The sequence below is a fragment of the Glandiceps talaboti genome, chromosome 13 (genome assembly GCF_964340395.1).
Source record: "Glandiceps talaboti chromosome 13, keGlaTala1.1, whole genome shotgun sequence".
Taxonomy (NCBI): domain Eukaryota; kingdom Metazoa; phylum Hemichordata; class Enteropneusta; family Spengelidae; genus Glandiceps; species Glandiceps talaboti.
In genome coordinates this window covers 13,029,756-13,101,844 of record NC_135561.1, presented here as the reverse complement: position 1 = coordinate 13,101,844, position 72,089 = coordinate 13,029,756, and the positions used below count along the sequence as shown (strand labels likewise).

General features: G+C 34.7%; 6 protein-coding genes across 7 annotated transcripts in view; 5 read left to right on the top strand and 1 right to left on the bottom strand.

The window, feature by feature from the left end:
- LOC144444618 (ras-related protein O-RAL-like) overlaps positions 1 to 1,863 on the top strand; it is a 14,450-nt gene extending 12,587 nt beyond the window's left edge. Inside the window, exon 5 of the mRNA XM_078134107.1 lies at positions 1,471 to 1,863. Within this exon, the coding sequence (XP_077990233.1) occupies positions 1,471 to 1,590 (120 nt within the window). The 3' untranslated portion in view covers positions 1,591 to 1,863. The remainder of the gene's footprint in view (positions 1 to 1,470) is intronic.
- A 6,863-nt stretch (positions 1,864 to 8,726) lies between these two features.
- Positions 8,727 to 13,480, top strand: LOC144444793 (mitochondrial fission factor-like). Of its 2 annotated transcripts, none has more exons than XM_078134331.1 (5): positions 8,727 to 8,857; positions 9,575 to 9,859; positions 11,194 to 11,268; positions 11,948 to 12,119; positions 12,489 to 13,480. In XM_078134331.1, exons 2-5 carry the CDS (start codon positions 9,619 to 9,621, stop codon positions 12,736 to 12,738), a joined length of 738 nt encoding a protein of 245 aa, XP_077990457.1. In that variant the 5' UTR covers positions 8,727 to 8,857; positions 9,575 to 9,618; the 3' UTR covers positions 12,739 to 13,480. The 2 variants fall into 2 exon arrangements, with proteins under 2 accessions (XP_077990457.1, XP_077990458.1); XM_078134332.1 differs by having other exon boundaries at positions 8,733 to 8,857; positions 9,651 to 9,859.
- Positions 13,481 to 18,690: 5,210 nt separating this feature from the next.
- Positions 18,691 to 22,149, top strand: LOC144444271 (epidermal retinol dehydrogenase 2-like). The gene is made up of 4 exons (XM_078133683.1): positions 18,691 to 19,140; positions 20,197 to 20,441; positions 20,944 to 21,060; positions 22,053 to 22,149. The coding sequence occupies exons 1-4, from the start codon at positions 18,691 to 18,693 to the stop codon at positions 22,147 to 22,149; spliced, it is 909 nt and encodes a 302-aa protein (XP_077989809.1).
- A 6,793-nt stretch (positions 22,150 to 28,942) lies between these two features.
- LOC144444606 (proteasomal ubiquitin receptor ADRM1-like) lies at positions 28,943 to 36,092 on the bottom strand. The gene is made up of 10 exons (XM_078134090.1): positions 35,886 to 36,092; positions 34,299 to 34,415; positions 33,466 to 33,598; positions 32,806 to 32,889; positions 32,335 to 32,416; positions 31,752 to 31,990; positions 31,292 to 31,336; positions 30,718 to 30,878; positions 30,101 to 30,203; positions 28,943 to 29,762 (listed from the first exon to the last, which is right to left on the bottom strand). The coding sequence occupies exons 1-10, from the start codon at positions 36,090 to 36,092 to the stop codon at positions 29,644 to 29,646; spliced, it is 1,290 nt and encodes a 429-aa protein (XP_077990216.1). The 3' UTR covers positions 28,943 to 29,643.
- A 500-nt stretch (positions 36,093 to 36,592) lies between these two features.
- On the top strand, positions 36,593 to 45,318 carry LOC144444270 (phospholipase ABHD3-like). Its single transcript, XM_078133682.1, has 9 exons — positions 36,593 to 36,694; positions 37,651 to 37,814; positions 39,754 to 39,875; positions 40,668 to 40,774; positions 41,316 to 41,428; positions 43,007 to 43,180; positions 43,767 to 43,815; positions 44,357 to 44,522; positions 45,137 to 45,318. The coding sequence occupies exons 1-9, from the start codon at positions 36,593 to 36,595 to the stop codon at positions 45,316 to 45,318; spliced, it is 1,179 nt and encodes a 392-aa protein (XP_077989808.1).
- Positions 45,319 to 50,986: 5,668 nt separating this feature from the next.
- Positions 50,987 to 68,959, top strand: LOC144444730 (O-acyltransferase like protein-like). Its single transcript, XM_078134257.1, has 14 exons — positions 50,987 to 51,249; positions 52,572 to 52,717; positions 53,752 to 53,836; positions 54,841 to 54,943; positions 56,067 to 56,374; positions 57,423 to 57,596; positions 58,143 to 58,239; positions 60,127 to 60,400; positions 62,224 to 62,303; positions 63,208 to 63,294; positions 64,214 to 64,334; positions 65,175 to 65,355; positions 66,541 to 66,683; positions 67,911 to 68,959. Exons 1-14 carry the CDS (start codon positions 51,018 to 51,020, stop codon positions 68,034 to 68,036), a joined length of 2,157 nt encoding a protein of 718 aa, XP_077990383.1. The 5' UTR covers positions 50,987 to 51,017; the 3' UTR covers positions 68,037 to 68,959.
- Positions 68,960 to 72,089: the final 3,130 nt, after the last annotated feature.

Below are 72,089 nucleotides of genomic sequence, written 5' to 3'. Positions count from 1 at the left end.
GCATAGCAAAGCTTTTCAGTCTTCTTGTGATGTGACAACCATCCATATAGATAAGAGAGATTAAGCAAAATGAAAAGATGTTTATCATTTTCAAGACATGACTGTCATATAAATCATATCAAATAAGAAATTTTTTGATTTACAAATGTATATATGTACAAGTTCAGTTAAATCATAGCCTGTGTTTTAAACTTTCTATTCATTTTTATATTAATAATAAATAAATAAATAAATAAATAATAATAATCAGTTTATTTACCTCAAATAAATATAACAGTAGGTAAATGAGAATCAGGAAATAGCTTACAGCTAGCCTGTGCCTGTCCCTTCACAAATTAATACACAGGAATTCACAGCAAGGTACTTAATATATAAGGTATAAGGTACTCAGTATGACTCAAAGTATATAATGTATTATGTGCACATGATTAAAATTACAAATATACAGTTTATCAGTTATACGGTCTGGTATTCAATAATTGCAGACAATAAAATGCAATTACTGTTTATATCATATTCAGTCTGTATATGTGTAACATTGTGGAACATTATTTTGTATGACTCATCAATTTACAAGCAGATTTATTTTCACATTTTTCAAATAGTAGTCTATGACTGAGTTTTATGTTGCATTAATATAGTTTCATGGCCATTGCGTTCATCTTATATGCCATGACTACAGACATTGAAATATGACTTCAATTTATACTGCATTGTATTGGTTCCGAACTCAGAGTGTAAATAATTTACCTAGTATATTTTGGCTAAATCACTTGGTTTCTTCAGCTGTTATTGTATACGACGTAGACTTGTTATTTGACTGCAAGAAGGTGTTGTACACTACCAGTATTTTCATCCCCTCATCTCGGGTGTTGCTGTTTGATCTCTTACTTCCACTCATCGTTTGGAATAATACAAAATATGATTCCAGAGCAAGGAAACACCATTTTGATTGTACATGTATACCTTATTGGATATCTTTTTAAGTTAGTTTGTTATATAAATTAGACTGGACTGTGACAAAAGTCCTGGTCAATAATTTGTCAATTCATTGACACACACACTGATATTATTCCCAAATATTTTTCTTTGTTCAGCCAAGGAAAATATGAGCAGCTTAAAAGGTCTTGTCACTACTCATCTGTGAGTCATAGTGACAAATCCCATATATGTACCTGTCTGCCATGAGTACATATTCCAGCAGGAAAAAAGAACAATATTTGAGAATATGTAATTATACGAGTGCACCTGCATGAGCCTAATTTAAGAAATATTGAGAAAACTTATGGAAATTCTGAATGTTTTGTCTAGTATTTTAAACAACACAGAAACAATGATATAGACATGTGCACGCTGTTCACAGGGAATTACCAAGATATTAATCTCACATTTTCTGTTCAAACGTGTACACCTTGGCTTGCATGTGGTATAACAAATGATTACTTACACAATTTTCTTCTGTCTTTTCAGGTTTTCTTTGATCTCATGAGGGAAATCAGGGACAGGAAAGCTCAAGATGGTCAGAAACAAAATAAAAATAAAGGCAAAAAGAAGAACAAAAGTAGTAAGAAAAAGTGTGTTATCTTATAAGATATTACTTAGACTCGAGACTGGGTTTTACTAAATTTTATTTAGAGACTCGTTTGTATGCAGCGTACATGTATGATGTACTTTCTTCCTGTAGTTAAACTGGAATATAAAAAGTTTTATTTGTCGCTGGATTAGCATCTAATAATTGTCATAAATAAAGGACTAGCAGAACTAGAAATGTTATTTCATATTTTTTGTATCTTCCATTTCTTTAATTGGTTGAACTTGCTGAAAGTGGAAAGTGTACTGCTAAGGTTTACGAGAACCAGTACCAGATGGGGGTGGGGCAGTGGTGGTGGTGGTGGTGGTGGTGGTGGTGGGGGGTGTATGGTACAGGTTTCCTTAGATTTCAAAACGTTGTAACACAGTTTGGTGGGGAATCTTGAAAATGTAATACTAACTGGCTGGGGAACTAGCACTGTTCAGTGTGTATTGCCTAGCGATGACATCCCTTCACGTCTCACAAATCTATCTATTGTTGACAAACTGGGCTGTACTTCTTTCACTGCTGTTTACAAACTGACATCAAGCCAGTATACTCGGTGCACAGGTAATTCAGATTCGGTTGCCTGGCAAACGTTCCTACAAATTGTTACTGTACGCAAAAAAAAAAGACTTTTTATATTCCAATTTATTGATTCTTAACTATTATTTTCACCAGATATAGAACTAATTCTCCGCCACCTCTCATAGTCAGTCACCCCTTATTTTCATGAATATAGATGAAGTGGTTATAGAAATAACAATGGGATTAAACTATCCTTGTGTAAAGATAGGGGTGTGAGGGACTTTCTCAAAGTTTATTGATCAGATCATTTTTTTTAGCTGTCATGGGTCGAGTAAAATAAAATAAATAGGGGTAGGCGTCAATTTTTGAAATTGTAGCAACATTGAAAACCTAATCTTGGATTTATTGCTTATTTTGAAATGCAAATTTTAACGTGTTCATTGTCAAAGTGAGCAAAGTATAAATTAAACTTGTAATTTCATTAAAAAATTATTGCAAATTTTCATTTTGACAAAGATTTTGCAACAGGATATTTAAACCATATCTCAGTGTTTGGCTTTCTAGATAAATATTTATAAAGTTTGCACATAACAGAATTATAATTTCTTGCAATGAAGTCGAAGTATGAGATTTGACCAATAGAAAATTTATCATTTTGTTTCCAAAGAGCTTGAATGTATGCATTTACTAAAGTACTTGATATTGAACGTTTGGTTGGTCATTTGCATAGCATTTGATCAAGCTGTAAATTAGTACAACTGTTGCCAAGACTTTGGAATAATTAAGCATTGACTAAAATTTCATAATTTTTTAGTTTATGCTTGATATATAGAATGGTTAATTCACCTGGACTTCATTGCAAGAAAATTTACAAAAGTCTGCTGTATTAAGCATGGTGTATTTTCCAGTTTCAAGATGCATTGCTCAAGACGTCATTACTTAATATACATTTGTATGTTGTTATGTGTAGGCTTGTTTTGCCTTGGTACATTTGAAATAACATCTTCATTGTGAAATAATGGAAAGACATGTTAACCTCTTTAATTGTGAGTGATTTTATAGAACAATGACTAAACTGCATCAATGTCAGACTGAGATGGATTTTACTGGTAAACGTAGGGTACAGTCAGGTGACAACCAACCCCCTAAGTAGTGAATGCGAATCTTCCTGCATGTACAGAATGCATGGCATTGTTTGTGGAGATGCACACAATGCATCTTTGAACTGGCAACTTGTCTAGTGACTTGTCATTTTTACAACTTTTGTCCAGATGCAGATGTCACAGTAGAGTTTTGTGAAAGTGCAATTCAAATATGTGAAATGTTATTTTCATGATGTCATATCCTGTCATGCATTGCAACCACTATGATGTCATATCCTGTTATGCAATGCAAATGCTATTATATATATATATCATATCAACTAACTAGCACTAGCATCATCTTTGTAAAGTAAAAGTGGAACAAAGTGCACATTCTGTGTCCTTTTGATTAAAAACTAAAATATATAGCAAGCACCAGTCTGATCCTAGGGAGTAGTGTTCACATTTTGGCTGTAAATACAAATTAAAAGCAAAGCTGTAGTGACAGAGTTTTAGAAGTAGTGTGTACTATTAGAGAGTTATTATACTGCTTACACTAAGTATACATAGAGTAGAATAAATTGAGACATAAATAAAACGTTATTTTCAATATAAATGGTAATGTGGCTAAGAGTATACACTTTGTTGATATAGCAATGCACATGTTATGAAGACATGACCAGAAAAGGTGACATTAGACACTGTCATTAGACAAAGCTAATATAGTCCATTTATAAGTTCATATAGTTTATAGTAGGAACCAAGGTTTATTGATACAGTGATTCAGATGACAAGATGAAGAGTGATTTCAATGGCCAGTCAATAATTTTCAGACATTTGCACTCTTGTCATATTACAAATGACACCGATTATATCATATAATACCAAGTGTGTGTGTGTGTCTGTCTGTCTGTCTGTCTGTCTATCTGTCTGTCTCCCTGTCTGTCTATCTCTCTGTCTCTATATTTGTCCATGTCTGTCTGTCTGTCTGTCTGTCTGTCTGTCTGTCTGTCTGTCTGTCTGCAGGCCTGCCTGCCTGTCTGTCTGCATGGCCCATGGCAGTATGTCAGCATGCCTGTGTAAGTATGTGTGTGGTGATGGGTGAGGTCTGTTTTCATGATGTGTGGCAGTATGTGTCTGTTAATGTGTGTGTGCATGTGTATGTGGATCTGTGTGTGACTTGTAGCAGTGTGTGTGTGTGCGCATACGTGTATACATACATGTATGTGTTTGTATCACTTTGTATTCAACTTGCATGTATGCATCACTGCACATCTGAAACTCCAAGGTTGCTGTTTAACAGAAACATTGTTCACTCTATTCATCAACAAGCTCATCAAATTTCCAGTTGAATCTGTAGAGGGCATTGTTATATAGAAACGTCACTGCCAAATGATGTCCGCAGCTGATAGTGTCAAAGTGTGGCAAATGACTAGCAGACTGATGGCTCAAATCTAAGTGTTTGGACTCTAAGCTCCGTCAAATACCAAATGTGAATTAACAAACATCATAATATCTATCTGACAGCGCATGCTTAGCTTATAATATTTTCAATGCAGTCTGTGTTCTTTGCTTATAATATTTTCATACGCTTTTGAATTTGTACTTAGAAACAATTTTAGTCAATAATACATGTACTAATAAAGAGAAATATAATTTGGGGGAGAAACATCTTGTAATCAGCAAATAGAACTGTCATTGTAACAGTTTTTTAAAAAAAAGGTCATTTCTGGTGAACAGGTTTGGTCTTTTAGGTAACATGTACCAAAAAATAGTCTTTTTTGTATGCAGATCTTTTTCTTTATTGTTCAATTGATTTACATTCATAATAGTTTTTGTAGTTTTTCTTTTTGAAAGATGTTGAATGTTTTGTAGACTTTACAGTACAGTTGTGAATGGACCTGTGGTTTATAGGAGTGCCAGTACCAATTGTATTGTAAAGTCTCAAGTCTTCTGTACTGGTGTTATTTTGTTTTCAGAGTGAGAGGTTACTTATCAGTTGTCAATACTTGAATTCTAAAACTGCCTTTGTTTGCTGGCTTCATTTATTTTACTAGATTGTGCTTTATTTCTTAGCATAAATAGACATATTACAAGTTTTCATTCAATTCTACTGTTATTTTGAATAAACAGTTCATATTTATAATTTGTGTAATGTTAAGACTGAAAATTTATTGCTCTATCCCTGTTTGTGTTTTATGTCTGTTTGTTTATCTGACTGTCCATCTATCCATTCATCTGTCTGTATCTCTGGTAGCGTGTGTGTCTGCCTCTGTGTTTGTTTGTCTATCTGTGTGTATGTCTGTGTGTGCACAATAATTATGCATGCATGTATATGTATGTGTAGGTGCATGCATGTATGTATGTATGTATGTATGTATGTATGTATGTATGTATGTATGTATGTATGTATGTGTGTATGTATGTATGTATGTGTGTATGTATGTATGTGTGTGTGCATGTATGCATATGTTTATGTATGTACATTTGTATGTATGTATGTGTGCATGTGTGCATGTGTACATGTATGTGTATGTTTCTGTATGCTTGTCTGTCTGTATGTATGTATGTATGTATGTATGCATGCATGTATGTATGTGTGTGTGTATGTGTGTGCATGTATGCATATGTTTATGTATGTATGTATGTATGTATGCATGTATGTATGTATGTATCAATGAATGAGGTTGATCGATGTACACAAAAAATCGGTCTGCATCGTTGCAATCCTAGATAATTTTACACAAGGGCTGACCATTGCAACAAAACATATAGAAATCATTTTCAATTAGTTAGACAATATCTCACCATGAGTTTAAATCATTTGTTTTATTTCCCAAAACATTACAATCACCATTATGCCATCAACAATATATCAAAAAGTTAATATGATGATTTTTTTAGACTCAGAATTTACTATTTTGAAGTTGATAATGTATGTTGTTATAGCTACAGACTTTTTAAGTACATTCTGTTTTATCTCCGAACCACTTGTAAATATTTCCCCCTCCCCCACCTCTTCCACATATAAGCTAGACACTTTTGATGTTCTTGGTTGGTCAGCAGTTTTACAGTAATTCTTTCCAAGTTATGTAATTTATAGATTTCAAGATTATCATAAAAATTACAAGATTTAAAAACTAACATGGTAACATTATAATTTGACGTTACAATTGAAAGGTATACTGTAAACCTGGAAATTTTCGCAAAGACTTATTTTATATATTTTGCTGGACAGAAAAAATGCAAAAATAAGTAGTGAGTAAAATGCCTTCTTGTACATGAACACAGTGCATCAGTCTGGTAATTAGTAAAAATAAGTCTTTGAGAACTAGCTGAAGACTGTAAAATCGCAAAATTTTCTAGTGGTGAAAATACCTAGGTTTACAGTATCTTGTTCACCCATAAAGAGAGGATATATATTGAAACCAGTAAGTTATTTAATGTGCTTGCTGTTACATGTTGTATTGTACTCAGTCTGTATCCTTGTTGGCTGAATTGATAACAAATTAAATAAAACATTGCTAAAGAATAGTTTCACTGTCTTGATGTCATTTTTTTACTTGAGAGGGACCCTTTTTATGAAAACAACTGAACTAGTAAAGTTCAGTAGTGCTGTATGTAGGCATGGTGCAGTGTCTGGCCATCTGTCTGTCTGTCTGTCTGCCTGTTTGTGTGTGTGTGTGTGTGTGTGTGTGTGTGTGCGTGCGTGCGTGTGTGACTGACTGACGTGTATATAGCTAGTTGGGAAATTGTTCAAATGAAAATGATCGCATCAGTCACGTGTGCTTTGGATAAAAGAATTGTCAGAAATCTGTAATTCCAAAACTAAGTAGATTGGGCTTTTTAAATGGGGTGCATCCTGGGACATGTATATGTATTCACAATATCATCAGTGATGAATCCCATCAATGATATGTGAATTAGGTCTTTAGTCAAAAACTTATATCTCCTAAACTACAATGTGAATGGGGCTGAAATTTGGTGGGGATGTTTCTGGATGTGTTATTTTACAGATATTGTTCAAAACAATTTTACACAACTGGTCCTAGCAACGACAACCACGCCCTTAACAACAGTCAAATGATGTATATATTGGAAAGTTAACATGAATTATAGGTAAGGTAAGTGGATAAACATCCAAAAAAATATATGCAAATATGCCTAGCAACAAGCACATACAAAGCTAAGCAACAGCCAAATGATAGTGGTCTATATTGTAAAGGATAAATAGGCAAGTCAATAAACATCCAAAAAGTGAATGTACACATGCCTAGCAACAAGACTGCACCCATATAGCAACAGTGAAGTGGCTCTGTATATTGCGAAAATAACAACACGGACGGTTAGGCTAATGAATAAACTTTCAAAAGCTTGACAGTGAAGATACTGCCCATACCAACATTAACAGTAATCATTTGTAGATAAACATTTTTTTCTTCAAATAACACAAACACTATACACTACAACGCCGGCCATTGGCACTATTTTTTGTTTCCCATCAGAACACCACAAAACAGCCCATTTCAGACTATATGATTGAAAATTAGGCTTGCAAACTTTGAAAACAGTTGTTTGGCAGAGCTATAGAAAAAGTAGTCTCAAAGATCCAGTCATTGTTTCCGTTTATGTAATACGCTTCAACCCTGAGTTGTTACATAAGTAAACCAACAACTGGATCTTTCAGACTGTGGAAAAGGTTCGTCCAGAACAAAACCTACGTAAGCCTGAGCTTATTGCTCCATTGTTATAACAACACTAATGCGACTCGATTGAAACCATGACCTTTACGTATAGAATGCGCCCTGGGGACAAATTCCCCTTGTTCTAAATCTCAAACTTGCCACCATACATTGTCCTTCTGAAATAATGAAAGAACTTTGGGTTTACCGCCTTGTTTTCAACAAAATTGTCAATGTTTTATTTCTCATAGTGTTAAAAAATGTCAGTGGCCATGCATATAGGATTCTTCAAACACAGTGAATTTTATGTCATTTTGAGCTCTATTTAACAGATTTACACGGTGTAAAATGTATCAACAAATTAAACACATCACGCAATATCACTTCATATGTCATCGTGTCGCAAAAACCAAAGCGACCAAAACATCGTATTCCGTTCCCTGTTTCTATCCACCGACACCCTAGCTTTTACAGTCTGTTTTAATAGGGACCCTACATTTTCTGAATTTTCAATCATTTGATAACTTTTACCATCATTGATGCTATATTTCTTGAGGATTAAGACTTGAAACGATTTTAATGTGTATTCATCGTTCATTTCAAGTGATCGAATATATGGATAAAAGAGAATTTAATTTTTTTTTACTGGGATCGAAAAGTCAGAAATTCAAATTCATTTTCGTACTTATTCATTGCAGTGGCATTATTCTGATTTAGAGAACATATTTGTTATATTCATTATTTTATCAAGACTTGCATTATTTTCCGGATCAGTGGCAATGTTGACCGCTCAAGAACAGCGCCATCATCGTTATTTTAGGAGAAATTGCACAAGAAGGCGTGACATCATCACTATTTGTAGACGTATGATGGCGTACATGGAGTACATGGAAGTTGAATGGTACTGAAGTTTAGTCGGAGACCGAGTGTATAAACAAGATTGTGGACCTATAGCGCAAATCTATTTATATTAAAGCATTTACAATTTCACTAAGGTAAGGCTTGATCATCTACATGATCCCCAATTCAACGGTTTTTTTTGGTGGTTAATAATTTGTCCGAAACTGAAACACGAATGGAAAAGGTCGGTTCAGGCCTCCGGGGTCGGTAACCGACAAACCCATGCCATAGCACGTTCGTCATGTTTTCTTTTGCTGTTATTAACCCAATCTTAATATTTCCTGTACTGTGTGACACCTCGAGTGTCATCTCACCACCGGCAAATATTGTGCTGATTTAGTCGTGCTTTGCAGACGGAGTCAGACAGTCACTCGAGATCTATTCTGACATTGTCTCTTGTGTTTGGAGACAGGGGGGAAGAGACAATGTCAGAAGTCTTGATTTACTGTATTTGCCACCAGAACGAGGTTTATATGTGAAACCTGTGGTTTTCTCCGGAGTTTTCCTCACTGTTGTATCCCTGTGACAGTATTGTACCTACAGAAAAGCAATTCTATTATTTACATGCATGCTTATAACTTGCATGTATCACACTGTCATTCATGACATACAATATGTACAATGTACGTGTAGGTCCGTACGTGTACATTGTTTTATGAAAAAAAATCCAAGGGAGAACACTTTTTAATCGGCTACATGTATTTCCACTCTTATCATTCATATTGTATCATTACATTTAGTAGAGAAACACTAGGGTAGTGCTAACACAGTACAATATACTACACTCATTAAGTCATATCCATTTTTTACAGGGGGCCCATCCAGTCAGTGTTTCATATTTGTCCCATGACTAATCATGGGAGATGGTTCTATGCATTCATCTTTTAGTATCGCAGAAATGGAAAACGAGATGGCGGAACTACAACGCTTGTCCTATAACACAGAGTATACCACAGATATCAACATGAAGATGAGGATACCAGATAAAATTAGCATGTCTGGTGATGAAGGAGGTGACGGACTTGAAACAGACATGTACCAACAAACTGGTATGACTGCTGCAAGCATGCAGGTACCAGGCAAGATATTAGTTGGAGGTAGGTCAATGGCGTGACGGATCAACTCGTCCCAATTTCAACTCGTCCTATTTGAACTTGTCCCACTCAACTCGTCCAATATTCAACTCGCCCCAATTTCAACTCGCCCCATTTTCAACTCGCCCCAACTCTTTACAATATAATTTACCTGTGCATATATGAAATCGAAGCTACTAGTACTCAGTTTGGAGGGTCTGTGGTATCTCGTATTCCACTAATGAAGTACCACTTGTGCTTAAAACACATACTACAATACTTAGTTCTAGATCTAGCAAACACTTAAAGCCAAAACCCACACCACTTTCTGCTATGAAATGTTACATTTTCTACGCTTCAACTGGCCATGTAGGTAAAATCATGTAAATTTTTCGGTCCCCGCGCTGTACTTCAAGTCCATGTATCGTTTAGATTTATAAACGTTTACTAGTGTTGTTGGGGCGAGTTGAAAATGGGACGAGTTAAAAGTGGGGCGAGTTGAAAATGGGGCGAGTTGAAATTGGGGCGAGTTGAAATGGGACGAAGTGAATCGCAATCGGTCAATGGTCACATGCAAGGGTCAGCGGTTATTGAAAGGTCAAATAAGCAACAATAATACACTCAGCATACTCAGAGGATGTCTTACATGTATGTCCCAGAAAGTCTATCTGTTATAGTGAATCATTTATGATTTGATGTAAACCATGAAATGTCTATATACACGTACATGTACATGAAATGCGAGATCTGATCATTATTTTGATATGTAAATTTAAAACTAACATTTTAGAACAGATGTGATAGGAGTGGGGGGGGGGGGGGGGGTATCCCCTCACTAAATTTGCGTGATTGATTTTTGCCAGTGTGGCCATGAACACTGCATGTACATGACTGTACAATTACAAACACATTACAGTACACTTACATATAGCTGTTTAGGCGTAAATTTGTTAGCTATCTTTTTTGCAAAATATAGTAAGCTTTTACTGGTAACAGTTTAGTCCTATTTTCTAATAGGGTGAATTACATGTACATGTCTCCTAAGCATTGTGGGTAATTTGCACGCTGGCTTGTATGTGTGTAAACAGTCAAGAAGCTTCAGGGATGTGGTCCTGACGTTACTTGTTTGCCTACAATTTGTTAAAATTTATTGGCTGTTGATTGATACATTATAATATGTTCATAGGTAGTATGAAAACATAGGCAAAAATGAGAGTAAAAAATTATCAAACATTTGCAACTTTGTTAATGATCTATGAGATGAAAGTAGTAACTGTTGAGGATTCTAATATAATTTGCTTTACAATAACTAATAATTCCATTTATTTACATTTACGTAATATTTCTCCTTACACCAGGTTCAGGAACTCATGTTGGAATGAGTGATTCTCCCAGAGCATTAAACCTTGATTTAATGGAACCCCTTCTACCAGGTAAATGAACTTTGTATATTAATACAGTCATACCTAGCGCTTACCAGTCAATGTGTTTACTAAGGCTTGGAAGTCCAGGTAACGAACAGAGTTTGAATTTGCATATGTTTCTATTCGCTGAACCATTATTATGGTGGGAAGCTTGGTAAATACCTGGGGAACTCTCAGAGATTTTAAACTGCTTATACTATTCTTAACAAAAACATTGGTAGGGGAACACAGGTAGATTCGACCCCTTTATACTCTGGTACATGTACGTAGGGAACCTTGGAAAAAAATGATTTGGAAACTGGGGTAGATTTTACGTCCATACATTTACCCATCTTGATAAAAAACACTGATATCTATAGGGAACCTTGGTAAAATGACTTGGGAACTCAAGTACACTCACATATAACTACATATACTTACCTCCCTGTGCACAATTACAGGTAGAGAACTTAGGTATGGCTGAAGAACTTTGATAACATTTACCTCGTATAGTTTCCATCCATAATAAATACAGTGGTAGAGAACCCTGGTAAAATGACTTTGAAACTTATGTAGATTTGACATACAACAATGTACTTTATACACTTACCAAAAGACTGCTGTATACTATTCAACTGCAAGAAGCTGAATGTGAGTTTTATAATGGTACCTGCTCTGATTTTTCCTGTCCACTATTTGCCATTTTTAGGTGAAACACCTGTTGGTTTGACCACACCACCCAGAGTATTAAAACTAGAAGACCATGAATTTCCCTCTGTACAAGATGAACCTGTAGGTAACCCGTCACAGTCCTACACATCATCATCATCATCAACACTCATAGGTGGTAGGAATGGACCTAGGATGGATACTTCTATCTCGTAAGTAGGCACTCAAGTTTTAGTAAAGAAATACATCAAGGTGTGTTGATATCGAGTTGTATTTCCTGCTAATACCATGTCTCTCTTTGTGGTGATGACTTGATGTTCATTGTACAACTGCATCCACATCTCTTTATTTTCATGTATAGCAACCTGGTATTAGTCATCATAGAACCCTTGCACTGTTGACCAAAAATATTCATCAGCATGACAGCAAATGATTGCAAAGATAATAATGGGGTTACCGGTGGGGGTGGGGAGTTGGATACAGACAGACAGACAAACAGAGACAGACATAGACAGACAGACAGACAGACAGTACATGTATTTCAGGGAACTTCATATATCTACTGTTACTTGTTTCATCAGAATGGAGCCTGTACCAGGAACAGATGACTTGCAGATCTTATCCATAGGAGCTGATGAAGATGAAATCATCGAGGAACCTGTAGCTGTTGATATACCAATGCTTCGACACCAAGTTGCTAGGCTATCCAGGAGAATACTGGTACTAGAGAAAGAAAACCATACCAGGGCATCCAGAGAGTTTATGTTATTTGCTGTAGCTATTTCATATTTCACTTTTAAAGGTGTCAGGTTTCTGTACAGACATTTTTGAGTATAAATACCATGGGCTATCATATTTGGTTTAAGGGGGTTAACAGTGTAGTGGGAAAGAAGGGAGTCTGAACAAATCTTTTTATATGTTTCATTTTCCAGGGTTAGTTGACTGGATGGGATGTGTAATAATGTAAAGGAGTTCTTGTGTTATCGAAAAATAAACTTTTCTTTCAAAAATGAAAGAGACATTGATACATGGCGTGTCATGACAGAACACTTCAGAGTTCAATCTCACTGATTAGACAGATTGATTCATTATTTGAGAGCAGATGTACACTCTTACTGACACTTGAAGTTTATAAGGCCTAATAGAAAAAAAAAATTTAGTTCCTGTTACCCGACCCCACCTCGTTTTTCACTGCCTAAACCTTTTTTTTTATGCATTCAAGAAAAAAATAATAAAATCACGAAAATTGTGAAGTCTCGCCAGAAATAGTGGATGCGAAAACTGACAACAACTTAAAAGGACAATACAAAACTGTTCTTCCAATCTGTAATGGCTGTACATCTGATGGGAAGAAACCAATAACACAGACACCATATGGAAAACAACGGAAAACAAAACTAACTGAACTAGATATTCACACATGAGAAAAAATATATCATAAATTAAAATAAAATATAAAATCTACCTAACTCACCTATTCTAAAATTGAACGTACTCGAAACCACACAATTCTTTTTATTATGCCTAAGGGGTCAAAGATATATGAAAGTTTGTATCACTCTCTGTCTCTCTTTGAAGATGGTTTGTACACCTGGATATGGGTTGTATCTTTCGCTCTCTTTTCATATTTGGAACAAAAGTTTATTTTTTAACAACACTCAGATGAACTTTCATTTTATTCTTGCCTAGTTCAACCACTCTTCTCCCTGTGGCAAAAGTCATTTGAAATTTGTAAAACTATAAGAGACAGTGTGTAAATATAATCAATTATTTTTAAGAAACTGTAGGATTCAACTCCAGATAGTATTCTGTATTGGCTTGGGAAGAGCCCTCACTAGCAACAGGATGATTTTGTTTTTGTGCAAAATGTGGCATGTTTGTTAAAAAAATAATTTAAAAGCCAAGTAGTTATATTATGATGAAAGTTCATCTGTGTAAACGTTAAGTCTAAGTTGATAGAAATACTTGTAACTCACCAAAGCTCGTGCCAGGTATCCACCATGGCTTTGTCAGTGTTTTTTTCTGAAGTTTGCTTTACTGCATGTACATGTGTGATTCAGGAATGGGAGAAAAGGGGTGTTTGTGGCAAAATTTGCATAGTATGAGAGAACCCCATGACACGTTATCACAAGTGTGGTGTACTCATGGTCTTCGCACGAGTGCTTGCAGTGTTCTTTGTGCCCATACTTACATGAGCATAGCGAGTGAAAATGTAGCAGAAAAGACAGCAAGCACAGGTGCAAATACTCCTGAGTACCCACACTGTCACAGGGTTCTGTTATAATTACATATGTTTATCTAAAACAGAAAATTTCCATAGAAATCATACAGAATGATCACGCGATTTCATGTTTAGCAAACGATCACGTCCCCATGTGCATATATATCATTTGCATGCAGGTATTGCAATAATGCTTTCGGTATTGCACTGCAGTGAAAATGCCACTAGTATGTGCACAAATACCAAAGCAAGTAATCTCTGGTACATATGTAATAATGTAGCTTACATTTGGCCATAATATTTTACCAAAACTGGACAACGATAAGAATACCTCTAAATTGTGTTTCCATGTTGTCATGCAAACATTCACACACTGGTTTCATGCAAACATACACACACTGGTTTCGTGCAAACATACACACACTGGTTTCGTGTTTCATCTGTGTTCTAGGTTCTATGAAAGCACTGACATGTGATCCCTTTTGGACAAGTCATTTTGTGTCATGGTAGCTAAAAACAAAAATGCCCATTTAGAGATTGTCACAGGTCCGACATTATGTAAATGAGTATGTGTAATTTGGTGTGAAGTAGTATTGACTTTATACATTATGACTTATGTAATCATAATTAATCTCTTCTATTTAATACTGCACTAGCTGTAACTGGAATGTGTTTTGAAACTGTTTACTTAGATGTAACGTTTTACTCATAATATCGTACACCCTGAACAGTATCGAAAGCTGTGAGTAAACATATGTGTATTCGTGTAGCAGTACAGTATGATGCAATGTATTCAATCAATCAAATTGATTGTTGGATCCACACTCGAGTGACTACCTAGTGATTCACAATTTCAACTTAATACTATACTACTTATAGACAATATAAACCTCTAATTGACATATACAATATATATACGTATTTTAACAGTTTCTTGTTTGTATGATCGAGAAAATAAATCTCAGCTAGTGCAAGTTTGGTTGATTTAGATTTTCAGTCGGGAATCCATACTGCCAGCCAACCAATACTATTTCCAACACATACTTTTCATACAACTCAATATTTAGGTCTGTACAACATAACAGAGTTGATTGCTATGGCAATTGGAGGTAATGTGGTTTTCGAGGTATGCAAGTGTATCTAAAACCAGTCGCACTTGTGTTGTACGACTGGTCGCAGATACATTGTCGACCAGTCACAGACATCATTTTTGAGTTGTGCAAGTCACACTTCCAAGTCGCAGATACCCTATCATATAAATGGGTTTTCATATTGTCATGGTAACCTGGCACTGTAATCGTACCTGATAGTTTGGCTTACTGTGAAATATAAATAAATAGTTATACACTAACACAAAATAAGTACAATAGAAAAACAAAAACAATATTATTCTCTCTCAATTTTGTAAAACCAGATCTGTACAGAGATTTCTACCATATGCATGTATAATGGAGCTTTTTAAATCATGTTAAAACTGAAAGTTCTTTTTGAGCAGATATACAATGTAGTTCTCTGTAGACAATGGAACATGTATTTTGTGATAGTATACTGTGTGCATGGATATAATGATATTATATGTATGTATAACTTGATGAATAAGTTAACTGTTTTCAAGTCAGACTGTAAAGATGATGTCGATGATACATCCCATAGTTGTAAGTTGTGTTCTTTATGAATATTACTGTATGTGTGTGAAACTAATAGGAATAACTTAAGACAGAAGTTCGTTTCCACACTTTTCTGTACATGCAGTCAATGTTATCTCCATGGGCTTCATGCACATAATGTGAGGTTCTCAGTATTTGTATTTCAATAGGTCTACTGAGCAGTGAGCATAAAGTTCAAATGAAAAGACAGTTCAATAATCTGCAAGTAATTTGACATTGTCTTTTTAGCAAGCTGTTTTTGTTATGAAGTGCAATATTGTGGAGATTATTCCACAATGCTGTTTGTTTTGTTGTGTAGAGACAGTCTGTGAGACAGTATAGCTTCATCTTATTAAATGTATAGTTTTAGCAGATAGCAGTAGTTAGTAGTTTTATACTTCAACATTTAAAACTGACATTTGCGAACACAAAAGTTGTGACATATGTATTATTGGTGATAGTTCATCAGATACAACGCTCACATCAAAAGGAGACAGATGAGGGCAGAATGACATGACGTATATTACAGTTTTCATATTTGATGATGTGACAATGCTCACATCTGAAAAAACCAAGCATTGCCAGCGATATTTTGTGTAAAGTAAAAAGTGAAAACAGCTGAATTGTGTACCTATAGATAATCATCAGTGTCTTATTTTATTTCAGTACAATATGGAACTTTTTTAAAGGTTAGAAAATAATGAAAAAAACTGACGTATACCTGTATCATATTTATGATAAAGTATAGTTATCAAATCAGGTGAACCCTTTCCAAGGACATCATCTCTAACATTTTTGATCATTCACCATGAAAATGGGAGGGCAATAAACACGACAAAATGATATATCTGACTAGTTATAGAGGCTATAACTAGTCAGATATATCATTTTGTCTTACAATAGAGTCAGACCATAGACCCTCCACTAGGGTCTATGAGCCCACATGTCGTTGTGTTTGATGTAGTTATGCATGATATGCTACGTATATAAAGAGTAGAAGTTTTGTATTTCTTCATATTTTTCCCTACTTGCATCACTCTTGTGCACCAGTTATTGTGAATATTTGATCATCTTTTCCCTTATGATATTTATACTTACCTTGTTAATGCATAATTACCTTTCAGTATCCTCTGCAATACATTTACAAAATTTATTGACAAACAATTGAGTGTGTGATCCAATCCTTCTTCACAACTGTTTACATACGGACATCAGGATAGTGTACAGAGTACCATCATTGGTAGCCTAGAGTCAAGTCATTTGGGGATTTCAACTATTGTCTCCACTCATGCCTGGCATTTCCCTAATAATGGTTGTGTTTTCATTCCTAAAATTAGATAATGACGGTCATGATATGGTAATCAAGTTTACATAGAACAGCTCCACTCTCCTTGTTGGTTATAATCACATGGTGATATGTTATTGCCAGCGTCTCACAGCAGGCAAATTAAAATTGAGAAGAGACTTGTGCCAGCTTTCTACCCATAGCCATAAGGGAAATGCGAGGTGTGAACAGAGATGATAGTCAAAGTCTCAGTAGTCCCAACTAAATTTAACTTTAGGCTTCATCAATGAATATTAGTAGAGAGGTATTTCAACTAGAGAAAAGGAATGTAATGTTTTCACAACAGTTTGATGTATAGTGGGCAAAAGTCCTAACACTGCAAGATGGATCCATTCACAGTCTGTAGGTCATTAGCATAATGACAACAAGTTACACCGTAGAATGAAATGTATATAATTACTTGTTGTAGGTGTAGTCTTTCAGCTTTTGTATAACACAGCAAACATTGAATAAAAAAATTGTTTGTTTTCTGTTGAAAACTTAGCTTCTCAAATGTGTGTGTTTTCCTATGCATACCATGTGTATATATCCTTCTGAACACTTCTTGTATATATCTCATATATGTAATAACACAGTATCAAGCAAGATACACAGGAGCTGTTGCAATCATATATGCGATGATTGCAACAGCATGAAGCACTGTGTAACGGCTCCTGTGTATCTTGCTTGATGTTTTATTTACACAACTCCAAGGCTACATACAAATGTAGTGCATTGAGCACTGTTTACATTTTACATATACTTAGTTTATATATATATATATATATATATATATATATATATATATATATATATATATATATATATATATATATTGTATACTGTATGTATGTATAATGTATGTATGTATGTATGTATGTATGTATGTATGTATGTATGTTTTTTTGAAAATGAGAATAGCTTTAGTGTTTACTGATACCCAGCCATGTAGAACTTTACAAAATTCCACTCCTTTGCATTCCTATTTATAGTAACAGAAATTCTAAAATTTATGCAAAATAATTGGAGTGCCCCTGCCTTTTCTATTTTTTCCACTGCTTACCCTTTCCCAGGACCCATTCCTCCCTGTATGGGTAATTTCAAATTGCCCCTCATGCCAGGTCGTAAATAATGAAATCTTCCTTATGAAGGCAAGTGCAATATTTGTCTAAAATGTAAATAGTTGTTGAATGAAAATATGATTTTAATACGAATGTATTAAAGAATAATTCATGAATGAAAACATGAAAAATATGTTCATGAGTAATCCTAAAATATATAAACCATCAATAAGTCAATGAATGAAAGCATTGCTGCACTTGTTCTCGAATCGCATATTTCTATAGTTATGCATAGTTGGTGGAGGGTCTATGAGCTAAGCTATAAGTTATAACACAGACTAGACAACTTACTGTGGGTATATCAAGGACCAGGGTCAGGGGCCATCCACTACATTTCATCATAGATATGTTAATTTGTTGCGATTGCCATGTTACTGGTCACCTGACACAGTTCAAAGGTTATCTAGATAATCACTTGCTTCTGGGGTGGATTGCATGTATGCAGCGCATCGCGGTTGAACTAAATACAAAATGAATCGTCTTGTTGAGTTTGTTAAGTCGCTTTATGTGGCTCATGTAGCGATCATTCTTTCTGTGATACACTTTTTCTTTCCAAGGACAAGGAAATCCATTGCTGGAGAAATCGTGTTATTGACTGGTGCTGGAGGTGGTATCGGTCGCCTAATGTCAATGAACTTTGCTAGACAGGGTGCTACATTGGTACTTTGGGATATCAACAAAGAAGGTGTCGATGAGACCGCCAAACAGATTCGTCAAATTGGTGGTAAAGCCCACAGCTATGTATGTGACGTCACTAAGAGAGAAGAAGTTTATCGCGTTGCTGAACAAGTCACTAAAGATGTTGGTAATGTGACAATATTGGTCAATAATGCTGGTGTGGCGTATGGAAAGAGATTGCTAGACAACTCAGATGAGCAGATTGAGAGAACTATGAATGTCAACACAATGGCTCATTTTTGGGTGAGTTGATTTAACTTTCTTGTCATCATGTCGTTTTAACTTGATGAGAATGGTTTATGGAGTCTTGGGGTGTTTTACACTACATCCGTGATGGAGTTCACTCACTGATTGATTGTTTTATTTGAAGAAACAAAAGGCAAAACAAAACGAAAGAAAAGGAAAGAAAAGAAAAGTAAAGTAAAAAAAAAATAGAAAAGCAAAAAAAAAAAAAGCAAATAAAAAACCTACGAAAACAATCAAACATGAAATATCTTAGACAAGGATAACATAAACATTGACTTCCATTGCAGTCCTCTTTGTGATACATAAAATTGTACTAAATGTAGTCCTGCTGGCAGATGGTGCATGCATTTCACTCAAGAATAATGATGGAACGACTTACTCCATCTACAAGCAGGATTATGCTAAAGGGTAATTGGAAATATGTAAGACAGTACATAAAGACAAAAACAGACAAGACTACAAATGAATGAAAAAGAAACTAAGATTATTGGCAATAAATAAACTCACATTCTTCTTATTTAGATAAATTAAACATCGAATCTTTACCAACTTAGACTTATATTTTGTATTTGTCTTTTTTATTCTACTGTTTGTATTGTGTACAATGTAGTCAGTTATGTCAATTTGTCATTGCAGAAGTAAGAAAAGTCGATTGTCTTGCCAGACTAGTAATCCTTTGATTAGATTGAAATGGGTCAGTGTATTGTATGGACATGTGGGGACTTGAGTGGACGTGTCTGCAAAACAGTCGATGTCTGTCATTCAAGCCTTAAAAGGAGTCAGTAATAGAGAGAGAGAGAGAGAGAGAGAGAGAGAGAGAGAGAGAGAGAGAGAGAGAGAGAGAGAGAGAGAGAGAGAGAGAGAGAGAGAGAGAGAGAGAGAGAGAGAGAGAGAGAGAGAGAGTGAGAGAGTGTGTGCGTGCGTGAGTGAGTGAGTGAGTGATAGAGTGAGTGAGTGAGTGAGTGAGTGAGTGAATGAAAGATTAGCAACTAAAACAAATCTTTGTGTTTGATCAGCTGCTTACTTTAATCTATTTCATTCTTGATGACACAGACACTGAAAGCATTCCTCCCATCTATGATATCCAAGAATCATGGTCACATAGTAACCATAGCCAGTATTATGGGATCAGCTCCTGGTGCCAGACTTACTGATTACTGTGCAAGTAAATTTGCCGCTGTTGGTCTGCATGAATCTCTACATCTGGAATTAGCAGCTGAAAATGCCACTGGAGTTCATACAACATTGGTACAGCCATATCAAATTGATACTGGAATGTTCTCTGGTGTTTACATTGAGTAAGTTTTACATGTATATACTTAATCTAAAAACACCAATGAATAAATATCAATTTTCTCTACATATATAATTAATATTTCATATATCAATATGGAATTTTATAAAGGGCATTGTTAAAAATACTAAAATCAGTGCCTCTATGGCATAATAAGTATCAGCATGATCAGGTTAACACCTGATCCATATTTTGACTAAAAAAATACAGCAAAGGCTGGTTCAAATAAGAGTGTATTTAATTATATAGTCTTGCTGCCAGACTTGTGACTATTGTCCCTAAGCTTTGTATGCTGAGCAGCGCAACCACGAAAAGAGAAGGACTTGTCCAAAGATTAGGGATGATAGTCACAAGGCTGGCAGCGAGACTGGGTATTATACTAAGCTGTGTTAGTGCCCTCATTCCAGTAAGGGCCCAGTTCCCTTGGTTAATACTTTGTATAAATGTTGCAATTATAGTTTGTTGGTTTTCTGTAATATTAGTTGTAATTTTTCTTTGATTTTCAGTATTTTGCCACCTCTAGAACCACAATATGTGGCTGATAAAGTATTAGATGCTGTCCTTAGGAATGATAGAGTTATTATGATGCCAAGATTAATGTATGTTATACCACTCCTGAAATCGTAAGTAATTGCCCAAGTAATTAAGATGTGATGGGATGGAATTATGATATGAGGTGAGGTGAACTGATGTGAGGTAAGGTGGTGATATGATGTGAGGTGAGGTGAGGTGAACTGAGGTGAGGTAAGGTGGTGATATGATGTGAGGTGAGGTGAGGTGAGGTAAGGTGGTGATATGATGTGAGATGAGGCAAAGCAAAGTGATGGCAAGGCAAAGTGATGTGATGTGATATGATATGATATGAGGTGGAGTGAGGTGAGGTGAGGTGAGGTGAGATAAGGTGAGGTGAGGCAAGGTGAGGTGAGATGTGATGAGGCAAAGTGAGGTGAGATGCAGTGAGGTATGTGAGGTGAAGCAAAGTGAGGTGAAGTGAGGTGAGGTGAGCTGAGCTGAGCTATGCTGAAGTGAAGTGAAGTGAGGTAAGGTGAAGTGAGGTTAGCTGAGCTGAGCTGAGGTGAAGTGAAGTGAAGTGACGAAGTGAGGTGAGGTGAGGTGAAGTGAGGTTAGCTGAGCTGAGGTGAAGTGAAATGAAGTGAAGTGAGGTTAGGTGAAGTGAGGTTAGCTGAGCTGAGCTATGCTGAGGTGAAGTGAAGTGAGGTGATGTGGGGTGGGGTAGGTTGAAGTTGGATGGGGTGGGATGAGGTGAGCTGAGCTGAGCTGAGCTATGCTGAGGTGAGGTGAAGTGAAGTGAGGTGAGGTGATGTAGGATGAGGTGAGTTGAGGTTGGATGAGGTGAGGTGAGGAGATGTGGGGTGGGGTGAGTTGAAGTTGGATGGGGTGGGATGAGGTGCTTTGAAGTGATGTGGCATGATGATGATAATAATAAGATTTATAGAACATTAACTGACAATAATTTTCACTCCTGCTGCAGATAAAAAACATCATAGACAAATTATTATCTAATTGTATTACACAGTTTTTATTTCATATTATAAACAGTTCTGCCAAAAAGTCAATCTTCTAAGTTCCAACTATTATTTTGTTATGTTGACAGCTTCCTGCCTGTAGACTGTACTGCAGCCCTATATGAGGGACTTGGATTCTCAACAGCTATGAACACATTTATAGGACGACAGAAGAAGGAAGCATAGAACAAAAAAGTTGGAATTTTTAACAAGGAGATTTTTACTATAAAACTATCAATGCAACAGTAAATATTTGATTTTTATAAATTATAGTAGATTTTTTATAACAAAGCAATCAATGCAGAATATAATTTTAGGGTGTTTATATCTCAAAGTGAAATTCTTTTTGTGCAAAAAAGAAGGAAAAAAAAGATATCATTCCAGTTGTTTTTCTCATAACTTCATTTGTGAACATCAAACAGTGTGATGATATATAATTATTCAACACTGACTAATATAATCAGCTAGAGGGGTATTCTGCAATCAGCTTTTGGAAAAGTGGCTAAGTGAATTGAATTTCAAACCCTAACTACTCATTTCTTGCTATGGACAGCAGTACAACCTCAGTGGAATACAAGAGATCACAGACTACCACTAGAAAACTGTAAACAGTCTAAAACTGACGTCTAATAATGGAAACAAGGTTATTGCCATATCAACATTTTATACACTATAATTATTGGATTGATTCGGACACAAAATGCATTTTTGGACATAAAAATCTATTATAATGCTGTCGACATTTTTCATAATTTTTTTTAGCATGTTCATGTCATTTGGCAACAAACACAAACTATTGGTATTAGTAATGTTCACAGTTTAATTCCACAGTGGGAACACTAGGGCTTGATTTGAATGAGAATGTGGGTTTATGTGTGAGAGAACAAGAACACTATTGTATAATGAATATCATGGAGTCATCACCACAAAGGGAGCTGTGGTATTAGTACATCATCGTAAACCACAGCCTCTTTTATGGCACCGTCCAAGACCCACGTGTTCTTGCTTGCAAGAATATACTACTGCTGTCATAAGACTGTGGATGAATGAAATCTGTTACAAGCAGAGAAAGAAAACAACTGAATTGGATTAATAACACTTGACACAGCATTCTAGAAGTACAGAGACTGATATTACATTTCATCTTTTAATAACAACAGTTTTATGACCTCTTTTATAAAGAGTTCACGTTCACAAACAAATTTCCATGGAGTTACCCTGGTATTTTATGTACACATAAAGAGGTCATAAATCTGTTCTTATCAAACCATGAAATGTAATACAAGTCTCTCCTGATCCAACATGTTGTGCCAAATGTTATTGATCCAATTCATTTGTTTAGTACTTTCGTTGTTTGTAACAAGCTCCATTCGTCCACAGTCTGATGTTGGCAGTTGTATTTAGGAAATGTAATCAGCACAAGTGCACCTCGTTTTATTTCCTCGACATATTTCATAAAATCTGGACAATATTTTGTGAATCTGAAACTGTAACATCATATGAATATGTCATCAAAGTACTGTATATATATTTTCATAACTTGAAATGGACACCGAGATAAACCAAATTATCATATTCCTCAGTGTACTTATTATTCTGTCAACAGGATATTGTCTAAATAAAATTAATCTATATATCTTGTGTGCTGTGTTTTGATCCTATTGCCAAATATGTCATGATTACCAAATCACTTCAAACTAGATTCGTAAAAATCAACAAAGTACTTTCCACTAAATGTTAGTGGTACTGTTTTATGTATACATCATTGGCACCTTACTTCAACTTTGTATCTTTAGTCACAATGTCAGTGATTTTTTCAATAGCTTTTATGTCCTTGTAGACAAGTCTAACCCATTCAGGGCACTCTGTTTCTATGTGCTTCACACTCGCTTCTAGTGGCCAAATTATAAAATCTTTTGTTTTTTTCAAACCGGACTTTTGGCAAGTTTGATACCCTTACTTGTGTGTCCAAATGGCACTCGTAGTGGCCAAACCTTGAAACCTTTTGTTTTTCATAACAAAACTATGGAAGTTTGCGGTCCTCCTGTTCGAATGGCACTCGCAGTAGTCAACTATAAAATCTTTTGTCTTATCTATTAACCAGCTTATGGAAAGTCTGTGACCTTCACTTACTTGTCGGATATTCAGCCCTAGTGGCCAAACTATAAATTCTTTTGTCTTTTCCATATCAGAATACAAGTTTGTGCCCTCACTTCTTTGTGCCTGAATGACCCCTGGTGGCTAAACTATAAAATCTTTTGCTTGTTCCATAACCAGACTATGGCAAGTTTGGCCCCTCACTTCATATGTCCGAATGGCACCCCTAGTGTCCAAACAATAAAATCTTTTGTCTTTTTCATAACCATAATATGCCACATATATAAAATAACGGGTACAGAGGTCATAATGATTCAGTCCAACAACACATATATAGGTTTCTGTAACAAGAAATTAGCTTTATTTGATCACAATGAAGACACAGTCAGTTAGCTGTAATGTAACACAGCATTTGATAACCTTGAAGACAAGTCAGCTGTTATGTAAACACAGCATTTGGCACTAACGTCTTACAAAGCTACATAACTACAGACAATTATTACTAGTATTATTAACCAGCAGCACCTTGTACAGGACTTGTTACAACATGACTGACAAATAAGTGAATCTTTACTGTACTGACCTTGTGTTTTTTTTTACATAAATGACAGGAACTGACGCATTGAATTATTTATGAAGCATGCCCGAATACTAAGTTTGAGTTCTGCCGATCCCAAGTGATGGTTAGAGTATGCTTCAGTAAGCATACTACCAGAGGTACCTATCTATACTGTGTAATACCCCCCCCCCCCATATAAACTAAGTAATGCCCCTTTAACGTGAGATGAATCATTCAAATACTTAAACAAAACTCACTTTTTCCTTGTAAAGCATGCAAGCTGTCTGTAAAATGTGCATGTCTACATGATCAAATCATGTTTTGATTGGTTTGGGCAAGAAGGTTGCTTTGTGAATGAAAATTCAGACAATATTACAGTTTGACAATAGTATTTAGTTTCTTTGATCCCTTCCTACTCTTTACTGTGTATTTGTTTTCAGTTTCATTTTACCATCAGATACACATGTCTTTACTCTCGTCTATGAATTGTAATGTTACTTTGTACAGCTATGTCACTTCACACTTTTAGTAGATTGTAAGTTATAGTTGTTGGCTCTTCTACTGTTATAAGTTATAGTGGCTTGTCACATTATCTGATCTTGCTCTTTCCGAAAGTTTTTTTTTCGGTGTTTGATCTGCACATACTTTTGAAGTTTATATTTCTATGGAAAGGGTAGAAATTTAAGGCTCAGTCTGAAAATATTGATCCGATAAAAATAATCGGCATCTGTCAGCATTGATCACATTGTTTGCCTTTGTACAGTGATCTAGGGAGTCTTTCTATTGCTGTGTAATGGCATCAACATGTGTTTACGTGTTTTGGAAATATCACTTTCGTTGTGTTTCAGTGAAAGTATCGAAATGGTGAACACAATGTTCAGACTCCATATAGATAGAAAAGCCTTTAAAAATCTTGTAATTTTTGTTAAAAGAATGGCAAGGCTGTATAACTAGAAAAGTCCACACCTACACTGGGTTTACAGCATAGATTATAGGAGTGCCCCAACAACTCTATCTTAACAGTCTAGCTTTCGAGACTTATCTAACATGCTCTTGGTGCCCTTTGACCTGCCTAACACATGTTCATAATGACTGATGACCAGCTTTTAACCAACGCACTCTATGCCATTATACATATAGAAGTAACCTAACATGTACACTTCCCAAATTTAATAGTACTCAGCTGTTTCACCTTTACAGAAAATAAGAACTGGTATCAATTTAAATTCAGTTAATTTTCATGATATCCTGGTAACAATTGTTGCACCGGAAAAACACGAACTGTAATCTGAAAATCTTCATTCTTTTTCTGACAAAAAAAAAAAACTGAAGAAAACATTGATATGCAGTACTAACCATGCAAGTAAACAATTGTCGCACAGAAAAAATACAAACTGTTATGTGAAAATCTTTTTCTAAAACTGAACAGCACCGATATGCAATTATACAAACCATACAAGTACATATAGAGAGAGAATCGATGATTTAGTCAGAACTAGTCATATTGCTTTAAAGGCTTACTTCAGAACAGGACTAAAATGTTAAAAGAGTGAAAAACATGTCTGGCAGAGCTGTAGAAAAGGTTGGTCCAGAAGAAAGAATGATCCTAAAGATTATTACATATGTACCAGAGATAACTTGCACTGGTGCGGGGGCACATACAAGTGGTGTTTTCACTGCAGCGCAATAATACTGAAAACATTATTGCATACCTGCATGCAAATGATATGCAAATGAGGATGCGATTGTTCGCTACACAAGAAATTGCATGATTGTGCTGTATGATTTTTATGAAAATTTGCTGTTGCAGATAAACATATGTAATAATAACAACCCCATGCCACACGAGTTCCAGTGTGTGGGTACTCAGGGGTATTTTCATTCGTACTTGCAGTGTTTTCAGCTGCACTTTCACGAGGGTACGGTTGGGTGCAGAGAACACTGTAAGCACTCATGCAAATACCCCAAGTACGCCACACTTGCACTTACGTATCATGGGGTTGTGTCATAATCCTTTTGGCTCCACTGATAAGACAGTACTAAGATGAGAACCTGGGATTGAAACCCTGGCTTTTAAAACTGTGATGTTATGTTCTCACTTTCATTGACATTATAGTAATTGAAAGCCTGAAACAAGTCTACAATTACCACTTTTTGAAAATCAACTTCAAAATTTGCTATATAAGTAAAACTACACGACTGACTTCTGTTAGAAAAAAACAACAATACAGATTTGATAATAGAAATGTAAACATTTGCAGCCATCACTGTCACTCACTCATAACGTAAGCTCACTGTATAATAACAACTCTTTGGCACAAATACCGATATCATAATGTAAAACACCAGGATAGGAAGACTAGGCAATCCATAGGAGTATGAGGTATGTTGTTACAATACTTCAAATCAAAGTACAAACGATGAACTACTGCAACATATTAATATATTACCAAAGTAGGGCTGTGTCTTTGTACAAAAGTTACTATGTTCCGCAACTGTACGCGTCAATACTGATAACTTCAATCATAACGAATTTCAAATTTAGCACCTCTTACAGGAACCAGGGGTTGTTGTTGTTAGACATCACTGCATCTATCTATCTAGCCATGCCATGGTGTCATCCAATATATGGGGTTTATTTGCTACGAGGAATAATCGCGCACCTGTTCAATGACGCTGTCAAAATAAGTACTTATTCACTTTTACGGCTGTGCAGGCAATGTTGTGACTACTATAGATAAATCCACATCAATGCATCAGGACAAGTTCAGAAATGTATCAATATGTTGCAGCATTTCATCATTCATACTTCGATTTTGAGCAAATGTAACGGTTTCATGTTGAGATGTATCATACTGGTCAAATATTCACAATACTATGTACTACTAAAAGAAACTGACACAACATTTGTCAATTTCTTGTCATGATTTGGCATTAAATGTCCTGAGAAACATTTGCATTAAAATATACAAGATTGCAGAACAGTGGACTGATTCTACAATAGGTATAAATTTGTATTCAAGTTAGGGAGTTAAAGTACTAGTTAGGATTCCTTAGTATTGGTATGAAGTACAAGAAACTCATCGTCATAAACCACAGCCTCTTCTTTTACGGCACCGTCCAAGACGGACAGCCAGTTATTTCGCACTGTCGCAGAAGAAATAACAGCCCTGGTTTGTGAGAATGAAGAAACTGAACAGAACAGTGCACTTTCTCTACAATAGGTACAAATTTGTAGTCAAGTTAGGGAGTTAGGGTAATAGTTAAGACTCCCCAGTATTAGTATGTAGTACAAGACACTGAACACAACAGTGTACTGACTCTACAATAGGTACAAATTTGTAGTCAACTTAGGGAGTTAGGGTAATGGTTAAGACTCCCTAGTATTAGTATGTAGTACAAGACACTGAACACAACAGTGTACTGACTCTACAGACTCTACAATAGGTACAAATTTGTCATCAAGTTAGGGAGTTAGGGTAATGGTTAAGACTCCCTAGTATTAGTATGTAGTACAAGATACTGAACACAACAGTGTACTGACTCTACAATACTCTACAATAGGTACAAATTTGTAGTCAAGTTAGGGAGTTAGGGTAATGGTTATGAATACGGTTAGACTCCCTAGCATAAGACTTTAGTGTACTTTTAAATTGTCAACAATGATTTAACTACATAACAAAATAACAAAGAGTATAAGTGACCTGTACCACTAATTATAAGATCTGTTGTTCATCTAAAACTGACAAACATGTACTTTGGATACCCATTTCCAGTAACACAGAAACTATTTTGTGTTGAAATTTACAGTTATTGAGAAATCACGTCAGTCGTACAGCACTCAAGATGTATGATGATTGAGCAAGGCATAATTGCATAGCCATGAGAAATTTGAATTCTGATGCAATACCTAGAGATGTATAAATGATTTTTTTATTTTGTGGAATCAGCTGGACTTTCGTACAACATTTGAACAGTTTCAGATTTTAGAACCATAGTGACGTACAGGGAAACATGGTGAAAACATAATTCCTACACATACATGTAGTTTTGTATGGAAGCTCAGCACAAAGTAAATGATGTGGCAACTTAGCTGGATTCTACCAACTTATTATCACTTAACAAAAACGTTGATAATCATGTTACACAGGTTTGAGTCTGATCACTAAAGACTCAGACGATGCAATTCATAACTTATATTTGGACACTAAATTAACTTCACAGATAGCTCTGTCCTTATGGTGTAGTTTGGCACTTGCATAAACAAACTAATAGAAAAAACAGTTGTATGATAACATGACTGTGACCCAGTCACAATGGCAGTTGATACCCTTCCTTGGATTGCCCAGTCTCCTCAAATCCTGGTAAAACACAGATAAATATGTAATTTTCCATTTTTAACAAGTTACAGATACCACAAAATATAAGAAGCAACAAAATGAATTATGTCATGATGCAAAGATGATCTTAATTCCAGAAGCTAACAGTAAGTGTACAAGCATTGGCTGAGACTTGGCATACATCAAGTCTGTGATCACATTATTTAATCTTTGGTATTCATTAAATATTCATGGGAAATTATAACAGAGAAGCTGATTGGTCAAACTATATACAGTTTGTTGTGATAATGAAATCTTACGATAAACTAGTATCTTCACTACTGTGGGAACAGATGTAGACATTAACATGGCATTCTAAGGGTTGACATACATTTTATTTTCAAATGTTTACATGTATGTGCCGAACCAGGACCCAAAATTAGCGGTAGTCTGGGGCAAATAAACCACTAAACATGTAACGACACTACCAATTTTAGAAAGTAGAATAATGTCCATGTAGTCTGTTAGAACAATGGAAATCAATTGGTAACTAGAGCTGAAACTTCGTTTGGCTAAATCTGTCTACTATGTGTATGTGTTAGATTTGAACTCTATGAATACCAGGATTACATAATATGATATAGAAACATGCCTGCCAAATCTAAGGCAATGCTTACAAACTGATACAGTGTCATCTGGGGTCAGCTAATCTACACTCATTCCCTCATCATCATCTTTCTCATTTTTATCTCCATCCTTTGGTTTCTTATCTTTGTCGTCTTTTTTATCGCCACCTTGCATTCCACGTACAAAGGCTTCCAGGTCTGTAGAGAGAGAGAAACAAACACACCATGGTTGAGTAAATATGACTGTTTTATCAGTGCCTTATGCACTATAGTGGTCAATAATGATATTATGGGATACTATATTTATTATTGACATTTAATGTAAAATATCTATGATGATGATGTATGTACAAAATGATGTGCAAGTCTTGGTGCACTTATTCTGTTTCAATTAAATTCTTTACAGCATTCATGCATAACCCTTCTTCCAATTGCTAACATAAGCTGGCGAGGTGATCAAAATAATGCTTGCACTGAGCTAGCCTACTGCTAGCCCATTGTCAGTGAACATCTAAGAGGGATCACAGAATACATACCTCCTTTACTAGCAGCATCTACTGCCTCCTGACTTAACCCAAACTGATTCATCAATGGTCCAAGTTGTCCAGACTGCAAAGCTGCACCAAACATACTCATTGCCTAGGAGATAAAAAAAACCATAACATCAGAGACGAAAACTCGATTGCTTTTGAATCAATCAAACAGCCATTACTATCAAAATGCTTGCCCTATGCATGCATAGTTTACTAATCTAAGTACTAATACTGTAAAGTACTTCATTTTAAGGGATTCAACAAAACAAGCTGGTTAAGGAGTCAAATTTGAATTATTATATATTTGAGGAGAGATGCACGAATTTGACGAGGGAAAATGTGTTTTGATTTTGAAAACATGTATATTTAAATGACAGAAAGTGAAGTAAAAGGAAGGATATAGTATATACAACATGCATCAAACAAATTTCTGGAATATTATAAATATTTAAATAAATATGGCTCATGATTTAACATAGAATGCATATATTATGGTATCCTTGATGAAAATGAATTAACATTGGACTGATACTAGAGCAGTTTGTGTGACTGATTGACTAATAGTTTCACAGTATCCATAGGTTAAATCTATGCACCAAGGCTATACACAGCAGCCTTACCTGTTGAAACTGAGGTGATTGTATAGTGGCACTGAGTTGTTGAGGATCACGAGGCAAAGACTCCCCCTCTGGTAGGTGTTCCATCAACCGTTGTTGAACCTCACTGTTAGACAAGATAGGGGCCATCACTTCAGGAGACAGGGCTTGGGACAAGTCAATAGCTGTCAATCAAATAGAAAAATAACAAGTCAATAGCTGCCAATCAAATAATATGAGAAGTCAGTAGCTGTAAATCAAATAAGATAATGGGAAATCATTAGCTGTCAATCAAATAAGATAATGGGAAATCAGTAGCTGTCAATCAAATATGATGAGAAATCAGTAGCTGTCAATCAAACAGGATAATTAGAAATCAATAACTGTCAATCAAATATGATAATGAGACAGATGTAAAGTTATGTACAGTGTTCATAAAAGTGGTCAGCAGGTAGAATGCATTTCAGCTCTCAGCACATTTAACAAAGTTCTCCCTCTAAACTGCATGTATACTTATATGTACCGGACTTTATCTCTGTAACTACATTCTAAAAAGTACTGGTATGTAGTGAATATATACTATTGAGTTTTGACTTACGTGCACTTTGGGTACCGTCCCCTTGTCCTTCTGGTGGTGGTGGAACTGAAAGAAAAACAAATAAACAGATTTTGTCAAATTTGTCATAAAGTATACCACTTTTTATGAAACTCTCTGACAGTGTGTATAATTACCACACGCAAGGTTATGATACATCAATAAATGTCCATGTAAATGTATATGCCTAGAAAGTAATATATTTTTAAACTGCTGAGAAGTACTAAGGCTTAATATTGGTCAATCCTTTGCTTACAGACATAAATGTAATGTCATACACATCTTTCTTTGACGCTATGAGCAGAATACCACACAGCTGTAATGCATGTACATTGTACTTGGTAGATATTACACTACTATTTATGGGGTTTCTTTCAGGTGTGGTTGTCAAGGATATATTGTTTTGTGTTATGTAGAGTTAGTCAAAGTGTTCAGTGGTTTGTGTCTACGACTGTCTACTTACTGTTCATACTGCCTAGGATGTTTTGTAGATCACTGAGTTGTATCTGCTGACGTGACGCTTGGGACGACGACTGAGATGGCAGAGCAGCTGAAGCAGTTGCTGGACGTTGCTGAGATGGTGTGGTACTCTCTGTACCAGTGCTAGTAGTTGTACCACCAGTAGTACCACCAGTACCACCACCAGCACTACTGCTATCACTGGTTGGTCTTTGGGCTGGTGATGATTGTACACGGGATGGTCTATATACACAATTATATACAGAACGGTGAACCCAAGGTGCATCAATGTCAGTTAGAAATACTTAGGGTATTTGCACGAGTACTACAGTGTCACAAACAAAGAAATTCACACAAACACACACACACACACACACACACGTGATATACATAAGGAGACAGACAAACAGACACACACACACACATACAGACAGACACACACACACACACAGACACACAGACACACAATCTCTTCATTGGTTATGTTGATATGCTAGTAATACAATTAATACCATATTGGCAATAATTGTAAGACAACAGGGTTCTTAGAAAACTATGGAGTAAAGTATATTGAATGATTAACTTACACAGATGATGTAGTAGACTGTGCACTACTTGGTCTGTCTCCACCAACCAATGATCCAAGTCCACCTAAGCCTCCCATACCACCTACAAGGGAAATATCAAACAGTGATAAATGAATAGCACTCCTAGTGGCCAAACTAGATTTTTTTTTTCATTTTCAAAAAATCAAAAAGATTAATGTTCTTGTGTACTCTTACCATAACCTGAGAGGGTATAGGCATCAAAATTAATGGAAGTCATTTACTTTCTATAATTCATAATGTCATTTCTACACTTTGCACATTTGCATTTTCTCCAAGATTAAAATATTGGACAATGAGACCATCTAAGTGTCTGATAATACATACTTTGAGCACTAAGACCACCTACATGTATGGGTCAGATAATACATACTTTGAGAAAAAAGACCCCCTAAGTGTCAGATAATACATACTTTGAGAACTAAGACCACCTATGTGTCAGTAAATACACACCTAGAGCACTAAGACCGCCTCCTCCAAGTAACTGCATTAGTTGTTGTTGATCCATGTTCCCTAGGGCACCTAGACCACTCTCACCTTGTGAACAAATATAGCAAAGATTTCATGAATGTTAAGACTATCAGATATCATTAACATAGCATCTAGTGGGTTTTGTCAGTGGCTGAACAGTTAGCTTGTGTGCCTCTTACACTGAAGTCTGGGTCTGAGCCACCAGGCACTGGCTGAGTTTCATTAAAATTCAACCACATCTGTACATGTATGTAATAAGGAAGACTGTAAAATATGTTGTCAGGGTGTCATTATCATTCATTCCCCTAACCTTTGTGGAATGGGTGCAAAAAGTGCCAACAATGACTCATCTTTGAGTCTAGTATTAAAGAAGGGTGATTCTCAGTTTGACCCTACTGAACAAATCAATACAGATTTTCCCTAGGTAGTCTGGTTTGTAACATAGTGGTAAGTATTCTTGGTAGGTAAAACCTACTGGGGATTCTCCAGTCATCAGAGTTCCCACACAATATCATGGTAGATTGTATGGCAAACTATTCCACTTTTACCCCCTTTCCCATTACCCCTACAGAGGTTCCCCAACCATAACAAAAACACTGAGTACTTGATAGTACTTTGAATTTATTGACAAGATACTCTTACCTCCACCTAAAGCAGCTAACTCTGGTGGAAGACCACCAGTACGACTACCACCAGAAGATCCTGGTGGTGGTGGATTATTCAGGTAATCATTGACTTTCTTGCAATACTCATCATCCTTGTCAGTCTTGGGTTCCTGAAAATAGTAAATGAAAACAAATCATTGTGGCATAGTCATTGAAATATGTACATGGTACTCAGGTTACATTAAAATACCAGTATGCAACGTAGTCCTTATGCCAGATTGTATAGATTGAGAAGATTGGGATTGAGGCAGGAAGAAGACAAGGTATTGATAGAGCTGAACATATTTGTGTACTTTGTTATTCAAATGATGAAATCAAGGACGAACACCATTAATGATTTCCTATTGAAATATGATTTTTTTGCAAACCTTAGGTCAAAATACATCCCGCAATTCTTCTATCAGCCGCCATCTTTTGAAAAGTTTACTCAACTGTTATCATCCGATCAATCAAGTGAATTACAGAGACTAGCAACCTTTATTTATCACTCCTTAAAAATAAGGTCAGAAGCAAATACTTTATGGAACTGTAACATATATTTTTTGGTTATATAAAATGTAAGTTTGTAATTCACTGTATTTTGGGCCTATGACCTTTGACTACAATAAAGTGACTATATAAAAAATATTTGGAAAGGAACAATGAGATACCTAAAAAGACACATTCTTGATATTGTAGTCAATAATGAAGTGGAATATGATGCTAGCCTTTATCTTGACTTCCAAAAAATTCTTTCTTGAATTTGAAAACATGTTCAGCTCTAGCTATGGCTGGATACGTTTGCTTATAGATGTACATAGAAGTACTTACCTGCATCCAGAAGAAAAATTTGCGACTTGAAGATTTGAATTTGAGGATGTACACACGACCAGTAGTACATTGTGGTACACGCTTGAATTCACAATCATCAGGGAATAAAATCAAATCCTACAGAAAGTGGAATAAAATATATAAAATTACAAAAAATGTATTTCCATGTTATTTTTAGTGAGTGTGCTCAGTGAGATTTATTTCTATAATTCTTATTTACTAACAAATACTTGTAAGCTACATACAGTGTAAAGTTAGTCTTTCTTATGCAGATTTTACATTTGTATGATCATTCATTTATTCCCAATATTTTTCTTCATTTCACCAGAAAGAAACTTTGACCTAAGGCTTTCTTATAACTCCTGGAGTCCACTAGTGACTTGTAGTGACAGGGCCCCTTAGGTCACTCCTATTTTCCTTGGCTGTATGAAGACAAATATTGGGGGAATTATTTTTTTTTTGTTGGGAGGGGGGGGAGGACACTGAAATCAACATTGATATAAAGATGATTGTAATGCACAGATAAACAAATCAAAATGTATCAGAAAAGTGTCTCTGCAATAATTCTCTTTCAAACTGGGCTTTAGCCTTTAGACAGTAATCACTTATGATCACACTATTACTACAAACCATCATTTTTGCTATTTTCATTCAGCATATTGCTCATTGGTATATTCCTTGGAATGGTTATACATGTATTCACAGACAAGGAAGTGTGTCTGCTCAGTGATGTGATGAGTCATTGATTATGTATGTATGTATGTATGTATGTATGTATGTATGTATGTATGTATGTATGTATGTATGTATGTATGTATGTATGTATGTACGTACGTACGTACGTATGTACGTACGTACATACATATATCCATCCATCCATCCATATGTACATCCATACGGATGTACGTACATGTACATACGTATGGATGGATGGATGGATAGATATGGATAGATGGATAGATATGGATGGATGGATGCTTTAATACAAGCTGTATTGAATTATTGTTAATACTTCAACTTACAATGTACAATATAACGTGTGTACTGCATGTAGGAGTATGTATATTAGACATGACACGGAGAATACAGACACAGACAAAGACAGGCAGACACAGAGACAGACAGATGGACTGAGACAGACAGACAGACAGACAGACAGACAGACAGACAGACACAGACACAGACACAGACACACACACACATCCTATTACAAAAATCACATGTAAAAGCCGTGAATGGAAATCCAATGCAATAAATGACAGACCCGTTATCACTTAAAAGTATGTTACGAGACGATTTTGGATTATCACTAGTAACGTAATACTAACCCCCGGGCACCATGGATGTCTCACTAATACATCCATGCACTAACAAATACAATATTATAAATATAATCACCAGTTACAAATTGCTTCCAGTCTACATGGTTCGTGAGTTAGGACTACCTGAGTGTGAACAGTACACAGTAGAAGAAACAAGTTTGAAATACTATAGTACTACAATACATTCACTAGGTGTGTTATGGAAAACCGTGACATTGCATATATTGAAATACGTTCTGAGTCACATGCATGTCCGTTCACTCACCTCTTCGACTGAGCCCGTAGTTCTGTCTTTCCAACAGAAATGAACCAGGGAATCTTCAGTTTGACGAACATACACAAGTCCCTTCCGCTTATCCGGAGTAACAGTTGTGCCTTTCAGATGCATCTTGCCGGCACGAAATTCGACCAAATTTTTGCTTCCAGATCGGCTGCCACTGGCAGCAGAACCGAACAGAGCTCCAGACGCCATGATTAGATGACTGCTACATGCATTTCAAGTACAAAATTACTATACTTTTACTAATTTTGTACAACAGTTATCAAGATTTATCATCCAAATATATTACAGTAATTTAAATAGAAAAGCTATCTTTAATATGTAAAAACATTTTAGCCAAATTAAACAAGTTTTATAAGAATACGCTGACTACATATGCATTGCTATGAAAATTGCCAGCCCTGTGTCAAAGGTCAACTACAAATTACCTGTCTGTGTGAGGGCGCACTTTCTTGACCCCAGACCGATTGATTACCGCGTACCGAGCTCGAGACGAGATCATATATGAAACTCTGATGGAACCGCGAACCGGCGACCAATGGCCTGCATCGGATGGTGCCAGGTCATCACTAATTACGTAAGGGAAGAGTACTCGCATGACATGAAACACAACTGTTAATAGATGACTGAGTTAACAGAAGTCGCAGAATCATTTGTTCAACAAGGATACTTTTTAAACTTGAGGAGACAAGATGGGGTACTTCGTCGAGTTAGCAAGGGAATGGCAGTCTCTCCCGCTGGTGGTTGGATTTGGGGCGTTATGTGTCACCTACTATCTCAACTTCGTTGCTAAGGTAAGGGTCGATTTTAGATAACTATGTGGTTCAGATGCTTATTGCAGGGAAACAAGTAAAATATTCATGCATGTATATAACCGTTGCCATGGCACTGATTAACATTGTAGTTTGTACATGTCATGTTCTATAACTTTAAAGTTTATATAAGGCATTTTATATCCTAGTTTTAGCTTAATTATAAAATATTACATTATGGGTACATCAGAAAAAAAAATGTTTGCAATGATAGGAGTGCTGTGTAGATTTACAAGATAATTCTTCCAATTTATTTATTTATTTTTGTTTTTACCATGAATTGAGCCCCACTCATTTTCTTGAGACTTTTAGTAACAGACTGTACAAGATATATATAAATGTCCATTCTGTATTGCTGTTTCCAGAAATTATATTTTTCTGTGTCTTAATTGTGAGTGAGGTCATGAACATTACGAGGTATGTAAGGCTACCAAAAACGTTAAACTGAGACCATGAACTGAGAGTCTCAGATGGCTAATTTTTTTTTGCAAACTGAGAATCCCAGTTCATGGTCTCAATTTAATGTTTTAGGTACCCTTACATACCATAGGTTATGGAAAGATTTTAATGCCTTGAAATTGATATGGCTACTGACTGTATTTTACATCAATCAATCAATCAATCTTACACTACGCACACTACCTGAGGGTGTGATGGTACACATTTTGAAAAAAAAAAACGAAATATGAAAGTTTCACAATTGATAAAAAGGATACAATCAACTTGCTGCATGGAGCTACTGGAGAATCAGCACATAGCACATATTTTACATGTTCTGTAATACATCATATACTTCGATTTCCATTGTTTTTGCTGCCCTTTCACTCACCAAGTACCCTATCAAATTCCACTATGATGTTGACACTCACACATGATTCGGTCTATAGTTTTATCTAAATGTTATAGATATATTCCTTTTTTTTTAAATTTCCATTTAGAAACCCATGTTGGTTGGAAAAGACAGAAGATTTCAGCAGTTTTTACGTAAACATTGCCCGGCATTGACTGAGAAATATTGGCCAACATTTTGGTGTTTTGAATCCCGTGCTAATACTATAATAAGAGCTGTATTAAAGTCACCAATAACAGTACCATACAGGACGTATGTATAAACATTTGATATCATTCTACTTCTAAAAAAGTAAAAAAATATTCTCCCTAGATTCAATAAGAGTTTTGGATTTTACCATATTATTTCAGGAGATGAAGTTAATTACACTTTTGTAACATTTAATCTGTTGTGTTCAAATTTCCAATGAAAATTTCAATAATGATTGAGAACAGAGTAAGTTGAAAGTTAGATCACCTGCAATGGTGTGTTTTTTATACATGAATAAATATTAGTGCTTGATCATTAAACAGTACAGCAGCCCTAAACTACCTGAAATAGTTCAACTTCATTCCCACAGCAAGATCTCATCCTAGGAAATCCCTGTAACAATGTTGTAGCATTGCAGTGAAAACGCCTGATTCCAGTAGAATTATTTTTAGCCAACATGTACTACGTGTAGGATTAAACCCAGATTCCACAATGTACAAATGTATGGATAACCAATAACCAGAGGGATAGATTCTGAGATAGTTATGAAACAAATAATGGCCAAAATATTACTTTTTCTGTTGTTAAAGCTAGAGATGAGTGGCAGGGAATCTATGCTCACACCTTCACAGACAAGCCAGGCTGGGCAAAAGTATTATTATGCCCTTTATAATTATAATGACAATAATTATCACGTAATTTCGTAGCTATACTGTTGTGTCACATGTTACAAGTACAATTGTTATGGTATTACATACAAAAATGAATGCCTTTCCTGTTAGACATATATTTTGCGTGAAGGTCCATCTTTTGTTATTAGTACTGAAAGGTTAAAGTTCAAGTTTATGAACACAATAAGTATGAGTGCTGATTAATAAACAGTTCATAGTCCAAGATTCCAAGGTTGCAAACCAAGCTGTATAACTATAGATAGATTGTGTACGTGGCCAGTCACAATTGATCACATGTACATCACATGTACATCACATATACAGAATCACAGATTTACTTATAGTTATACTAAGGCAAAAATAAAACCCCAAAAAATGTTTGTTTCTGATAACATGACTTCAGAAAATAAGTGAGGTAGGTTTCAGTTTTATTTTGTATTTTTAAAAAAAAGTTTTGTTGTTGAGAAATTGCTTAGATCCAAAAACGAGAAACTCGTTGGTCACAACAATTTTCTAATGATGAGGTGTAAAAGAAGTAAATGTAATTGAAGACAATTATATTTTAAGTAGACAAACACAATTTGCAGACTCTATTGTATAGATTCAACTTACATTTTTGAAAGACTCAATTTCTCTGGAATAGGATTTTAAAAAGGGATTGACCATAGATACTTTACACCGAACTAATTACATAGACATAGACATGTGTTGTCATGTCGTGATGTAGAATGACCAGAGTATATATTCCATATTTTTTGTTGAACCAGGCTGGTGTATTGTTAATAATACTAAGACATGCAAATAAAAAATAACACAAAAACACAAATCTGTCATTAAAATTTTAAAAGCAATTAAAAGATAACACATTTTTTTAAACAATTATTAAAAGATTTTTTTTTAAAAGCAAAAGCATGTAAGCAGTATACTGATTAAATGCTTTTGCTTTTTAAAAAAAAAATCTTTTATTAAATGCTTTTGCTTTATTAATGCTTTTGCTTTTAAAAAAAAATATTTTATTAATTGTTTAAAGTGGCCATATGGATGAGGAATGGGTATTTATTTTGGATTTTGAATTTATAAAAATTTTTTATCATGGCTTCCTACTTGAAAATTAATGTGAAACAACATTGTCTAAGTCTGTGTTTATAACTTAATACATTGCAAAAAGACAAAATAAATACCCAAACCTCATCCATATGACCACTTTAAAAAAATGTGTTATCTTTTAATTGCTTTTAAAATTTTAATGAGAGATTTGTGTTTTTGTGTTATTTTTTATTTGCATGTCTTAGTATTTATATTAATAACAATGTATTAATTAACATTCACAGTGAAAAACTGGATACATGGGATGGAGGTGAAATTTGTCTAGATTGGTTAGACAACGAAAATAGTCAACTCCATAGGGATTCCAAGACAAGACCAACAGTACTTATTTTACCTGGCTTAACTGGTAAGATTTGATTCACCATTTTTTTAATTAAAGATAGAACAATTCCAATCTGATTAAAATCCGATGTATATGTCGGCTAATTGTTCATTGCTATTTTACCTTCGTTATTTTGCCTGAATTGACTTTCGTGGTACATGTTTACGTTTTTATCCTGATCGCCTCCTCTATGATCAGGATAAAAACGTTGTACTACTAGTTCTAGTGACTATCTTTGTATATGGTTGTATTGTAGGTAATTCTAGTGACTATCTTTGTATATGGTTGTATTGTAGGTAATTCTAGTGACTATCTTTGTATATGGTTGTATTGTAGGTAGTTCTAGTGACTATCTTTGTATATGGTTGTATTGTTGGTAGTTCTAGTGACTATCTTTGTATATGGTTGTATTGTAGGTAATTCTAGTGACTATCTTTGTATATGGTTGTATTGTAGGTAGTTCTAGTGACTATCTTTGTATATGGTTGTATTGTTGGTAGTTCTAGTGACTATCTTTGTATATGGTTGTATTGTTGGTAGTTCTAGTGACTATCTTTGTATATGGTTGTATTGTAGGTAGTTCTAGTGACTATCTTTGTATATGGTTGTATTGTTGGTAGTTCTAGTGACTATCTTTGTATATGGTTACATTGTTGGTAGTTCTAGTGACTATCTTTGTATATGGTTGTATTGTTGGTAGTTCTAGTGACTATCTTTGTATATGGTTGTATTGTAGGTAGTTCTAGTGACTATCTTTGTATATGGTTGTATTGTAGGTAGTTCTAGTGACTATCTTTGTATATGGTTGTATTGTAGGTAGTTCTAGTGACTATTACATAGCACACATAGCAGATGATGTTAGTAAACTTGGCTATAGATCAGTGGTGTTCAACAATAGAGGTAACGGTGGATCTCAACTCAAGGTGGGTGTGTGAAAAAACCAAATTAGCTTCTTTCCAGTATCTTTATACAACACTGCATGTTCTTGCTCTGAGGTTTGTAGTTTTTAGAACTCGTAACGTAAAAAATTATATTTCATTACTTTTACGATAAACCAATAAAAATAGGGATTTTTACTCAATATAACATGCAAACAGGCAAATGTCAGTTCTGTGTTCATTGTATTATAGTATTTGCCAACTTTTTATTAATTGCAATTATAACTGTCTTTCGCAAAGCTTCAGAAAACATTCCCAGTTTCCGTCAGAATAGATTTTTAAAAATAAATTTTATCTCCAATATTTGCATAATTTTACTCTGACTACATTGACACATTGAATGATAAATATGGAATTTTGTGCAAGTAATCATTTTCAGCACTCTGTGGAAGTCAAATTGCCTGATCAATTCTGGCAGTATGGTAAAAATGGATGTCCATTTAGTTTATTATAGAGTTATATGAAATATTTTTGAGGATTTAATTTGTGATAGGATGTTATGTGGATATTTCTATTTTACTTTCAGACTCCTAGGACATATTGTGCTGCAAATACAGAGGATCTACATTTTGTTGTCAACCACATAAAAAGACAGTACCCCAAATCACCTGTAGTTGGTGTTGGTATTTCACTTGGTGGGTAAGTATGCGATGGTTGATTATGATGCATTATGAATATTAAGTTAGAATGCACCTCAAGGACAATTTTTCCTGAAAATCACAGTTCAGTCTTCTTAAATCTCTTAAAACTAGGCCATAGGAAATCTTGGTCATGGTCCTTTTGAAATAATAAAAAACTTAAGGGGTTCATCATATTGTTTTCAAGGAAATCAACTATCTTTTTATTTTCAATATACCCAAGGTGAGTGCTAGTACATACTGAATAGAATAGAGTGTACATTTGGAACTGCTCAGCAATTTGAGAATATGTAGTGCAGTTATTGACCTGATGATTCTCTGTTAACAGGACGAGAGCTAGTTAGATCTTATGGAAACCCTTGGAGTTGAGTTTTGTTGAGACCATCCATCGTCGCAAACCACGACCGTTTTATGGTACCATTCTTAACGAGCCGGTCCCTACATTAGGCCATTGTTATCTGAAATGCATTCTTTGAGAGACGGACTTTGAATGGTCAGATTATCATGATGTCATTGCTTATGAATATGTATTACCATGAATGTTTTAGGAGTTACTAATTAAATACATCCATGGTATTAAATATATATGTGAGATACGGCTTTGAGTTTTATTTCGAAGTGTAGTGGTAGAAATAATAACTCTGGTTTGCGAGAATGAGACCATCCAGTTCCCATTTGTCTTCATGTATGTAGTGTACAAGATGTTTTAACAAACAAGACACACAGAGGCAACATATATAGACCAAGGTTTATACTTTATAATGTGCTTTTAGACTGCCTGGGAAAAATTTTCAATTAGAAAACCAAAGACTGACCATTAGGAGTGTTGTTCACAAGTAGCTTTTGAACAAAAAAGGGAGGGCCATAATAGTACTTATTAAGCCTTACTTGAAATATCATCATTTTCCAGATGTAAAGGTGATTTCATTCGTAGCAATTCCTAATAAATCTATTGATTTTCTTTTCGGATGATTTAATTTTCACGAATACATATGGTCGTTTTACAGTGTATTTACTGTGTGTTGTGTTTCTACTAATCAAAATGCTTGCATAAATCTTAGCTATCAACCTTGAGTTCTCCGGTCCTCTTCCAGGATGCCAAAGGATAAAAAGATGTTATGCATCTGCAATTCCAAATGTTTTTTTGTGCCATATCTGGAAACCAAGATTAATACCTGTATTTGATAGTAGTTCCAAACTCAAAGCATGGATAGTTTACCTTGTTTATGGAGTATATTTTCTTCTTGGTTCCAAGAATCAATATGACAGTAAAATGTAGTTACTTTGGAATGGTAAGATAGAAAAGAATGGGACAATCTTGGCGATTCTGCCAGTTGTGGAGAAAGACATTAACACTGAATAGTTAAATCATTGCATGATCAAGATATAGTCAGTAGATGATGGATCGAAACGTTCTGATTCATTTTGAACTTGCCATGCCAAAGTAACTATATTTTACTGTCCTTTCCTCATTTCATTTGGCTAAATCATTTAGCTGTCTTCAGATGTTACTGTAAATTGTTAAGTAACGTTGTTTTGTCATATGACTGCACCAATTCCTTTTTTCTTGTCTTTTCAGAATGATTTTATTCAACTATCTAGCCAAGTCTGGACAAGATTGTGGTCTTAAGGCAGCCATGGTGGTTTCTACAGCATATAATGTTTTCAAGTCTACAAAGTCACTGGAAACGCCATTGAATTGGTTTATATTCAATCAATTCCTGACAGTACAGCTGAGAGAGAGTGTCAGAAAGTAATAACAAAGTTGAAGCCCTAGCAGCCATAACTCTTTACTAATTTGGTTAAATTATGTCCAACGACAGTGGTTCAATTATTAACTAAATTTATTGACTTCATTTGAATCTCATATAGGCTGACATACATACATTAGCACTACCCATTGCAGCCTATCAGTTTGCTTGCATTTTGTCAAACTAATCAATTTGAACATCTAATTTTCGAACCACATTAAATTTTATAAGCCATTTTTTGTGTCGCGACATCTCACGAGATTCCACATCAGCCATTGCATCCATAGCAACCACATGCTTACACTATTGTTCTCAATGTCATCGCACATGGCCCTGATGAAAGCTTGAACACGATCACACGTTTGACAACCGTTGTTGCAAGGCATATTTGCAAATCTTGTGAGATCTGCAACAAGATGTAAAACCCCTTATTGGTTCCCCTTGTTAACATTACAATCAGTTAGTAAGACAGCATGGCAAAATCACAGATCATGTTGTAAACAGGCTATATACCTTATGCATTGTACATCAATCAGAAAAATCAAATGCAAATTTCACATCTATTTTGTGTACTGCTTATTTTTTCAGAAATGTGGAAATGTTTAAGAGTCATCTTGATATTGACCATGTAATGAAGGTAGGTTGTCTTCAGAGTTTAGAATCTAATTTCTCGTTCTACTAAGTCACAGCAAGTACAGAAGGCTTCTGTACCTCATACCCTTTATTTATGATTTATATGTGTTCACACGTCATAAATTTTATTTACTCCTTAACTTTTCATTGTCTGCCATAAATGTATTTCCTCAATCCATGACCACACATAGTTCTTCTGATTGTTAGCAGTAATATTTAATCATCTAGCTCTGCTACCTTAGTTCTACTTCTTCACTTTTCACTTATATGTATATTCAAGCATAATCATACAATATCTGGGAATTTAGCTAATTTTAAAAGTAAAGTCAAATGTGAAATGTAGGCAGTAATATCTAAAAATGAAACCCATAAAATCTACATCAATATACTGTTGAAACAAAGATTTTTTAAAATAAATTCCCCAACAATAGCCGGCAAAACATTTTGGAGTACCTTCAGATTGTATTTTCTGGCTACCCACCCTTATCTTCATCCCTGAATATATTATGTGTGCTGGTATTAATATTTCAAACCTTTATTTTCAGTCTCGCTCGATTCGAGACTTTGATGAGAGATTTACGAGTAAAATGTTTGGATATGAAGGTGTTGAACATTACTATAAAGATGCATCACTTCATGAGAAACTGGATGCTTTGAAAATACCAGTCTTGTGTTTCCAGGCTGCTGATGATCCTTTCTCTCCTGAAACTGGTAAGTCTTTTTGTCAGTTCATTTAAGTGGATTTGTCTCTCTGTTTGTCTGTCAATTTTTCTTCTCTTTCAGAGTTATCTGTCTGACTGTGGGTCCATCTTGTTGTCTGTCGATGTTGCTATCTTCCTTTTCCATTCTGCTTATCTGTCTATCTGTGCCTTTTTATATACTAGTATTTTTGCCCATCCCTTGCTCTCTCTCCCCCGCAGTCCCTCCCTCCCTCCCCCATCTCTCTCTCTCTCTCTCTCTCTCTCTCTCTCTCTCTCTCTCTCTCTCTCTCTCTCTCTCTCGCTCGCTAGATCTCTCTTTCACTCTCTCTCTCTCTCTCATCAAACCCAATAAATACTGACAAAAGGCACTCTCAAAAGACTTTTATCTTGTCATTATCTTTTCAAAACAATGAGGAACATTTCTTGATGTGTTAGAAACTTAGGTGTTTCTCGCTTTCTATTTTGAAGAATGTACATACTACAAAACTTGCCATTTTTGTGGCCACAGTCATTTTTATACATAAATACATTTCATATTAAGTCTCATCTGTGATTTTATTATTTTCTGCTAAATCAGCATTTTGCAAGAGTTCTCTCATTCAAACTTGTACATTCTTATCCTAGCATTACCACTAGAAGAAGCAAGGCAGCATCCAAACATAGTCTTTGCAGTGACATCACATGGTGGCCATATTGGATTCTGTGAAGGTTTGTTGCCTAGAAACCAGTCCTACATGGAAAGAGTATTGTTTCAATATGTTGATGCTGTATTTAAATATGGAGATGCAGAATTGGTAGAACATTAGATTCCAGTCAAAATGAGTTGTTTTCATTTGAAACAGTGTGTGTATGTGTGTGTGTGTGTTAACAAATGAAATGGAAAGATTTGAAAATGGAGTACACATTGAAAAATGCAACTAAAAAATGCAGCAATTCAAAATGCACTTATTTTCCCTCAGGAATAACCCTATCAATGATACATTACTTATTTTTACATCTGTTTAAACCCTTTTGTTAAGATAATACGTGTACATCATCACAACGGCATCATTTTTTAATCCTTTTATCTTTGGTGTTACCATGTCAATGTTCAAAAAAGATTTGTCATCCAGTACATGTTGTGTCATGAAAACACATTAAAACAGAAATCGTGGTATTGGGATTTAGCATTTTTATTTGAAAATGTCATCGTGCAAATGCAGCCGTACACTACTTCTATACCTGGATGTAACATAGTCATTATAATCACTAAGTTCTCATTCATTATACATGTATGTGGACCAAAGTTTATGACAAGTTTTAACATTTCAAAAAAACCCCAATGCACTATTTGTATGTAGTGGTTTTAAAAATGTTATTTGTATATCGTAGAGAAGGACAGCACAAAAAGTTTCAGAAGGTAATAACAAAGTTGAAGCCCTAGCAGCCATAACTCTTTACTAATTTGGTTAAATGATGTCCAATGACAGTAGTTCAATTATTAACTAAATTTATTGACTTCATTTGAATGTCATATAGGCTGACATACATTAGCACTACCCATTGCACAGTTACAATATACAGTATTGTTGATTTACAAGAAAAGATATTACCCATAGAACATGTTGGAAATAAATTATCCTAAAATGCTCTTGAGATAAAGCAGATGCGAGAAAAATAGTTAAACTTGAGAGTGGCTCAAGTTGTGTTTATAAATGTTTTAGTCACATGAGAATATTTACTCAAAACCCCTTAGATTGTTTGAATATAATATAAATGTCTATGCATACCTTCTATGGCAGAATAATTGTCTTTAGGCATTGTTAGAACAGTTGATTGTGTATACATGTAGAAGGGACTTCCTTGACATTCTAATGTTTATGTTTCATCATTGGATGGATAAATTTAAATTATATTTTATTACCAGCTTTGAGTTCAGGCAATTGCAAGTAATGGTTTGTATAGATAGGACTTCCTTGACATTCTAATGTTCGTAAATTACTTGGTCATTGGATGGATACATTTATATCTTATTACATGTACCAGATTTGAGTTCAGGCAATTGCAAGTGATGGATTGTATAGATGGGACTTCCTTGACATTTTGATGTTTATAAAACATTTCACCATTGGATGGATAAATTATATCTTATTACCAGGTTTGAGTTCAGGCAATTGCAAGTGATGCTTCTTATGTACTGCAACTAACATGTGAACATTCAGCAAAATTGAATACAATGTATAAACTCAGCTTGTGCCCCTTGAAAATGTGTGATGTTCAATCATTTTGCTGCTGCCGCCGCCATGCCCCCCCCCCCCCCCCATTGATAGGGGCAATACGTAGTGTACATGAATTGTATAACATACATGTTTATATGTACATGTATAACTTAATTCAAAAAGTGTATATTTTTATCAGTGACAACAATAATGCTATTATACGGGTAACTGGATGTAATTTATTGTACAATAAGAAATACTAAAAGCAGTAACTATACACAGTCACTTAGCTGGATACTGGCAAAAGATATGCATATTCTTGTTAATCTTGTAAAACTCATTAGATAGTTCAAAAATGTGATATTTGCTTAATAATAAAAGTACTGAAATTCCATAAATTTTTAACAGTGATATATAGGATCACATTTGATGTGTGAAAGTTCAGTCCACGGTATGGGAAACTCACTTATTAGGGGTGTATCTGAACAATAATTACATGCATAGCATTGCTGCAGCTATGTTTTACATTAATCTTAAACTGTCACTGTTTTAAGAAATGATGTTTATCAAAAGTTAATTTCTGAAATGGCTTTAATCGAAAAATATTTCTGTACGTGACATATATTAGCCTATATACTAGCTGGAACTGTGACTTTATCAGAAGTGAACATTTGAAGTGCAGTGGTGCCACTGCGGTGAGGAGTTGCCTGTGCAGTGTAATCACAGATTCAGTTGGTAGAGAGGGTAGCTTCCACTTACTCAGTACCATGACTATATAAGACTACCTGATGCAAGAGTTGTGTTGGTTATCAATATGTATCATACACAGCCATAAACATGATTGAAAGACTTTTGGTTACAGACTATATTATGCTTTTGATTATATTTACAATATCATTGGATAATGTATACCAGTAGGGAATCAACATACCTTTGGGTAGTACATATTCACAAATATTACAAAGAAAAAAATTGTGTCATTTTAACTTTATAGCTTTGATATGAATTGAATGTAATTTATACAATTTGAAGTTCCATCTCTTTTACCTTTAAAAAAAAGAAATTTTACTACAGAGTTGTTGAAATACTGGATTCATGTGTTCCAAATGATAGTGTTGATTTTACTTGTACACACTCTACATACATTACATTTTTGTACTTTTACATTGGTATATTACTGACTATGTATACAAGATAACAGTGTAAGAATAGAAATAATTGCAGTTGTTTGTTCCATAATTGTTGTAGCAATCAGATATATAAACTAAAATATATTTAATTTATTGTAAATAAGATTTACGAGAAATAGTGTCTTCATGATTGAGACTATGTGGTGTTTTGAATAGTTCAGAATTTGTTAGTTACAAGCACTGCTTGACAGTGACAATCTGTCCCTCTATTATTAGTCTGGAAATGCTTATCTTGAAAAAGGTGTGACAACCTGCCTGCACAGAGCTTCTAAAAATTCAGCAGTGTTTATCTGCTTAGAGAACGTTGACCACCACAATTGTGGTCTGCTCACAAGCTTACTGTGTCAGTCTACATTTCTGTTATCCATACCTGTATTACTGAGAAGGATTGTGCATGCTGAAAGGTTCATTTCAAAAAAGTTTGGAATTTGGGTGTAGAAACACAGTTGTCAGGTAAAGAGGTATAGAAGAAGATGGGCCAATCCTATCTAATCCTTATAGCACCATGATAAAATAACACTAACAACCCTGGCCTGTAAAGGTAAATGCTACTCCAGGAAGTAGAGATTTTCCTAAACTATGGGCTTTGGAGAGTTATTTCATGATTTTACATCACTTATAATTACTTGAGATTTCAGAGAAACATCCAGTTGATCTTTAGCCTTAAATAGGGTATATATCTTTGTTATGGGCTATTGCATCTTGTGAGTTTGCAGAAATAATATATTCAATGGTTGAACACTGAATATTCATGACAGCTGTTCATACTAAAGTGTATAACATTTTTGTACTCATGAATATTCAGTGTTCAACCAAGCTAAATGATAATATATAGATTATATGATGACAATATGGTGGTCTCCCTCTATAGACAGAGATAAGAGAGTTTTTAAAAGATAGGCGATATGATTTGTGAAAGCTTCAACACCCAACACCTTGTCTTAGGTGAAGAAAAACAAGCGTTTCCAGATCAGTGAGAGAAGGACACTGATATTTGTCAGGGATGAATGATTCCACTTAGAATAACATTATTGTTAAGATTTACAAGACGAAATTGTATGAAAATAAAATTTACAACTCAATTTGAGAAGTGAAAAACCATAACGTGAAATAAAGCTGTCAATATATGACAAACACTGAATAGTTGTATATTGTGTTATTTACAAAATGAAGTGAAATGAGTGGAGTTTTTGGTATAATTTGATCTATCTTGCATGTAGTGTGGCACAGCTTATGTTTATTTGTTCAAAGAGAAAGTGCACATATAGTAAATACATAATTGCATAGACTGTTTAACACCACCAATAAAATTAATATTCAACCAAAATTTGTGAAATACAGCCCCAATCTATGTACATCTATGCTACATGTTCGTATTATCGAAAAATTGCTCACGATTGAGGGACATCCCCTTCCATTATGGTCAATGGTGACTCTGTTTTCTCCTATGTATCAAGATCATGAAGATTGAAAGGAAAAGCACTGCTAGGTAGATATTTCCAAGTTAGGTCCCAATATGAGATTTCTCCTCCCGAAGCTCACATATCTCTAAAGTTGTTTATCACAATACTAATGTGTACTTCACATATCTTGTACATCTCCAGAATGCAGGATAGGGTTAAGACCGTATAATTCAATTGCATATATAGAAATTTCCTTATATAATATGCATAGCTGTGAAATATCTCAACAAAATCATTTCTCCCCTCCCCCACCATAAAATTTGACTGCAGCCTTATATTCTAATTTTTTAAACATAAAAATATGATCGATTTGGAACCGCTTTAATCTTATTATTACGAAACTAAGAATAATTTTTTTATGTTATGAATGCAGAGAGAGAGAGAGAGAGAGAGAGAGAGAGATTGGTGCATGTCATGGAATGTCGAACTTTCTACACTAACCCATTCACACGTAAACTAGGTCACACTGGTCGGTTATCAGGGGCAATACGGTATGCAGGTATTTGTAAAGTACTTTGAACCCGAAAAGGACGTCGACTTCTAACAAAACAAAATGTTCTCGCACTCACACTGACCACTGACAGAACACATGCATGTTGGAGCCACCTTTTTTTTTCTGTGTCAGTTTTTGACAAATCTGTTCGAATGTGCTATATAATAAATGTAGTGTGTCATTCACTCCACGAAAATTGTATTTGCACCACGCATCATGTGTAAGATTATACCACAGACCACGATATAGAGAAGATTGATATAGCATTTATAAGTTTACACGATAGCCTAGTAGTATGCGTATATGTTTACCTGTGATTTTCTGCTAAATCCTTTGAAAATGCTCATAGTTACCAGTATACCTTCCCAAGGCATTGGAAATTAGGTCGAGGAAAAGCGGCCATTTTACCATTTCAGTGAAAATGAAATCCTTGGTGTACACACACACACACACACACACACACACACACACACACATATATATATAAACAGGTTTTGAAAATTTGAACCAAATTATATGCTATAGACCCTACATAACTGTTTCGTGAGGTGCGTAGTCCTCACTCATCAGGGGTTGAATGGAATATAGTATCTAAGTATACTATATTGTCATGTAAAATATGACATGTAAAATATGATATATGGGTTAGTGTAGAAAGTTCGACATTCCATGACATGCTAAATATAGTATATATATCTAAGTATACTATAATGGAATATAGTATCCAAGTGCGTCACTTCAGTGTTACTCGTTGTATGTCATCCTTATCTGGTTTTACAGAAATGTCCCTTTGATACATAGCTTAAGATAAAAGTACCACATCACTTTTGATTTTTCCGCACGACGAGAAACAACATAGTTTTTTTTATTGCCTTATTTAATTTATGACAGTATTGTTTGCCTTGTCTTGCCAAACATTTATCTTCAATCAAAGCTCTTTGGACTACAGCCTGGGGTTACATGTACCCTCCAGCACAACAGAAGCTAAAGTATTAATAATATGTTTGTTTTGTATTGTTTGCACGGTAGAACTTGTAAATATTGATATGCAAATTATGACGCACGTCACGCGCTTACCTACACAAAGAAAGTGAATTGAAGTGCCCAGCATAGCCACACATATATAGCAACGCAACGCGCAAGCAAGCAGCAATCGTCAACATGGCGCAACAAATCAGCGCTTTTGCAACTCTAAGCTGGGTCTTCATCGTGGTATTCTCAGTAACGGAGGCCCAAAACATCATGGACGGTGTATTTGGTGTGTTGTCTCAGTGGCCTCAGCAAATTGCCAGTGGAAATCCGTTTGAAAATGTGACATCTGAGTGTTACATCGATACACAGAAGTATATGACTGATTGGAAGAGTTCTGTGATGATTAGATATGCACATGAAAGTAAGTTAAATTCACACCGGCGAAGTCTCACCAAAAAGAAAACGGTTTTATTTTCATAAGTCTTAATTGTAACTAGTAGCTGGTGGTGTGTTCTGCTTTTCATATGGTACCCGCCTCAGCATTCGACGAAATTGGGTCAACGTGTACGCAGTGGAGAGGAAATCAAATACTACTATTATGTGCTAAAAAGACCGCTTTTGTATTATGGCTCCGTACGTGCAGTCATGCAGTGATAATGTCAACATTTTGCACTACCGTCATGGTAGGATGGAATCGTACCGGGTATCTCCCAAACGTGGTCATTTTTTGTTTTCACGGCGACGTAACGGTAGCCAGTGCTATATTGCACCTAATGACATAAACCCTTGTTTATTAGTCTGGCTGTGAGTGAAGGCATGTTAATCGTAACGATACTGAATGGGAACTAGCCTATCGTTTATAGTATGTTGACGCATTCCGGTTTAATATATTCAGGATTATACATAAGGTAACAGTCAGAAAATATGTCGGGGGGGGGGTGAATTTTCGGTAAATTTCTTGTCTCGAAAAGGCAAAGACTGCTGATGTAATTTGTTCATATAGTCATTGATAGCCTGGAATCCATATATATATATATTTATTACATTTGTCTTTCCAATGGGGAAATAAAACATTCAAAAACCCCATCGACATGGATTCCAAGCTAGGAGTCATTTAAGAAAAAGTAAAATATAGAGTGACAATATATTAATCACATATTTTTACATACATTAATTTATTTTTCATTATCACCAAATTTAGTAATTTAAAAGCTGAATTAACTTTACCTGTAGTATGTTATATTTTTTATCTGACAGCAAACAATACATCAATAATTAGATGATTTTCATGTTGATTGCTGGTCGATTTTATTCATAATTAGTATAGTAACAAGCAGGAATTGTGATTGCATTGCAGGGTAGCTAGTATTTGGGTGACTGTAGACAGAAAAGTCTATCTGGTTTTATTTATTGTGCATATACCATATTATGTGAACAGATATTGTACACACATGTTTACTCCACAGGTGATTCAATGCTCTGCAGCATGTACAATGTTATGAGTATGAGGTAATTGTGTAACAGACCTGTTTACAACCACTTTTCAGTTGCAGCTAGGTTGTGTTTACTTAATAGATGTTGTTCTCCAATATTTTTCTTCGTTCAGCCATGCGTTGTCATGACATAGCCGCACATTGTCATGACATATAGCACCACTAGAGTATATATTCCATACTTTTTGTTCAACTTGGGCTCAGCATGGCATAATAATTGCTATCTCGATCTGTTATCCATTTTTTGCAGTGTACTACTCTAATGGATATATACGTGATGACTTAAACTCCACATTCAAAGATCCAGGACAATTTAGTAACTGTCCGTCTAAAATTGATGAAGCATCACCCTTTGCAACACAATATTGTTATACCACTTTTTATGTGGACGATAAGGTATGTTAATTGTTCACCTAATTCTACTAAGCCTTCTATGTTCTAGATGAAAGTGGTAAAAACTCAAGTATATATTTACTTTTTACTCAAGTGAAAATACTTATATTAAACCTCAATGTAACTGTTCTAGTAAAAATGTTGATGCATGCTGTCTTGATGGGTTGTTATAGAAGTATGTATTACTGAGGTTCAGTAGTGGTATAAGCAGGGCAGTGTGTGTGTGTGGGTGTGTTTCTTAGGGGGGCAACTGTGTATAAACTGGTATGGGGGGGGGGGGGGGTCCTCGGAGACCTCCCAACCCACACTGTTCTTGTACCAAAAATCCAAAAGAAGAGTCATTTGCTCATACCACCTGTATCACACAGAATAGATACTATAGATTGCTTTTAAGTGCTCCTACTTGCAAGAACTGTCAGGGTGCATTTGGGTAATATACTTATGATTTCATCTCCCAAATTTAAGCAAAAAAGAAAGAAAGAAAAGTAAAACTGGAAAGTTGGTAGTGAAAGTTGAATAAAAGTTTGAGGGTGCTAGTCAAGTGGGGGTACCCTTTCCTGGAGATTATTGAAATTAAAGGACTAAAAATTGCATTCTGGTGCTATTTTATAATGTTGATGTAGTAACAATATGAGATAAAATGTGATCATTTTCATTTCATTTTCATTTGAATAATTTCCATCGACAAACCCAAAGTAATCTCCACATCAAATACACATACAAGCAGTCTGGTGGTTTTACTTTAACTTGTTTATATGTGCACACACACATACACACACACACACATTTTTACCTCATATTATTACTACCTCGATCTTTTAAAATAACACCAGAAAGCATTCTTTTAGTCCGTTAATTTCAAACACACTTTAATTGATTTGCAATTTATTGAAGTGAATAAGGATTTTATAAATGTATGTAAATATACGTAGCAACTGAGATAACAAGGATTTATCTGATTACTAAACATGGGGATAGACATTCCACACATACACAGTGATGATTATACAACTGTATGTTTTCTCTAAATTTTATAGTTGTTGCCAGGGAGAGAATTTGAACTTGGATTATGTTTTCCTGACTCATGCACACTAGATGATATTGGGACATTTGGAGAAGAAGGTAGGTTAACAGTTACATTCATATAATATGGTGAAAGAATGTCAGAAACTTAATAAAGGAAAATTTCATTTCCATTTTCCAAGTATATATATGTGTTTCCTATTATCGATACAGATCCCAGGTCTTTTAAGTGGCCTTATCATTGATAACAAATTAATAAGGGGTATTTTATAGTTTGTGTTTTTTTAAAACAACATTACTGTTCAATGCTTTTCCAACTTTAAACAAAATTTGAAACAGCATCGACAAAGTGCATGTTTTTAATTCAATAAATTGCAAAAACTTTTTTTTTTAAAGTGTGGAAAAATATTGTTATTGTATATACAATACAAATATAATAGTTTGACACTTTTATATTTATTTGCAAGTTATTGCCAGTTGCACAACAATTTCAAGAGCTTGGCATATGTTGTGTCACATAGTTGTTGTTTTTTTCAAGTAGATCAATATGGTAATTTAACTTGTTTTATCAATTAAAAATCCGAAATAAATACCAAATTCACATGCATATAGTCACATAATGGCACGACTGAATTTAAAGAAATCCTTAGTTATTTTGTAGAATCTGAAGTCTCGAAGAGGCTTTGTGTTTGGGTATGTGTGTGTGTGTGTGTGTGTGTGTGTGTATGTGTGTGTTTACTGAAATCTGACAGGTTATTTTGACAATTGTCACCAAGCTCACACAGACATTTGATTTAAGAAATGTGAAGGTCCATTGACCATTCACAAGAAATAGTGGACTCGGTAATTTTAATTAAAAAGACAACATAAAACTTCTTTCGATCTGTAATGTCTGTACATTTGATGAAAAGAAACCAATAACACAGAGACCATATGCAAAACAATGGAAAACATGACTATTTGAATTAGACACTCACATATGAAAAAAAAAATACATATATATATATATATATATATATATATATATATATATATATATATATATATATATATATATTATATATTATATATATTTATAGTAGGTTCAATTTATTTGTTAAAAGGTGTAAAATACTTATACCCAAGGCCAACTTTGAAGGTTCAATTCTCATGGGGTGGGTGTCCTCAAGAGAGCTACCCTTTCAGAGCAGGAGATATTGTGGCTATGTAAGTAAAAGTGTTTGTGTTGTTCTTTGCAAATAATGTTTCCGGGTTTTTGAGATAATTTGGTTTCAAAGAAAGTTAATTAACATTCCTTATTCAACGCTAAATTATATCAACCAAAATAACCCATAGCAACTACAAACAGATAAACAAATGAGTTTTGCTATGAATATATTACTTTCATAATGACAGTTAATTCAATGAAACACAAACAACTGAGCTTAAATTAGTGATCCCAAATGATATCATGATTTCAAGATTTTTTCACAATTTGCAGTTGCTGTGGTCATTTACATGGTTGCTAAGTATTGGGTTGGAATGTAATTAAATTTCACTGATACCCATAATGCAATGTAATTTTGCAGGCTAATGTACCAGCTACATGTACATGTACCTATGAATGTTATGTACTGAAAGAGACTTTGTCAGTGATGTTACTGAAAGAACAAAATACATGAAGAATTTAGCTATTGTATGATTTTGTGAACTAAATATATCTTTATGTGTTGAGAAATAGGTCTGCCATTAAATAGGATTTTTCAGTTTATTGTGACTTTATACTTTGACAAATAAACTTGACATATGACCTAAGAAACTACTATGTTGGTGGCTTTTTAAAATTAATGATTTCCAATGATCATTTTGAGAGGTTTGAAGCTGCGTTTATATGCATTTTATCATATTTTTTTTTAAAAGCTGGGTTTACCAGTAAAAAAATTTTTGGCATAATTTTGAAAAGCTGAACACAAACTTAATAAATGATGATGACAAAATTAATGATATGTTGTGAAAATGATAAAAATGTAAAAATAAAAAAAAAATGTAAAAAAAAAAATAATACCCCTGTGCAGTCAACTGGTCTAGCAATACCAGAACAACAATTGTAATGTTTAGTAATGAAATTTCTATTCAGAGTCAAAAAATGTCTTGGACGTAAATTTCAAATTGTAATGTTATAGAATATACTATGCATCAACATTAAACATTGTACTAGAATAGTTTAATCAAGGTTTTAGTTCATATTTAAAGTATTTTCACTTATGAGTTAAACAAAATTACAATGCAACTTGTGTCTCCTAACTACAATTTCACTTTATTTTATTTTGATACCTAAACTTCCTTCCAGAATTGTCTGCGTTATTATACTCATATTTTTAATCATCGGGACTGTGTACAGCAAAATCAGATCAAGGAAGACATGTGAAATTAGCATGAAAATGACTCGTAACCACAGAGAGTTAAACACTATCAGCGGTAGTAAGGTCAATATGATTGAAGCTGCTGTAGACCATGATGTATCAGAACCCAATACAGGACCAAATAATGCAGATTCGGTTTCAAATCAGAATACACAAGCAAATATTCCAAATGATGAACACACACAAGAAGACATGAACATTGAAGAAGGCAATGGGAAGAAGAAATCCTGCAAAGGTAAAAAAAATACTAAATAAATGCTCCTGTTGTATACTTCAATAATGTAATAATTATGATTGTTTTTATAACTGATGTCTTAGTCTGAATACGAGTAATTAAATTGAGAAAACTATTATCATTCCAACTCTAAATTACTTAATACTGGGTCAGAACATTAAAAGGGAAACACCACACCAGGAAATACAACTATTTTCATGAACTTTAGGTTCTGGAGAGTCCTTTCACCTCAATTGTTATTTTCAGAGGTAAACTCTTGCCTCATGGGTATTAGCAACTGCTATATGAATATTGATTGGATGAACATTGAATATTCATTACTACTAAAGGTTTATTGCCTATAGATAAATAGTCATGAATACATCTTCCTGTCTACTAAGAGACATGAGACACAGATCATGTAACACTGATAGAAATATAGAGGTGAAAAAGTGTTGTATCTAAATTGCAACCAAGTGAAATTATTGTCATGTGAACTCATGAAATGACTCCCCGGAACCCAAAGTTAATGAAAATACCTTTATTTCCTGGAATAGCATTGCCTTTTAAATGTGTACATGAATACCAATAGCCTGTTTACACAAGGCTATGTGATTTTGCTTTTCTATCTCACTAACTGCTTGCACTAACTGCTAGCAATGGCAAACATTTAATGTTGTTTGAAAATTATAATTACTCAAACTGATTGGTGTGAAAAAATGCAATCAAAATAATTGGCTGCAATGGGGAGTCATACCGTACATCAGTCTGATTTGTTATATTCAAATGAAGGCAGTATTTAACTGTACCATCTTTGAGATGAGCGAGCACAAGTCGAGTGACGTAATTTACATTTTATTATGAATATTGCATAACAATCGATGAGCAGGCATGCTGATAACTATCCAGGGTGTAGCTAAATTAATTATTTTTCCGTTACTAGCATTACAAGTGGTTATATATAGTGACACTGGAAAGCAAACTTGATGCAGATCGTGATATAAGCAGGCTATATGATCTTTGACAGAGTCTGGATTCTTTTCATGATTGTTTTTTCCATGCCTTGCAGACAAACTCCAAGATTGTCTTTTGTCCTTTTCTGTTATTGACTGTGCTCGCAGTATACTGAGTATGGATCATAGCAAGGACAGTATTCAGTGTTTGAATGGGATCCGTGTTATCAGTATGTCTTGGATTATAGTACTACACTGCTATCTGATGACAGTCACTGGCCAAATCGTTGGTAAATATTATTATTATTCATATTTCAACTAATCAATTAAAATGGGATATAGTCAAACCAGTTGTATAATTGAGACCCTAATACGATAGGTTGCAATGCGAATGCTTTAATTTTATGTGCTTACAGAGATTGCAATGGATTGTAAGTTGGAGTTGAGAAAATATACAGTTAGGGGCCACTGTGCCACTATGGGTCTGTGTTTAGGACAATAATCATAAAGTGTTTTGTAGAAAAGTACTACATAAAAACTAACTTTATATATGACATACTAGCAAGTTTACCTATTATTTACCTACTGACTGGAAATTTGACTCAAATAATTATATCACAAAATACTTGGTCAATCGTGTAACTTTAATGATAGTAGCCTTGATCCCTGCAATAGCTGCCATTCAATTAATTATACAAGTTTGTTTCTTTATATGAGTGTCATTATAATACCACTGCTTGTTTTTAGTCTTTAGTCAAAAGTTTTATAATATCAGAAAAAAAGAGAGAAGTTCATAATTTTTATGTGGTTTATATTCATATCATTCTTTTATGCAGGAAATCGCCAGTATGTTGATTCATATGTACAAACGTACGTGCCAGTTACTGTTCTCTGGAGGGGTGACCTTGGTGTAGAAGCATTCTTTGTACTAAGGTAAAATGCAATATTTTAATTCTTACATATTAAAAGTATGGAGGAAGCCGAGGTTGTAGGAAGGGGCCATGTGCTCTCATCCTGAGCTGTCAAATATCAAACACCAAAGAGACACATGCACGTTGGTATTTTCCATGACCTCAATATTAATTGCCATATTTTTTTAATGAAAATTAGCAATGTCCACCATAACTCAAAAATGCAAATACAAAGACTCCATTCAAGTGTCTACACCCATATTATCAATGGTAGGGCATTCTTTATGGACTTGACCTTGACTACTATCTTCAAAATCAAACAAGAAGATGCTCTTTGACAACAAGTTTATACAATAACTTGTGAAGTTCCATTTATAGGAACTCCAGTCTATTGTCTATAAATGCCATATTATCAGAGATAAGCTTTGTGATATTTCAATAGCCCTCACTTTCAGGTTTATTTCAATTGAACTTGACTAGTGAAGTTTAATGTATCCTTACAATATTTAATTAAGTTTATAAACCAACAATGATTTGAGAGAGTCCTTTCAAAAAACAAACCTTTAGCCTTTCCTGATATAATCAATCTTCTTATAAGGGACTTAGGGTTAAAAAGTAATTTGCCAAATGCATCTTTAAGTTTTATACCAACTTAGACATCATTTGATAAATATGTAAACCCATTTTCACAGTGAATACATGTAGCCCATTCGACTATCTTACCCACAATCCTCTCTGGTTGGTATATTTTGAGGTTCCTTATAATACGTTCCTCAATAAGCCATATTTCTTAACATTCTAAGCATAATAGTTATGTTTAATAATATGCAGCAAACATACCTTTAAGAAGAAAAAAAAATAAAGTTCCAAATGTTGCATAAAATGCTCTAAAAACTAATTTAAAACATGTTGGGTGAATAAAATATATACTTTTCAGTGTGTCAAAATATCACCAACTTGGGTGGTCAGTTTGTATGCAGAGTTTTAATATGTAAATTCCTTTTGTAAAACCTATTCACAAAAATCTATATCCATGGCATAGTCATAACAGGTGTATATATTTCCCTTACTTTCATTACAAATATTCTGGATTTCAAGAAAGTCTGCAGACAAATTTCGAAAATGCCTATCTCCTTCTATAATAAATCAATGACATTTGAACCAATGAAAATTTGCATTCAAAACTCAACATGGGCAATTCTATACTTTGCTTTGTTAATTGTCTGACTTGAAGGTGATACCCCAGTACAATTCAGAGAGACTTGTGGGTAAAACAGTGTAGCCATCTAATCAAACTTTCATTGTCTCATATTATCAGTGTCTTGTATTAGTATTGTCCATATTATAATTGAGTCACTTAAATTCTCATAGTTGTGCATTCTATATTCCATTGCACATACATTTTGGGGTGCTTTACAAAGAAAGACTTTAACTTAGATTCAGTAATCTATTTTCTTGCCTTTTTCAAGAACTATATGCAACTTCCAAGGTATATGTTGGTTTGACCTGTTCTCTTGTTATGATTTGTTGCTCTTTCTGTTCCTGTTCTCTTGGTGAAGCCATTGGTAAAATACAGTTGTCTTGCAAGTCCCTGTGAGCTGTCCCTTACAACAATATGTTAATAAAACATTGCAAAAAGAGACAGCAAATTGGTACATATCAAACTTCAGGTATACCTGAATTACATATTGTACTTGAAAAACATGAAACTTGAGTGTACTGTTTCAAATGTTTGTGTGTCACAGTAAAGTACCCAGTGCAATGAAAGATATGTAGCACCAGACCACCACGCTTTAATATCAGTTTACATAGTAATATGAACACATGGCTCAGCATGTGGATAAAAACATTTTTTAAATACTGATACAGTTGTGCTACAATGCCATTGTCACTATTTTGTTCATTGCAGTGGGACACTCGTATCGTATCATACCTTGAAGCAATTAAACAAATGTGGTGGACCAAGAAAATTCCAGTGGCATTATTTCTACCTCCATCGATACTTGCGATTGACCCCAGTGTACGCCTTTACCCTGATGTGGTATTCAACTTTGGCCCTTCACATGGGCTATGGTTTATATTGGTTTGGTTGGCAATTTGGACAAGCTGTGTGCAGCCATACTGTATGGTTGAACTTGGTCTATCTTCAAAATTTAATACCTTTCCCAGGGTATCTTAATGCAGTATGTATAAATTCTTAAAACTCTGAAGATATTGCAGGTTTTTAATACAACTGAACTATAGTGCTATAGACATGGTGTGGTATCTGTCAGTCTGTCTGTCTGTGTGTGTGTGGACAACTTAAACTAATAAACTGCCAGACCAGACATTGGTATTTGGTTGGGACATTATTTGTGGTGTCTATTTGGGAATTGTTCACAGCAAAGTGATCACATCACAGGTGTGTGGTTTTGGTAAAAAATGTCGTTTTTGGTCACTCAAAATCTATAGGGCAGATCGGTCTGAAATTTGGTAGGGATGTTGTTAGTGATGTTTAGATTTAGAATTGTTCATAACATGAGGATCCCATCAGTAATATGCAAATTAGGGCTAAAATGTGTCTTTTTGGCCAAAAATCTATAATTCCAAAACTTTTAATCAGATTGGGCTGAACATTGGTGGGAGCATTCCTAGGGGTGTCTAGATTAAGAATTATACATGACATGGTGACCCCATCTGACAATGATAAACAAATTAGGTCTCAAAATGTGTCTTTGTTGTCAAAAGTCTATAGTTCTAAAACTTCTGAGCAGATTGGGCTAAAATTTAGGATTGAGGATGCGTCTGGGAATGTGTAGATAAAGATGTATTCACAACATCATGATCCCATTGGCAATATGCAAATTAGGTATAAACATCTTAGTTTTGGTAAAAAACCACATCTCAAAACCTACACAGGGAATTGGGCTGAATTTTGGTAAGGCGTTTTCTGGAGTTATTCTGCAGTTATCATTAAACCGTTAGCCTTAGTAACCATGACTACACCTTTAGCAACAGTGAAACTAGGAAGGCTTAGGCAAGGGAATAAAATTCAGAAAATGGTGCAAATCTGCTTAGTAAGAAGACCACACTAAGAGCAACAGCCAAATGATGGTGTATATTGTAAAGGTAATAACAGGGATTAATAGGCAAATGAATGAAAATGGATGAGGATTGAGTATTTATTTTGGATTTTTTAATTTACAAAACAATTTTATCATGGCTTCCTATTTGAAAATCAATGTGAAACAACATAGATTAAGTCTGTGTTTGTAGCTCAATTCAGTGTAAAAAGCTCAAATGTTTGTAAAAGGTTTGTTATTGTACGTACAATAAAGATTTTACATATTTATCAATCTTCTGCAATTTATTGAGTTACAACCAAGTGTTTGGGATGTGTTGTTTCATACTGGTTTTCCAAGTAAGAAGGCATGGTAAAATTGATTTATGAATTAAAAATCCAAAACAAATACCCAATCCTCTTCCATGTGGCTAATTTTAATACGGGTAATATACTTCTACAATTAGCCCATTTCAGTGTAGGAGTATTTAATATCTTTATTACGCTAATGTACCCAATTAGAATTATGAATGACAGTTGTATTAAAGGTATATCTTATCTTATCTTATCTATATAGATCAGGGATAATCTTCCATAAGAATTGACATTGATCCTTAAATAAGTCAAGTTGTGATTGCTTAAGTTGTTACATCCCAGTGACACTTTGTAGTGTATTATATGTGATTTTTTGTTTCACAATCTTATGGAAATATTATGAGATTACTGGGAAAGCCAATTGGGTGCTGTGATTGACAACAATATAGAAACAGACAATAATTGTGTTCAGTTGCTAAAATTTGGAAAGTAACAACTGAACCTATTAAAACTGTCAAGTACACGCATACTTGTCACAATGAAGTTAACAATCAACCAATCATTGATAACTGTTTGGATGTCAAGGTTACATAAAATTTATCTATTGATACTCACCAGATGATTGCAATCTTTTGTTCTTACTCATTGTAGTGTATGGCATGGTCATGGTACGTAGCTGTGGACATGCAGTTATTTATCTTCAGTCCTTTGTTTATCCTTCTTTTCTACAAGTATGTCATAATTTTTGTTTATTGTTTACTAGCTGCTATCATGTATTACATTTCTGCAGTGTACATATATACGTATGTACATATGTACATACGTTCATAAATACCTACATACATACATCACATATACATACTTAATGTACATACATACATACATAAACATATCTACATCCAGACACACATAACTCACACACACACATATATTCATGTACATACATGCATGTACGTGCAAAACATGTATATTAGACTGATTTTTCATTTGCTTAATTAATTTACGTTGTATCTGTCACTGAAAGTAATAAGTATGTACAAGTCATGAATATTCATTTTTAAGCTATTGCATATGCATTTGTGATGACTCCCATGAGGAAATGTTGTCCATCGCAAAAATACTCAAAAGAGGCAAACATTCGAATTATTTACTGAAATTGCACAAAGCTTAGGTGGAGTAATATCATGAAATGACTCCAGAACCCAAAGTTTATTAAAATGTGTTCATTACATGGAGTGAGGACATTTGCCTTTAACATAAGCCGTGATTAGCAAGACCATTCAATGATCCAGGCTACTGATCAGTGTTAATCCACAGTCACTGTGAGTGAGACATTTCATGCATCCTGTGTTACACTGTAATACACTGTAATATATATCATGTGTAAATTCGTAAATTGTCACTGTGACAGTATCACCAAAGATTTTTATTTCAAGCTAAGCAGTGAAGAAATTAATTTCTTTTGGATTTTAGTACAGTTGTAGTTTGTTTTTTTTGCTGAAATCTATTGAACACCCAAATGTAAACCTCATGAGGTCACAAAAGTGTTGAAATATTTGGATCTTGATTGTCAAAATCATGAGAAGATTCTCTTTTCCTAAATTTGTATTTCTGATTGATGCATTTTTTAATTAGGAATCGGATTGCTGGATATGTTGTAAGTGTTGTTTGTGCTATTGCAGCATTGGGCTTTTGTTGGTTAATCGCAGGCACATTTGCATAGTAAGTTGATTTGAATTATTATTTTGGTCAAGATTAAACCTCAGTGGTACATGTACAAGCTCTTAGCAACAGAATCAAAACTTATCAACAAAATATAGTGTAGGGGTATATCATTAAAAAAACATAGTGTAAGTTCCTATGATCTCTAAATGTGGCAGTGATCAGACATCCATACCTTTGTATGAGAATGTCTTTTCGTTATGTTTTAAAGAAAAGTAAGAAGAGAGAACTGTCTGTACAGAATATGTCCATCATTTCTACATCTATTAAATGGAATTTGGATTTGACTTTGACATCCATATTAAAGGTCAAATTGCATATTGTCAATAAATTTAATTATGAAGCTTTGTATATATGTATAGACGTCATTGAAATTTGTACAATAACTTTGCCATAAAACACACAATCTGATTAAAATTTGATGTAGTGTACACTTGCAATTTCTTTTTCGCTGTTATGTTTACTTTTTGTGAGCACTTGATCATTATATACATACATCTGACACAGTACCGTATGTTTTCCCAAACCCAATCTCGTACTTACAAGTAGCCAACCAGAATCCGTCTTACAATATAACACTGACAACGTTCGAAATTATAAGAAAGAGAATGACGAAACAATAATGAATACATCGTTGTCTGTGCTCTGTGCTCATGCTCTTTTCGAACAGAGTGCTTTGAGGTATTGTATCCGAATATTTTGGCGTATTACGCATTTTCATTGGTTGAGTTAATTCACCTAGCATTCTCATGTTGCTCAGGCAAAACCTATGGTATTGTGTCAGATGTATGCAACAGCATTCACTTAAGACAAACTATAGTACACACAACAATTGTACACTACATCGGATTTTAATCAGATTGGGGACTATGTGTTTGATTGAAGGCTTCTTAAATTCATTGTATCCATATTACCACAGTCTTGAAGGTGCCAGCGTCTGGTATGACAAACCATACTACAGGATATCTCAGTATCTGGTTGGAATAATTCTGGGATATGTACTGCACAATCTTAATGGCCAGGAAAAGAAGATCAATAGGGTATGGAAAATTATTTTTCATAAGATGAGTGTCAGGATTCCAGGCATGTTGAAGTAAATTTTACTTTTAAATTGACTTTCATACCAACCTTTAAGATGCATGATGTTAATGAACTAGTTCTTGTAAGCCAAATTGCCAGAAAAATCATATGTCCATGGTGCATGTCAGGATTTCAGCAAAATCACTGATAAAATGTATGTTGAAAGGTTCATGGCAGATTTCAACTAAGTCTCAGATCAAACTTTGGCTTACAAGTCATTAAAAAAAATTTTGTGCCATTATTTGTCAGGATTTTGGCGTAGCTGCTGGTAAACATTTGACTTGCAGACTGGCAGGAAGTTTCACATTAATTGTGGATTTCATTCAAAACTGTCACACATTAGTCTTTGTCAGTAAATTGTATGGTTCAAGTCTTTTGCCTATGTGCACTGATGTGCCTTTTTGAGCTTGAATGTTGAGTTAGTGCATGGAAGGGCTACAGGAATGAGTTATGTCCATCCAGACACACATATATACAGTATTTGTCACGACGTACAACATCAAGCATGTACTACACATGTACATGTACTATATAGGCAACTGAAGTGTATGTAAAATTAGTAGTTCTAAATTCTTTCGAGGCAATTCTTTTGGCTCCAGTACTAAAATATATATTGGACAAGTAATGCTTGAAATGTACTAAACACTTTCCAATCAGAATAAGTTATCTACTGTTGCTCTTTTGTTATAATTGCTGTTATTGTTGTTCTGTGTATGGATGGGGGTGGTGGTGGTGGTGGGGGGGGGGGGACTTTTGAACTTTTGATATGACAATGATTTCAATCCTGTGTTATTTTTCAGTGGCTTAATGCATTTCTTTGGTTGATTGTCTTTTCCGTTGGAATCTATGTGGTCTATAGTCGTACTTGGCAGGGCCAAAGCTTACCAATTACATATAGTTATGTGTATGAATTACTCCATCGAACTCTATTCTCTGTATGCATAGCATGGGTTATATATGCATGTGCTACAGGAAATGCTGGTAAGTCTTATCTCAAATATAATTGGAAAACTTTATTTTAAGGGACTTCACACAGTGTTGCAAAATTTACTTCTGTTAGAGATTGTCTGTCTGTGTGTGTGTGTGTGTGTGTGTCTGTGATGCAGATTGCATGTGTGCATTTGTGTGACAATGACTATTAAACTGCACATGCATGTATGTGTGTGTGTGTGTGTGTGTGTGTGTGTGTGTGTGATAAATTATACTTGACAGAGACAATGACAAAATTATAACATAAAATTATGAATTATAAGCTGGAGTACTCAATTCAATATTTCAGCTAATGATTTTACATGTTCATCGTGGATTGCAGATTACATGATGTAAGAATCATCATTCTCACAAGAAATGGTCAATTTTATAATGATGGTCATGACACTATCATGCTACATATTGACATTTAAAAAACAACTGTAAAACTGTTCTCCCAATCTCTAATGCCTGTACATCTGATGGGAAGAAACCTATAAGATAACAATGGATAAGATAACTACCTAAAACTAGACACTCGTGAATGAGAAAAAAAAAAGAAATCTACATTCCAAAACATTCTAAAATTGAGCGTAATTGAAAGCACATAATTTCTTTATGGCCTATCAGACGCTGATGGTCTAAAATGGGGTGTTGGATTTTGGCCAAAATGGATCCAAATGATGTCGGGGGTTTCCAGTGTTGGCTGCATATACATGCACACCTCTAACTGAACTGTATACTGGTATCATCTTTGGGGATTTTAAGTGTACCAGGAACTGTTTTACACTTATTATAAATTGCTTCCATGTATTAATGTTTTTGGTAATAGCTAATCTTTGGTGTGTTTCATTAAACAAACACAAAGCACTGGCACAATTTATTTGTCCATATATTTTGTGTTCTGGTTCATATGTACCTGTAGGGTTCCAAACTTGGGTCACTACTGTATAACATTGCTTGGAAGGGATGATCAATTCTCAGAATGACCACTAGAGGGCAGTTTGAAAAGGCAATATAGCAATTATGAACTTAATAATTTGATGTGAAAATAAGTTAAAAGTGAAACATGATTATGAAATGCAATAAGTGGTATAAATCAATACAATTCCATTTGTTAATTAGGTGAACTTCTCCTTTAATGATTTCCAAGCTAATTATTTCAATTTAACTAATTACATATTCTGATTATTTCAGGGTTCATCAATACTTTCTTATCTTGGAGGATGTGGTTACCACTGGCTAAAATGAATTACGTTGCCTACTTAGTTCACTTAACCATCATACAAATCTACACTGGTAGCTCTCGTTATATGCTATATTATTCAACTATGCATATGGTAAGTATTAAATTATTACAGCATATATATTGAGGTAGCACTGTGAGATTAGTTGCGTTGAACATACGCTTTCTTGGGCAAGCAGCCCAGTTTTTCAGATATCCGGAAAATGGAAGTGGGAGAGAGAGACTGAGAGCTTTCCACACCTGTATTAGGTCTGATTCCCATTTTCATTTCAGTTCCTGACGTGAAGAAGGACCTATGGTAGCTTATGCTTCCGATTATCATCAACATAGTGAATCTCAAAGTGCTTTGATAGAATACTATGACAACTCCTTGAATTGCTAGTGCAAATGTGGCATATTGGGATAACTGAAGGAGTACTTGTAGTATTCTATGTCACCATATTTTCATGAGCACTGAACAAGTGAAATTGCAGTAGAAACACTGCAAGGACACATACAAATATCTCGAGTACCCACATTAGGGCTCACTGGGAATATGGTTCTGTGATTTTTATGATATGTTAATCCAAAACAACACATTTCTATAAAATGATACTGTGTGATTGTACGCCTTTATGTACAAGGAATGATTATGTTCTCATTTGCATATCATTTGCATGTAGAGTAGATATGCAAGAACATTTTCAGTATTGTACTAGTCTTTAATTAATCAAAATACCACTAATATCTACCCATAACAGTGCAAGTAATCACCAGTACATATGTAATAATTAAATACTGCATAGAGATTAACATGGCTACACCTAAAATCTTTTGATAAACTGGTAATATGATCTGCTGCAGTCTGAATTTTATTAAAACCAAATCTGAATTGTAAAGGCATGGCTAATGTTGCTTGTGTAATACTGTAATTATCATCAGTCATAGAATTTTAAAGTGAAGACTATAATGTGTATGAATGTAAAAGATATGTTTGTTAAGAGATGACATTAACTCAATCATATATAGTATATAGTGCTTAGAGGAATATGTTGAAATCCAAGACAAATGTTGCTTGTATTTGTTTGATGCACATGTTTTCTGTAAAATATAACATCTTGGGTTTGCACGCGATTACATTTAAGGAACCGTTTGTTAATTTACTTCATTTACATATCATACGGTAAAACCATCATGTTATTACTGTATATTGTTTTTTTAGATTACCGTTTCCATATATTTTTGTTTATAACAGGAACTTTATAATAGCAGCAAGAAAGCAAGAACAATTGAAATGCATATGACAATGCTTACCACGTCATCTGTATTTCCCTTTTTATAGATCACTCTGTTTGCTGGAATATGGCTGATAACCTATGGTGTATCTTTCCTCATAGCCACGACTGTTGAAATGCCTTTCCTTAGACTCGAGAAGGCTTTAATTCCAGGAAGAAAGAAGTCAAATTAGATGTCCTAGAATCCCTCCACTGTGAAAAATTGAAAACATAGTTTTCCTACATTTGATATGGACATGTATAGACAAGCAGATCAGACAGATGGACAGACAAACAACAGACAGACTGAGACATGCAGAAGAGACAGACAGACAACAGACAGATGGACAGACATAACAGACAAACATACGAGGTAGAGCATACAGACATGCAGAACAGACAAACAGATAGGCAAGCAGGACAGATGCAGGCAGGCAGAACAGACAGACAGAGCCCCGGGGGAGGGGGGTACCACTGGCCAGGTCGGGTAGGGTTGTGTGGCCAATGCTGTCAACCCCAGACCCCATTTCAGACCAATTCTGACCCAAAACCAATACCCCATATTAGACCGTTCAACTTTTTAGAAGACCCCATTTTAGACCAATCTTTAATTTATGGTTGAACAATGAATAGTGTTGCACATGCGCAATTAACATAACAGTGCATTATAGCATGATATCTAAGAACTTGCATTTCAGGGGGTGTGCATGCTATCTCATAATCACCGATATGAAAATGTCAACCAGTGCGGGGAAATTCCCAGAGAAATTCCCAAAAATTCAGAACTAATAGTCAAGAATTTATTTAGGAGTTTCTTCCAGGACCCCATTTTAGACCAAACAAAATAAACAATTTTGAAAAGTGGACCCCATTTTAGACTCATTAGCTCTAAAAATACAGTACCCATTTTAGGCTAAAGGGCTAAAAATCCTACCCCAAAGGGCAGTACATATACGTATACCCAATAGGCAGGAGTACCCCCCCCCCTCCTCCTACCCGAGAGACAGACAGACGAGCTGATAGATAATAGATCAATTGTCATAACCATAACTTGATACAACTTTTGATAGTTTGTTTTTAGATCTGTTTATCCACCGAAATGTAACAAAAGTCAACAACAACCCCCCCCCCCCATTAATCATATTTTGTTTTAATAATAATGTTAATAATGTTAGTTTTTATATAGCTCTTCCCAACTCTGCACTCAAAGCACTTTACAATTAGCAACTTGTACTTGTCATCAAGATTGGGGAAATCATGATTTAGAGTAGTGAAAACAATAATTTGAGGTATGTGATTTTTTTTAGGAACAAGCTTTATATATCTCAGATAGTTAACTGTATTATTAATTAGTGCAATTGTAGTATGTGTTACATGTATATTTCTTTCAACAACCACTTAAGAGGAAATTGTAACTACATTAGTCCTAAGAATCAAGCCCTTGTAGAATTTATTTTGAAAATAGATCAGTATTGCAAAGCATTTCAATTGAAGCATCTGTATAATTCAGATGGTTACGTTCATTTGCACAGAAATATGTAGGATAATGTCATAATAATGTAGTGCCTTGCATATCACATGCAGATACTTATATCAAAGATTGTACAACTCTTATTGTATGGTTTATTATATGTTTGTGTAATATTTTAATATACATTTATCCTATATTAAGCAAATTACTATTTTTGTCTATTAATCAAAATGTTAATAATATTGTTTACAGTAGCTAAATCAGGAACTATAAATGTCTTGGTGTTGTATGCATATATTTTTTTTCTGTTACTCGTCACCCATATGATCCCCTTTCAATTTAATATTGAACCTTTTTTTTTTTAAATGAGTAGCTATATTGTCATTGTGTAAACGTAGTGTGCATATTATCAAATTAGTCTTTAATCTGACCATACGGATGAGGATTGGCTATTTAGATTGGATTTTTAATTTACCAAACAGTTTTATTATGGCTTCCTAATTGAATAATTTTTGAAACAACATAGACCAAGTCTGTGTTTGTAGCTCAATCCAGTGTAAAAAGCTCAAAGTGTGTAAAATGTTTGTTATTGTACATACAATAAGAAAGATTTTACATTTTTGTCAATCTTCTGCAATTTATTGAGTTACAACAAAGTATTTGGGAAATGTTGTTTCATATTGTTTTTCAAGTTGGAAGCGGTAAAATTAATTTATAAATTAAAAATTCCAAATAAATACCCAATCATCATCCATGTGGACACTTTAAGGTACACGGTGAAGGGGCGCTCTTGCACATCGGTCAACCTCTCCCTGGGAGAGAGGAGACTGATGAGGGCAGAGTGACATGACATATCTTATAGTCTAATTACCACAGGTGTTTTGTTTTTTGAAAACACATTCCCATATATATCGATCAGTATGTGGAATATTATTTACCTTGCACTAGAGTGTCTAAATGAACTTCTTCTCATGTGTACCTGTAGTAATTTTATGTATGGATTTATTTTGGAACAGATGTTATATTGCCCAATACGTAGAATGATTGTTACTTTTGTGTTGTACTGGCTGAGTAGTAAAACTCTATTTCAGATACAAGAATTGTGGCTCATCCAAATTAGAAGCATTTGCCATATGTTAATATAATAAAACATATTGTGTTGGTCCACTTCACATGATGTGTCATATGAATTCGACTCCTGAGTTAATCTGGCCGACAGGGTACTTTTAAATTAGTCATAAAATATTAGACATTTGCCTTCGTCTCTGATACGTCATAGTGTCATTTTATTATATTCATGTATATTACATTTATCTGCTTAAAATTGAAATAAAGTTTGCTTTTTGTGCATTTTCTTTAGTAGTTTGCCTCATTTGGAACGGACGTTTTAAAATGAATTTTGCTCTGATATGCAAATTATGGTTAGAGTAAACTATATAAATAAATACTGACAGAAAACATAACAATTATGTTGAATACTGTGGCAATATTTATGTATATATATATATATGTATATATATATATATATATATATATATATATATATATATATATATATATATATATATATATATAACTATTAAAAATAGTACAGTATCAAGTAAGATACACAGGAGCCGTTACACAGTGTTTCATGCTTACGCAATCATCGGACGACTAACGGTACAGTCAGTGATGTTCTACTATAAAAATTCTAAGGTTCCATTTCACGTGATATGGGCGTCACAGTGGAAGTTGGTCAGTACATATCTATTTTGATGTCGGCACTTTGAGATTAATTCTGATCGTTTGTTTAATAAATTGGATTTGTCAGCGTAGATGATACATAGTTTTTCTGCCAGACAGAGATCACATCGCTTTGAAACATTAGAATAGGATGGTGCGCGTGTGATGACAGACCAGTCGATGGTATACTCTCGACCTTGACCTTTTCTTTTCAATTTCCAGATATGTTTTGATAGCTCAGTACAGCATTGGTATTTCTCATTGGTGATGGATTGTTTGTGGTTGGCATGTCGGAGTTTGAAACTGTTATCCGTTAAACCAATGTATTGCTTGTTGCTATCGTTGGTCTTAACATTGGCACTGTACACGATATTACTGGATAGGCATTTTCCTCCAAGGGGGCACATGTCCTTAACTCGGCAGTTGCAGGCTACACTCACTGCTTTTTTCTCTGGTTCCATTATCTTTTTATTGTGTGCTTTAACAATGGATGCCATGTTCCCCATGCAGCTATAGCTCACTTTGACGTTGCCTCTGTGAAATATTTTGTGCAGTTTCGAACCTCTAGGGAAGTGCTTGTCAATTAAGTGGAGGAATTGGTTACCGATGTTTGATTTTACCGTTTTACTATAAGGTGGATTAAACCAGATGATATTTCTTTGTCTATTTTTTCTCTTTACTTTATCAACACTTTTATTGACATATGCCATGCCATCTTTATATCCGCTGTTTTTGAGTACTTCTGCGTAGACTGGGGCTGCGGAGTTAAACACACTTTCATCATAGGAAATGTCAGAAAGCCTTTTACTTATTGCCGCTGGAAGATGTTTGATGATTGATGGCGGGTGGTTTGATCTAGAATGAACGTTTGCTGGATGGTCATTTGGTTTCCTATATGGGTAGAACTTTCCGTTGGTGAGGTTCAATGTAATGTCGAGATAGTTGACAATTTTCAAGTTGGACTCTATAGTTATCGTCAAGCCAGCTTCATGGAATATCTTGATGATATCTTTCTTCATGCATTCGGCCTTCCTTGCTGATGTATTTTTGA

Coding starts and splice junctions, on each gene's coding strand:
- LOC144444793 (XM_078134331.1), top strand. CDS start 9,619: ATGGGAGATGGTTCTATGCATTCATCTTTTAGTATCGCAGAAATGGAA. Junction 9,860..11,193: donor AGGCAAGATATTAGTTGGAG/GTAGGTCAATGG, acceptor TCCTTACACCAG/GTTCAGGAACTCATGTTGGA. Junction 12,120..12,488: donor AGGATGGATACTTCTATCTC/GTAAGTAGGCAC, acceptor TTGTTTCATCAG/AATGGAGCCTGTACCAGGAA.
- LOC144444271 (XM_078133683.1), top strand. CDS start 18,691: ATGAATCGTCTTGTTGAGTTTGTTAAGTCGCTTTATGTGGCTCATGTA. Junction 19,141..20,196: donor ACACAATGGCTCATTTTTGG/GTGAGTTGATTT, acceptor TTGATGACACAG/ACACTGAAAGCATTCCTCCC. Junction 20,442..20,943: donor TTCTCTGGTGTTTACATTGA/GTAAGTTTTACA, acceptor TTTGATTTTCAG/TATTTTGCCACCTCTAGAAC.
- LOC144444606 (XM_078134090.1), bottom strand. CDS start 36,092: ATGGCGTCTGGAGCTCTGTTCGGTTCTGCTGCCAGTGGCAGCCGATCT. Junction 32,890..33,465: donor GTTAGCTGCTTTAGGTGGAG/GTAAGAGTATCT, acceptor TTTGTTCACAAG/GTGAGAGTGGTCTAGGTGCC. Junction 30,879..31,291: donor GGACGGTACCCAAAGTGCAC/GTAAGTCAAAAC, acceptor TTTGATTGACAG/CTATTGACTTGTCCCAAGCC.
- LOC144444270 (XM_078133682.1), top strand. CDS start 36,593: ATGGGGTACTTCGTCGAGTTAGCAAGGGAATGGCAGTCTCTCCCGCTG. Junction 41,429..43,006: donor GTTGGTATTTCACTTGGTGG/GTAAGTATGCGA, acceptor TTGTCTTTTCAG/AATGATTTTATTCAACTATC. Junction 44,523..45,136: donor TCCTTTCTCTCCTGAAACTG/GTAAGTCTTTTT, acceptor TTCTTATCCTAG/CATTACCACTAGAAGAAGCA.
- LOC144444730 (XM_078134257.1), top strand. CDS start 51,018: ATGGCGCAACAAATCAGCGCTTTTGCAACTCTAAGCTGGGTCTTCATC. Junction 57,597..58,142: donor AGTCACTGGCCAAATCGTTG/GTAAATATTATT, acceptor TCTTTTATGCAG/GAAATCGCCAGTATGTTGAT. Junction 65,356..66,540: donor ATGTGCTACAGGAAATGCTG/GTAAGTCTTATC, acceptor TGATTATTTCAG/GGTTCATCAATACTTTCTTA.